General features: G+C 46.1%; 2 protein-coding genes across 4 annotated transcripts in view; one reads left to right on the top strand and one right to left on the bottom strand.

The window, feature by feature from the left end:
- EXOC3L2 (exocyst complex component 3 like 2) overlaps positions 1–24,409 on the bottom strand; it is a 27,813-nt gene extending 3,404 nt beyond the window's left edge. Inside the window, exons 1-4 of one of the 2 annotated variants that reach the window (XM_072124042.1) lie at positions 24,290–24,409; positions 1,977–2,440; positions 1,137–1,570; positions 54–208 (exon numbers count right to left, since the gene is read on the bottom strand). In XM_072124042.1, the coding sequence (XP_071980143.1) occupies positions 54–208; positions 1,137–1,570; positions 1,977–2,430 (1,043 nt within the window). In that variant the 5' untranslated portion in view covers positions 2,431–2,440; positions 24,290–24,409. Of the gene's footprint in view, positions 1–53; positions 209–1,136; positions 1,571–1,976; positions 2,441–8,200; positions 8,252–24,289 lie in introns of those variants that run through there. The other variant, XM_072124041.1, reaches the window with a different exon arrangement.
- Positions 24,410–35,553: 11,144 nt separating this feature from the next.
- On the top strand, positions 35,554–53,796 carry LOC140076686 (RNA-binding protein Nova-2-like). Of its 2 annotated transcripts, none has more exons than XM_072123329.1 (4): positions 35,554–36,118; positions 45,320–45,466; positions 51,996–52,162; positions 52,327–53,796. In XM_072123329.1, exons 1-4 carry the CDS (start codon positions 35,968–35,970, stop codon positions 53,167–53,169), a joined length of 1,308 nt encoding a protein of 435 aa, XP_071979430.1. In that variant the 5' UTR covers positions 35,554–35,967; the 3' UTR covers positions 53,170–53,796. The 2 variants fall into 2 exon arrangements, with proteins under 2 accessions (XP_071979430.1, XP_071979432.1); XM_072123331.1 differs by having other exon boundaries at positions 35,555–36,118; positions 45,323–45,466.
- Positions 53,797–72,089: the final 18,293 nt, after the last annotated feature.

Below are 72,089 nucleotides of genomic sequence, written 5' to 3'. Positions count from 1 at the left end.
TTATCTTTTTTGCCCCCCTCTCCAGTGCTACCCCCAACTGTGCTGCCCCTTACCTGCAGTAGACATTGCTGTTCCAGTCTAGGATGAAGTAGATGTCGTTAGTGTCCAGGTCACGCTCAGCTGCTGCGCCCAGCCACTCAGCGACTCCTTGATGGTAGGCAGAAAGGTAGATGTGAAAAACCTCAAAGTCCCTGGGGTATGAACAGACCTGGGAACAGAAGTCACATGATTGAGCTGGGATCAAAGGTCATGGTTTGAGACACCCTGAAATGGCAGAGTTGTGAACACCACATATTTATTTTCTGGTTTATCCTAAAGCGGAATTGGAAACTATACAGTTGCACGTACCAATGGCAACAGCCACTGGGACACATTTACTTGCAGGGTCACCGGAGTTCACAGAAAGTGCATTGTCCGACTATAATGCACTGTGCGGCGATTCACTAATATCGTGCACCCGATATCCTGCAGGTGTCGCTTCCCCGCTCAGGTCCCCGGAGTTCACCATAGTGGTGCATGTAAGGGCTTACGACATAATTTGAAAGTTAAATCCCGCGCTCAGTCTGAATCCGTTGGACCGTCCGATGGCCCACCCTCTAATTTGTGTCACATGGAAGCAGTGCAGCCGCGCCACAATCCCAGCGCACAGATTTCTTAAATACCTGTGCAAGACGTGTAATCCCACAAAATGGTGCACAGTCCGACGAAAGTGCAGCGCCCAACCCTTAGTAAATAATCCACACTGTCTTCTGCACAGACTGCTTCACTCACCCATGGAGACAAAGAGATTAACAGAAATCGGGGGGCGGGCCGACTGATTCGGACTGAGCGCAGGATTTAAGATTCAAATTGTGTCGCATCCAATGCACTTACGTGCACCAGGAAGAAGAAGGTGAACTCCGGCGGACCTGAGCGGGGAAGCGACACATGCAGGATATCGGGTGCACAATCTTAGTGAATCGCGGCACAGGGCATTATACATGGACAATGCACTTTGGGAACTCCGAGGGACCGGTAAGTAAATGTGCCCCAATATGTCCACCATGATGAGACTTTTCCCTCCTGAACAGGTAAATGCACCCCCGTGTGAGAGTACATTTGGACATTTGTGTGAACTGGTGTATTTGCCCACTTACCAGATAGTTCTTCACGGAGGTTAGGTCTTCCACCACAATCCTCTTTACCCTGTCGGCCTGAGACGGCAGAGATCCCATCTTGCCCTCTAGGTTGCTCTTTAACCTGTGTTTCACACTCCTCAGCACGGCCCCCGCCCAGTGGGCCCTCATATTTCTGTTCCCAGGAAGGTTTACCCGAGCATCCTCTTGCTGGATGACACCAATGACCTCATTGAGTTTGAGATGTTTCCCTTTATTATTGAGAGACTCTTCGACCACTGCCCACATCTCCTTCATCAGGGCCTCATACAGTAGAGTGACATCTTTGGCTTGCCGGCCCGGACTCCGCAGACTCCCGGGACTCAGGTCTACGTCACATTCGGCCTCTAGTTCTATGATATGCTGATCAGCCGATCGCAGCTCCCGGCGCTGGATGAGCTGAAGGATCTCTAGGACTAGGAAAAAGGAGGAGAAAATTAGATGACTTGATGTTGTCAGTGGCAACATTGGATAGTCTGGTTACATGTGATGAATTCAGAGACCCAACCCCAAGGCTTTGTCTCATCAAAGAATATTGGGGAGAGCATTTTCCCTGTAGTCTAAGCCTAACAAAAATACAAAATTCCATAGGTGGAAAAGAGCTTGTGTCACTTATATACTGTAGGTGGACACCACCTATGTCTACTGGAAAAATCCATGTAAATAGAGAGAACCTATTTTGTAAAAGTCTGGACAGTAAGTAAAATTGCAATGAGATAGGACAGACCACTCCGGGGCTTCAGTAAATCTGGGCCAATGAGTAGCTCACCCTACGTCTACACTACATGGGCCACATATTACAAGGAAACCAGGAGGACTTACCAGAGAGCGGCTCTCGAGGCTTCTCAACTTCTCGAGTAACCACCTCATTCCGTTCAGGAACCACTTCCACCATTGACTCCCGGTGTGACCGATTCCCACCACTTCCTCCACTGCCACCAAGCCATAGGAAGGAGAGGCGCTTGACTCCTCCACCAGGACCGCTGCCCTCTTCATCATCCTTTTTACGGCCGAGAGACAAGAGGCTGACATCCTCTGATTTCCTTCTCCCACGCCTTTTCTCTGGGACTCCTCTCACCCCCAAAAGACCTTTCGTTCCTTTCCAGAAAGGTGAAAGTCCAGCAATTTTCTCAAGTGTTCCTCGGCGCTTTGCATCTGACCCCAAAGATTCTCTCTTACTGTCCTCTTCATGGTCAAGGAAGGGGTTGCCCCCTTCAGGGGCCGGACGATCCATGGGTGTGGTCTCGTCAAAGGGGTTTGGTGCTGTTACTGGCATGGTCTCCGTTCTGAAGAAACAGAGACAACTTTCATCACCATCAATGATCTGTCTTCTGAAGAAAAGTACTATAGCAAGGACAGGAGAAGGCCCAGGCAAAGCCAGAAGGGGGACAGGGAATCCGAAAAATGGGAGAGACATGGACAAGCATCAGAGGCTAAAAGAGGAGGCTGAAAGGTGACAACAGAGAGACCATAGTCTATGCCACAGCAGCATGTCCTGTATTGTATAACCTGGAGATCCCCAGGTTATATCAGCTGTACACATACCATTATATACAGGAGATCCCCAGGTTATACCGGCTGTACATATATCACTATATACAGGAGATCCCCAGGTTATACCAGCTGTACATATATCATTATATACAGGAGATCCCCAGGTTATACCAGCTGTACATATATCATTATATACAGGAGATCCCCAGGTTATACCGGCTGTACACATACCATTATATACAGGAGATCCCCAGGTTATACCGGCTGTACATATATCACTATATACAGGAGATCCCCAGGTTATACCAGCTGTACATATATCATTATATACAGGAGATCCCCAGGTTATACCAGCTGTACATATATCATCCCCAGGAGATCCCCAGGTTATACCGGCTGTATATATACCATTATATACAGGAGATCCCCAGGTTATACCGGCTGTACATATATCATTATATACAGGAGATCTCCAGGTTATACCGGCTGTACATATATCATTTATATACAGGAGATCCCCAGGTTATACCGGCTGTACATATATCCTTATATACAGGAGATCCCCAGGTTATACCGGCTGTACATATATCATTATATACAGGAGATCCCCAGGTTATACCGGCTGTACATATATCATTATATACAGGAGATCCCCAGGTTATACCGGCTGTACATATATCACTATATACAGGAGATCCCCAGGTTATACCAGCTGTACATATATCATTATATACAGGGATCCCCAGGTTATACCGGCTGTACATATATCATTATATACAGGAGAGCCCCAGGTTATAGTAGCTGTACACATATCATTATATACAGAAGATCCCCAGGTTATACCGGCTGTACATATATCATTATATACAGGAGATCCCCAGGTTATACCAGCTGTACATATATCATTATATACAGGAGATCCCCAGGTTATACCAGCTGTACATATATCACTATATACAGGGGATCCCCAGGTTATACCTGCTGTACATATATCATTATATACAGGAGATCCCCAGGTTATACCAGCTGTACATATATCATTATATACAGGAGATCCCCAGGTTATACCGGCTGTACATATATCATTATATACAGGAGATCCCCAGGTTATACCGGCTGTACATATATCATTATATACAGGAGATCCCCAGGTTATACCGGCTGTACATATATCATTATATACAGGAGATCCCCAGGTTATACCAGCTGTACATATATCATTATATACAGGAGATCCCCAGGTTATACCAGCTGTACATATATCATTATATACAGGAGATCCCCAGGTTATACCGGCTGTACATATATCATTATATACAGGAGATCCCCAGGTTATACCGGCTATACATATATCATTATATACAGGAGATCTCCAGGTTATACCGGCTGTACATATATCACTATATACAGGAGATCCCCAGGTTATACCGGCTGTACATATATCATTATATACAGGAGATCCCCAGGTTATACCAGCTGTACATATATCATTATATACATGAGATTCCCAGGTTATACCAGCTGTACATATATCATTATATACAGGAGATCCCCAGGTTATAGCGGCTGTACATATATCATTATATACAGGAGACCCCCAGGTTATACCGGCTGTATATATATCATTATATACAGGAGATCCCCAGGTTATACCGGCTGTACATATATCATTATATACAGGAGATCCCCAGGTTATACCGGCTGTACATATATCATTATATACAGGAGATCCCCAGGTTATACCAGCTGTACATATATCACTATATACAGGGGATCCCCAGGTTATACCTGCTGTACATATATCATTATATACAGGAGATCCCCAGGTTATACCGGCTGTACATATATCATTATATACAGGAGATCTCCAGGTTATACCGGCTGTACATATATCATTATATACAGGAGATGCCCAGGTTATACCAGCTGTACATATATCATTATATACAGGAGATCTCCAGGTTATACCGGCTGTACATATATCATTATATACAGGAGATGCCCAGGTTATACCAGCTGTATATATATCATTATATACAGGAGATCCCCAGGTTATACCAGCTGTACATATATCATTATATACAGGAGATCCCCAGGTTATACCGGCTGTACATATATCATTATATACAGGAGATCCCCAGGTTATACCGGCTGTACATATATCATTATATACAGGAGATCTCCAGGTTATACCGGCTGTACATATATCATTATATACAGGAGATGCCCAGGTTATACCAGCTGTACATATATCATTATATACAGGAGATCTCCAGGTTATACCGGCTGTACATATATCATTATATACAGGAGATGCCCAGGTTATACCGGCTGTATATATATCATTATATACAGGAGATCCCCAGGTTATACCAGCTGTACATATATCATTATATACATGAGATTCCCAGGTTATACCAGCTGTACATATATCATTATATACAGGAGATCCCCAGGTTATAGCGGCTGTACATATATCATTATATACAGGAGACCCCCAGGTTATACCGGCTGTATATATATCATTATATACAGGAGATCCCCAGGTTATACCAGCTGTACATATATCATTATATACAGGAGATCCCCAGGTTATACCGGCTGTACATATATCATTATATACAGGAGATCCCCAGGTTATACCGGCTGTACATATATCACTATATACAGGAGATCCCCAGGTTATACCGGCTGTATATATATCATTATATACAGGAGATCCCCAGGTTATACCGGCTGTACATATATCATTATATACAGGAGACCCCCAGGTTATACCGGCTGTATATATATCATTATATACAGGAGATCCCCAGGTTATACCGGCTGTACATATATCATTATATACAGGAGATCCCCAGGTTATACCGGCTGTACATATATCATTATATACAGGAGATCCCCAGGTTATACCGGCTGTACATATATCATTATATACAGGAGATCCCCAGGTTATACCGGCTGTACATATATCATTATATACAGGAGATCCCCAGGTTATACCAGCTGTACATATATCACTATATACAGGGGATCCCCAGGTTATACCTGCTGTACATATATCATTATATACAGGAGATCCCCAGGTTATACCGGCTGTACATATATCATTATATACAGGAGATCCCCAGGTTATACCGGCTGTACATATATCATTATATACAGGAGATCCCCAGGTTATACCGGCTGTACATATATCATTATATACAGGAGATCTCCAGGTTATACCGGCTGTACATATATCATTATATACAGGAGATCCCCAGGTTATACCGGCTGTACATATATCATTATATACAGGAGATCTCCAGGTTATACCGGCTGTACATATATCATTATATACAGGAGATGCCCAGGTTATACCAGCTGTATATATATCATTATATACAGGAGATCCCCAGGTTATACCAGCTGTACATATATCATTATATACATGAGATTCCCAGGTTATACCAGCTGTACATATATCATTATATACAGGAGATCCCCAGGTTATAGCGGCTGTACATATATCATTATATACAGGAGACCCCCAGGTTATACCGGCTGTATATATATCATTATATACAGGAGATCCCCAGGTTATACCAGCTGTACATATATCATTATATACAGGAGATTCCCAGGTTATACCGGCTGCACATATATAATATATACAGGAGATCCCCAGGTTATACCACCTGTACATATATCATTATATACAGGAGATCCCCATGTTATACCGGCTGTACATATATTATTATATACAGGAGATCTCCAGGTTATACCGGCTGTACATATATCATTATATACAGGAGATCCCCAGGTTATACCAGCTGTACATATATCATTATATACAGGAGATCCCCAGGTTATACTGGCTGTACATATATCATTATATACAGGAGATCCCCAGGTTATACCAGCTGTACATATATCATTATATACAGGAGATCCCCAGGTTATACCGGCTGTACATATATCATTATATACAGGAGATCCCCAGGTTATACCGGCTGTACATAAATCATTATATACAGGAGATCCCTAGGTTATACCAGCTGTACATATATCATTATATACAGGAGATCCCCAGGTTATACCGGCTGTACATATATCATTATATACAGGAGATCCCCAGGTTATACCGGCTGTACATATATCATTATATACAGGAGATCCCCAGGTTATACCGGCTGTACATATATCATTATATACAGGAGATCCCCAGGTTATACCAGCTGTACATATACCATTATATACAGGAGATCCCCAGGTTATACCAGCTGTACATATATCATTATATACAGGAGATCCCCAGGTTATACCAGCTGTATGTATATCATTATATACAGGAGATCCCCAGGTTATACCGGCTGTACATATATCATTATATACAGGAGATCCCCAGGTTATACCGGCTGTACATATATCATTATATACTGGAGATCCCCAGGTTATACCAGCTGTACATATATCATTATATACAGGAGATCCCCAGGTTATACCAGCTGTACATATATCATTATATACAGGAGATCCCCAGGTTATACCAGCTGTACATATATCATTATATACAGGAGATCCCCAGGTTATACCAGCTGTACATATATCATTATATACAGGAGATCCCCAGGTTATACCAGCTGTATGTATATCATTATATACAGGAGATCACCAGGTTATACCGGCTGCACATATATCATTATATACAGGAGATCCCCAGGTTATACCGGCTGTACATATATCATTATATACAGGAGATCCCCAGGTTATACCAGCTGTACATATATCATTATATACAGGAGATCCCCAGGTTATACCGGCTGCACATATATCATTATATACAGGAGATCCCCAGGTTATAGCGGCTGTACATATATCATTATATACAGGAGATCCCCAGGTTATACTGGCTGTACATATATCATTATATACAGGAGATCCCCAGGTTATACCGGCTGTACATATATCATTATATACAGGAGATCCCCAGGTTATACCAGCTGTACATATATCATTATATACAGGAGATCCCCAGGTTATACCAGCTGTACATATATCATTATATACAGGAGATCACCAGGTTATACCAGCTGTACATATATCATTATATACAGGAGATCCCCAGGTTATACCGGCTGTACATATATCATTATATACAGGAGATCCCCAGGTTATACCGGCTGCACATATATCACTATATACAGGAGATCCCCAGGTTATACCAGCTGCACATATATTATTATAAAACACTGTATTAAACACTATTAAAGTGTATTTTATAGTCTATGATAACCTGGATTCTAATGTGAGTTATAATCTGTATTATTTAGTGTTTTGTACAATGTCGTCTATTATAACCTGTACTTTATAGTGTGTTATACTCTGTATTGTGTGCTTATTATTTATACTATGTATTATAATGTGTTATATCGTCTGCACCTGTATTATATTATGTGTAATATTATATCTATTATACCCTGGCCCCCCAATGTTTCTATCCATTCCCAGCATCTTCCCTCCATCCACAGTCGGGGGCCCGGTGGCCCCCAGTCCCCCCCAGCACTCACCCCGACGTTGTCTATCTCTCTGCTGCTCCTTCGTGTCTTGTAGTGTGTGGGATATAAATGGAGACAGGAAATCTCCCTTCCCATCCCGTCCCATTCCTGTCACCTCTCTCCCCTCCCCACCTACAGGAAACCTTGGCTTGTCTCAAGGAAATGCCAAGGTCTCGACCCGTTGGCCGCCATCTTTAATACACAACGGAGGAAATGAGAGGAAAGTGGAGGCACGAAAACAAATCCACAAATATAAAAACAACAAGAAAAAGTTTGTCGCCAAATATTGTCACCTTGACCCCTTCACCCATCTTATGTGTGGCCCCCGGACCATGGTATCTCTTATGTGTGGCCCCCGGACCATGGTATCTCTTATCTTATGTGTGGCCCCCGGACCATGGTATCTCTTATCTTATGTGTGGCCCCCGGACCATGGTATCTCTTATCTTATGTGTGGCCCCCGGACCATGGTACCTCTTATCTTATGTGTGGCCCCCGGACCATGGTGCCTCTTATCTTATGTGTGGCCCCTGGACCATGGTACCTCTTATCTTATGTGTGGCCCCCGGACCATGGTGCCTCTTATCTTATGTGTGGCCCCCGGACCATGGTGCCTCTTATCTTATGTGTGGCCCCCGGACCATGGTGCCTCTTATCTTATGTGTGGCCCCCGGACCATGGTACCTCTTATCTTATGTGTGGCTTATGTGTAGCTTGTACCTGGCACCCCTGGTGGAGGTAAGTACTGGGGTAATGGTCATGGGGTTGGTGCTTGTCTTATTACTGGTAACACTAAGCTTGGCTTTAGTAATAAATAAAAAATATACAAATATATTAATAAAATAAAAACACATTATATTGTGTGTAGCTTATAGTATGTGGTGCTGCAGAGATTGAGCCCTGTCCATTCACTGCAGGTGTCAGCTGTATAACACAGCAGACACCTACCTCTATCTGCACCAGCACCTACCGTGGCAGTTAACCTGTTCAGTTGAGCCCAGCTGCTGCACCCAACAGTGCTGCCAGTGGCCGGCGCTATTATGGATTGCATCACCCCCCCCCATGATGTCATCGGATGGCGCAGATTGGTTGCCAAGACAGTCTCAGAAACTTGTAGGCCTAAGATGGATACTGAACTGTTATAGCTGCCAGTGGCTATTAGAGATACCCGGGAAAACTACAATATACTGCAGTACAGTAGTATTGGAGTATATTGTATGAGCGATAAGACCCCACTGGGTTAAAGTACCCTAAGGGGCCTTAAATAATAGTAAAAAGAAATGTAAAAAATGTAAAAAAAAATATATAAAATATAAAACAAATCTTAAAAATTGACACCACCCCCTTTTTTTCCAGGACATATATAAAAATCAACTGTAAAAATCCTAAACATGGTGGGCGTCGCCCGTTCTATGAAAATTTTAAAACAGTTATTCGGGGAAAATTGCACCCAAATCCACACCTTTTCCCCATTTATCCATCCATAAATATTTGAATCAAAAATGATGAAACGGTCACATAAATCTCAAATTGATATAAATGAAAACGTCAACGTGTCCCGTAAAAGATGACCCCCCACACAGGTCTGAGCACCTCTGAATTATCCACTATAGATCCTTGTGATCGCAGAAACCCAAAGAATAAAGGGGGCGGTGTCATATGGAGCGCACAGTAAAAGCCCTAAAAATTGAGCCCACAAGAAAATTAGTATTTTTGTCAATTTCACAACACTTTATTTTTCCAGCTTTCCAGTACACGGCCTGGAATATGAAATGGCGCCACTAAAAAGTACAATTTGTGATAAATTTTAAAAATGCCCCCAAAGAGCGGACCCCCCCTCCCCCCTTAACATGGAGTATTATTAGTCACAGAGAAACATTTCATCTGTAGTAACTAGAGATGAGCGAGCACTAAAATGCTCGGGTGCTCGTTATTCGAGACAAACTTTTCCTGATGCTCGAGTGCTCGTCTCGAATAACGAGCCCCATTGAAGTCAATGGGAGAATAAAATGTTTTATTTAATTGAAATAGAATGTCTTCTGATAAGTTAGCAGATGTATGCAAACATCTGCAATCTATTCTTCACTGTTCCGCGCGCGTATATTATCTCCCGACAAGTTAGCAGATGTGAAGAACAGGGAAGAATAGAATAAAAACAGTGAACACAGGATCATGTAAGTGAAAAACACAGTGCAGAACACAGTGCAGAATAGATTGTTCGGCACATCTGCTTACTTGTCGGGAGATACGCTGTCCCGGGATCCGCTCCTCTTCTTCCACTGAAGTCTCCCCGATCTCTCTGCCCTTCCCGCTGTCTCCGTGCCCGCCGCTGCCCCGCTGTCTCCGTGCCCACCGCTGCCCCGGTGCCTCCGTGCCCGCCGCTGCCCCGGTGTCTCCGTGCCCGCCTTTCCCGGTGTCTCCGTGCCCGCCGCTGCCCCTGTGTCTCCGTGCCTGCCGCTGCCCGTGTCTCCGTGCCCGCCGCTGCTCCCCAGTGTCTCCGTGCCTGCCGCTGCCCCGGTGTCTCCGTGCCTGCCGCTCCCCCGGTGTCTCCGTGCCTGCCGCTGCCCCGGTGTCTCCGTGCCTGCCGCTCCCCCGGTGTCTCAGTGCCTGCCGCTCCCCCGGTGTCTCCGTGCCTGCCGCTGCCCCGGTGTCTCCGTGCCTGCCGCTGCCCCGGTGTCTCCGTGCCTGCCGCTGCTCCCCGGTGTCTCCGTGCCTGCCGCTGCCCCGGTGTCTCCGTGCCTGCCGCTGCCCCGATGTCTCCGTGCCTGCCGCTGCCCACGATGTCTCCGTGCCTACCGCTGCCCACGATGTCTCCGTGCCTGCCGCTGCCCCGGTGTCTCCGTGCCTGCCGCTGCCCACGATGTCTCCGTGCCTGCCGCTGCCCCGGTGTCTCCGTGCCAGCCGCTGCCCCGGTGTCTCCGTGCCTGCCGCTGCCCCGTTGTCTCCGTGCCTGCCGCTGCCCACGATATCTCCGTGCCTGCCGCTGCCTGTGCTGCTCCCCGGTGTCTCTGTGCTGCTCCCCGGTGTCTCTGTGCTGCTCCCTGGTGTCTCTGTCCTGCTCACCGTGTTCTTCAATGTGTTCTTCACATACTATTTTGTTCGCACCGTTCCGTGTGTATCTCCCGACAAGTAAGCAGATGTGCCGAACATCTGTAATCTATTCTTCACTGTGTTTTTCACTGTGTTTTTCACTTAAATGATCCTGTGTTCACTGTTTTTATTCTATTCTTCATTGTTCTTCACTGTGTTTTTTTAATTAAATGCTCGATCTCGAGCAGGGGAAATACCCGTCCGAGCAACGAGCCGTTTCGAGTACCTTAATACTCGAACGAGCATCAAGCTCGGACGAGTATACTCGCTCATCTCTAGTAGTAACACAACTGATTAAACAGGCATCAAAACATTTCACATCAAGGTTATACCTGTTTTACCCAACTGCCACCAACAGGGGGCATCAGGTGTCTCTGTTTTCAGAGCTCCAGAGACAAAGTTACAGCCCATCATTGCCGAAGCTCTAGAAACAGAGGACTGGATTGTGCAAATCCTGGAGTCACCTCAATCTACAACAATAAAAAAATCTGAACAAAGTTCTGTTGGATCTCATGGTTGCTTCTGTTACCATATCTATAATACAGTAAGTTTAGTTCTGTTACCATATCTATGCAGTAAGTTTGGTGGTTGTGTTATATCTATATAGAAAGATCAGTTTTGTAACCATATCTATACTGTAATCTCACTTCTCTCACCACATTTATAAAGTGAGCTTGCTTCTGTTACCATATCTATACACTATGCTGGTGCAACATCCCCCACCGGGGTCCGGCCTTCTCTTCGGACCTGGAGGCAGCCTGGGCCCAGAATACCGGAGTGACTGGTGATTGCGGCCTAGGCACACTAGTGTCACGGTGCTTGTTATGGGGACCGGAGGGATGTCCTACAGCCTGGCAGGTTTCCAGCAGGCGGTGTGTGCATGTACTGGTTCTCCCTGGGGCAACCCCTTTGTGTCTGTAAGATAGGTCACTGGGTAATGGATGGGAAGCCCGTGGTGGTAACAGCCGTATCCAGGGATCAGACGGAGGCAACATTGTGCAAATCAACTTACGGTTCTTTATTGAACAACAGGTAGCAGGAAATGGGCCTAAACGGTCAAACAGCAGATCTGGACTCTGGTGCTGGAGTGGTCATGGAGAGTGGTCCTCAGGAATAGCTCACCAGCCTGGTAGTAGATGCAGACTGGGATAATGGAGATGGAGCTGTGTTCAAACTGTGGAAGCTGCAGCTCTGGATTAGAGTCTCGTGACTCAGTTCCTGGGATTGGTTTCTGTGTCAGCACTGAAGGTGTTCTCCACACTCACTCTCTCTTCACTCAGACCATGTGCTCCCATGTGCACAGGGGTTTTATACTCCCCCTGGTCAGGTGGTAGCACCTCTCCAATCACACTCCAGTTTACAATACAGCCTTATAATTGGATAACATCTTACACCCATTGGACTATTGCCTGTCCAGGCAGAGGCTACAGCTGCAGATGACCTGAAATCCCCCTGCATTATCAATTGGGTGAGTTGCGCAGGCTCACCAGAAGGATCCTGACAGGTAGAGGGCGCTATTCGCAACTACCCCCTTGCCTATACGTTGGCACAGGTGTTGTACTTGCTTCATTTACCGTATCTATACAGTGAATTTGGGTCTGTTACTGAATCTGTACAGTAATCTTGGTTCTGTTTCCATATGTGCAATGTCCTCCCACTGGGGCCTGACCTAATGGCATTAGCGCAGCCTAGCGCTACACTGGTCACAGTCACTTGGACCAGGTGGAATAGGCCTCATCCACACCAGGATTGAGAGAAGAGGGGGAGGCCTCAGTATACGTATGAAGGGATCACTGGGTAGATGGTAAATGGGGAGGCTGTGATGTTAGCTGCAGCCAGGGATCACACGTAGACAAGATGTAGAACATCAACTCACAGTTACTATATTCCAGAACTTAAACACAGCAAGAATAACAGGATGAGGTAGTGGTCCAATCTGCCAAAGTCTGAGGAAGCTGGTTGGATGCAAATCTGGTAGGAGAAGTTCACAGCCCAGATTCAGGAACTTGGGGCTGGAGAAGGTTGAAGCTGCTTTAGCAGCAATTTTAGGCCGGTTCTGTATATAGTCAGAACTGCAGCAGGCCTGATGGGGTTGGATTACCCTCAGGTGTGACAGCAGTAGTAGCTGCTGTCTGCAGGCCTTGTGTCAGGATAGAACTTTCTAAAACATTATCTGAACAATCTGGAAACTTCCAGCCCCAGGGAGTATGAATAAGCTTCCATGTGGGTGGAGCTTCCAGGCATCCACCAATTAGGAACCTCAAGGCAGAGCAGGATGGACATTAATCCAACACAACTTCTTCTTGGTCATTCCCAGGCAGATAATATTACAGCTACATTACCAGTTATGGTCAATAGATGGTGGCAAATATACAAGGGACTTAGTCTGGAAACACCTAGATCTGTAGAATTAAATTGGCCACATCCCATGAACTTACCAGGGACCAATCAAGTTGTTAAAGTCTGTAATGACTGCCATTACATGTATACAGGCAGTCCCCAGGTTACGTACAAGATAGGGTCCATAGGTTTGTTCTTAAATTGAATTTGTATGTAAGTCGAAACTGTATATTTTTGTAATTGTAGATCCAGACAAAAAATTTTTTTGCTTCGGACCTTGGCGCATTGGCGCCACCTTGCACGCGACAGAAATCGGGGGGCGGGCCGTCAAACAACTCGACGGATTCAGACAACGCGCAGGATTTAACAATTAGAAATTTGTCGCAAGACATGCACTTACAAGCACCGGGAAGAAGAAGGTGAACTCTGGCGGACCTCGCGCGCAGAAGCGACGGATGTAGGAACTCAGATGTAGGACCTTAGTGAATCGCGGCAGATGCGAATCCTCGTCGGACAATGCACCGCGGGATTGCGACAGGGCTGGGTGAGTAAATCTGCCCTTTTTGTCTCCTGGGAGTAAAGTAAAGGATCCAGAGAAAGGTGACAGTGGGCAGAGGGGTGTCCTTAGTAGGGGACACCCTACTAAGTAGGGGACCGCCTGTATATAGTTATCGTGCTTCTGTCACCACATCTATACAGTGAGTTTGGTTCTGTTACTGTATCTATACCATAAGCTTGCATCTGTTACCATATACATATACCTCACTGCTCTCCTTCACTGCTGCATCGTCCTCACCTCCACCGCTGCACAATCTTCAGCTCAACCGCTGCACCATCCTCCCCAACACTGCTGTACCGTCCTCACCTCCACCGCTGCATTGTCCTCTCCCTCACCACTGCACTGTCCTCACCTCCACTGCCGAACCATCCTCACCTCCACCACTGCACCGCCTTCACTTCCACTGCTGCACCATCCTCATCTCCACCGCTGCATGTTCCTCACCTCCACCACTGCACTGTCCTCACCTCGACCACTGCACTGTCCTCACCTCCACTGCTGCAACTTCCTCACCTCCACCTTTACACCATCCTCAGCTCAACCACTGCACTGTCCTCCCCAGCACTGCTGTAACATGCTCACCTCAACTGCTGCATCGTCCTCACCTCCACCTTTGCACCATGCTCACCTCAACTGCGGCATCATCCTCACCTCCACCGCTGCCTTGCCCTCACCTCCATATATCCCTCACACCACAACTGACCACACTGTGCTCCCACATATATCATATATATCCCTCACACCACAACTGACCACACTGTGCCCCCACATATATCATATATATCCCTCACACCACAACTGACCACACTGTACCCCCACATATATCATATATATTCCTCACACCACAACTGACCACACTGTACCCCCACATATATCATATATACCCCTCACACCACAACTGACCACACTGTACCCCCACAAATATCATATATACCCCTGACACCACAACTGACCACACTGTGCCCCCACATATATCACATATACCCCTCACACCACAACTGCCCACACTGTACCCCCACATATATCATATATACCCCTCACACCACAACTGACCACACTGTACCCCCACATATATCATATATATCCCTCACACCACAACTGACCACACTGTACCCCCACATATATCATATATACCCCTTCCACCACAATTGACCACACTGTACCCCCACATATATCATATATACCCCTGACACCACAACTGACCACACTGTGCCCCCACATATATCATATATACCCCTCACGCCACAACTGACCACACTGTACCCCCACATATATCCTATATACCCCTCACACCACAACTGACCACACTGTGCCCCCACATATATGATATATATCCCTCACACCACAACTGACCACACTGTGCCCCCACATACATCATATATATCCCTCACACCACAACTGACCACACTGTACCCCCACATATATCATATATATCCCTCACACCACAACTGACCACACTAACCCCTCACATTTATCATATATACCCCTCACACCACAACTGACCACCCTGTACCCCCACATATATCACATATACCCCTCACACCACAACTGACCACACTGTGCCCCCACATATATCATATATATCCCTCACACCACAACTGACCACACTGTGCCCCCACATATATCATATATATCCCTCACACCACAACTGACCACACTGTGCCCCCACACATATCATATATATCCCTCACACCACAACTGACCACACTGTACCCCCACATATATCATATATACCCCTCACACCACAACTGCCCACACTGTACCCCCACATACATCATATATACCCCTCACACCACAACTGACCACACTGTGCCCCCCAAATATATCATATATACACCTCACACCACAACTGACCACACTGTGCCCCCCACATATATCATATATATCCCTCACACCACAACTGACCACACTGTACCCCCACATATATCATATATATCCCTCCCACCACAACTGACCACACTGTACCCCCACATATATCTTATATACCCCTCACACCACAACTGACCACACTAACCCCTCACATATATCATATATACCCCTCATACCACAATTGACCACACTGTGCTCCCACATATATCATATATATCCCTCACACCACAACTGACCACACTGTGCCCCCACACATATCATATATATCCCTCACACCACAACTGACCACACTGTACCCCCACATATATCATATATACCCCTCACACCACAACTGACCACACTGTGCCCCCACATATATCATATATATCCCTCACACAGGGCCGATTCTAGCCTTTTTGCTGCCTGAGGCGAAATTTTAAAATGCTGCCCCCCTCCCCCCCCGTGTATGCGTGCACGTGCGTGCCCCTGGTGATGCTACCTTACACACTAGTAGTCATTAGTCACAGATATTAGTGACCTCTAGTACCTTACAGGTGACCATCTACTCCATCCGGAAGGGTATTTCTTTACGCTTTCTTCTGGCCTTGGTTTTCCTCCGAATTCACAAAGAAATGTCTTCAACTCCTTGCAGCACAACTCCCCATGGCGTCCCTAAAAATACCACAGTCACTTACAGTATAATGGATTGTGATTCCAATATATATTATCCTCACAACATGACTGAAAAAACTATTCTCAACATAAAACATCCTTTAGTCACCCAAATTAGAGCATATAGAGCAATTCAATTAGGTGCCCTAATTTAGCCTCCCCCAATAATGAACAGCCGAGTATACATAGTCTCTCCTCTCTACCATTTATATACAGCCTCTCCCCTATCCCCCTGTATACACAGCCTTTCTTCTACCCCCCTGTATACACAGCCTACACCCCCCCACACCCCGTATACAGTCTCAGCTCCCCCACCACCTGTATCCAGTCTCAGCTGTATACATGCCCCACACAATTACCCCCAGTAATGTCTCCCATACAACCCCCCAAAATTTCCCCCATACAACCCCAATGTAATGTGTCCCACAGCCTCCCAGTAATTACCCCCACAGCTACCCCCAGTAAGTAATGTGCCCACACACAGCCCCCCAGTAAGTAATGTGCCCACACACAGCCCCCCCAGTAAGTAATGTGCCCACACACAGCCCCCCCAGTAAGTAATGTGCCCACACACAGCCCCCCAGTAAGTAATGTGCCTCACACACAGCCCCCCAGTAAGTAATGTGCCCACACACAGCCCCCCCAGTAAGTAATGTGCCCACACACAGCCCCCCAGTAAGTAATGTGCCTACACACAGCCCCCCCAGTAAGTAATGTGCCTACACACAGCCCCCCCAGTAAGTAATGTGCCTACACACAGCCCCCCCAGTAAGTAATGTGCCTCACACAGCCCCCCCAGTAAGTAATGTGCCTCACACAGCCCCCCCAGTAAGTAATGTGCCTCACACAGCCCCCCAGTAAGTAATGTGCCTCACACAGCCCCCCAGTAAGTAATGTGCCTCACACAGCCCCCCAGTAAGTAATGTGCCCCACACAGCCCCCCAGTAAGTAATGTGCCTCACACAGCCCCCCAGTAAGTAATGTGCCTACACACAGCCCCCCAGTAAGTAATGTGCCTCACACAGCCCCCCAGTAAGTAATGTGCCTCACACACAGCCCCCCAGTAAGTAATGTGCCCCACACAGCCCCTAGTAAGTAATGTGCCTCACACAGCCCCCCAGTAAGTAATGTGCCTCACACAGACCCCAGTAAGTAATGTGCCCCACACAGCCCCCCAGTAAGTAATGTGCATCACACAGCCCCCCAGCAAGTAATGTGCCTCACACACAGCCCCCCAGTAAGTAATGTGCCCACACACAGCCCCCCAGTAAGTAATGTGCATCACACAGCCCCCCAGCAAGTAATGTGCCTCACACAGCCCCCCAGTAAGTAATGTGCATCACACAGCCCCCCAGCAAGTAATGTGCCCACACACAGCCCCCCAGTAAGTAATGTGCATCACACAGCCCCCCAGCAAGTAATGTGCCTCACACAGCCCCCCAGTAAGTAATGTGCATCACACAGCCCCCCAGTAAGTAATGTGCATCACACAGCCCCCCAGCAAGTAATGTGCCCACACACAGCCCCCCCAGTAAGTACTGTGCCCACACACAGCCCCCCCAGTAAGTACTGTGCCCACACACAGCCCCCCCAGTAAGTAATGTGCCCACACACAGTCCCCCATGTTCTTCCCTGGCCCCTTCATGTCTCCCCCTCACCTCACTCAGGCAGCTCTCTGTGTGTGTACTGCTTTCCCCGGCAGGTCATGTGACCATTGCATCATCAAAGGTCCTTCAGCCTTCATCCTCCGGGAGTCTTCTACTCCCGGAGGGTGAAGCAACTGCTGGGGAAAGCAGTCCCTGTACATGGTCTCATAACGATCTGTGTCCTGAGGACACAGATCGTTATGAGAGAGGGAAGGAAGATCTAGCGATCCCCCTGCTGCACTCACCATTCCGGCTCCCACGCAGCTCCCTCATCTCCTCCAGCCAACAGCCCTCTGTGAAGGGACACAGGTCGGCACGGGCACGTGGTGACGTCATCACGCCGACCTGTGTCCTGCAGAGCGGTGCACACAGGCGCGATGTGCTGCACCGCTCTGCCTATAAATTACATCACCGCCTTGAAGGCGGCGATGTAATTTATTTTACAGGTGGCACGGACCTGCCAGCCATTGGCAAGTCCGTGCTACCAGCGGCAAAATGCCGCTTTTAAATGGGGTCCGCTATCTGCCGCCTGAGGCGGGGATTTCACCTCGCCTCATGGCAGAAGCGGCCCTGCCCTCACACCACAAATGACCACACTGTACACCCACATATATCATATATACCCCTCACACCACAACTGACCACACTGTACCCCCACATATATCATATATACCCCTCACACCACAACTGACCACACCGTGCCACCACATATATCATATATACACCTCACACAACAACTGACCACACTGTGCCCCCACATATATCATATATACCTCTCACACCATAACTGACCACACTGTGCCCCCACATATATCATACATATCCCTCACACCACAACTGACCACACTGTGCCCCCCACATATATCATATATACCCCTCACACCACAACTGACCACACTGTGCCCCCACATATATCATATATATCCCTCACACCACAACTGACCACACTGTGCCCCCCACATATATCATATATACACCTCACACCACAACTGACCACACTGTGCCCCCCACATATATATATCCCTCACACCACAACTGACCACACTGTACCCCCACATATATCACATATATCCCTCCCACCACAACTGACCACACTGTACCCCCACATATATCTTATATACCCCTCACACCACAACTGACCACACTAACCCCTCACATATATCATATATACCCCTCACACCACAACTGACCACACTAACCCCTCACATATATCATATATACCCCTCATACCACAACTGACCACACTTTGCCCCCACATACAGGCAGTCCCCGGGTTACATACAAGATAGGGACTGTAGGTTTGTTCTTAAGTTGAATTTGTATGTAAGTCGAAACTGTATACTTTATAATTGTAGTTCCCGACAATTTTTTTTTTTTGCCCCAGTGACAATTGGAGTTTCAAATTTTTTTGCTGTAATAGGACCAAGAATTATCAATAAAGCTTCATTGCAGACAATTTTAAGCTGATTATTGCAATCTGGGACTATTTTAAAGCATCCAGAGAGCTTCACCAGAGGTCACAGTGGGCAGAGGGGTCCGTCTGTAACTATGGGTTGTCTGTAAGTCGGGTGTCCTTAAGTAGGGGACCGCCTGTATATCATATATCCCTCACACCACAACTGACCACACTGTACCCCCACATATATCATATATACCCCTCACACCACAACTGACCACACCGTGCCACCACATATATCATATATACACCTCACACCACAACTGACCACACTGTGCCCCCACATATATCATATATACCCCTCACACCATAACTGACCACACTGTGCCCCCACATATATCATACATATCCCTCGCACCACAACTGACCACACTGTGCCCCCCACATATATCATATATACCCCTCACACCACAACTGACCACACTGTGCCCCCACATATATCATATATATCTCTCACACCACAACTGACCACACTGTGCCCCCCACATATATCATATATACACCTCACACCACAACTGACCACACTGTGCCCCCCACATATATATATCCCTCACACCACAACTGACCACACTGTACCCCCACATATATCACATATATCCCTCCCACCAGAACTGACCACACTGTACCCCCACATATATCTTATATACCCCTCACACCACAACTGACCACACTAACCCCTCACATATATCATATATACCCCTCACACCACAACTGACCACACTTTGCCCCCACATATATCATATATCCCTCACACCACAACTGACCACACTGTGCCCCCACATGTATCATATATATCCCTCACACCACAACTGACCACACTGTACACCCACATGTATCATATATACCCCTCACACCACAACTGACCACACTGTACCCCCACATATATCATATATACACCTCACACCACAACTGACCACACTGTGCCCCCACATGTATCATATATATCCCTCACACCACAACTGACCACACTGTACACCCACATATATCATATATACCCCTCACACCACAACTGACCACACCGTGCCACCACATATATCATATATACACCTCACACCACAACTGACCACACTGTGCCCCCACAAATATCATATATATCCCTCACACCACAACTGACCACACTGTGCCCCCCACATATATCATATATATCCCTCACACCACAACTGACCACACTGTACCCCCACATATATCATATATATCCCTCACACCACAACTGACCACACTGTACCCCCGCATACATCATATATATCCCTCACACCACAACTGACCACACTGTACCCCCACATATATCTTATATACCCCTCACAACACAACTGACCACACTAACCCCTCACATATATCATATATATCCCTCACACCACAACTGACCACACTGTACACCCACATATATCATATATATCCCTCACACCACAACTGACCACACTGTACCCCCACATATATCATATATACCCATCACACCGCAAGTGACCACACTGTGCCCCCACATACATCATATATATCCCTCACACCACAACTGACCACACTGTACCCCCACATATATCTTATATACCCCTCACACCACAACTGACCACACTGTGCCCCCACATGTATCATATATACCCCTCACACCACAACTGACCACACTGTGCCCCCACATATATCATATATATCCCTCACACCACAACTGACCACACTGTGCCCCCACATATATCATATATATCCCTCACACCACAACTGACCACACTGTACCCCCACATATATCTTATATACCCCTCACACCACAACTGACCACACTGTGCCCCCACATGTATCATATATACCCCTCACACCACAACTGACCACACTGTGCCCCCACATATATCATATATATCCCTCACACCACAACTGACCACACTGTGCCCCCACATATATCATATATATCCCTCACACCACAACTGACCACACTGTGCCCCACATATATAATATATACCCCTCACACCACAACTGACCACACTGTGCCCCCATATATATCATATATACCCCTCACACCACAACTGACCACACTGTGCCCCCATATATATCATATATACCCCTCACATCACCACTGACCACACTGTACCCCCACATATATCATATATACCCCTCACATCACCACTGACCTCACTGTGCCCCCACATATATCATATATATCCCTCACACTACAACTGACCACACTGTACCCCATATATTATATGTACCCCTCACACCACAACTGACCACACTGTACCCCAAATATATCATATATACCCCTCACACCACAACTGACCACACTGTGCCCCCACATATATCATATATACCCCACACACCACAACTGACCACACTGTGCCCCCACATATATCATATATACTCCTCACAACACAACTGACCACACTGTACCCCCCCACATATATCATATATACCCCTCACACCACAACTGACCACACTGTGCCCCACATATATCATATATACCCCTCACACCACAACTGACCACACTGTGCCCCCCATATATCATATATACCCCTCACACCACAACTGACCACACTGTACCCCACATATATCATATATACCCCTCACACCACAACTGACCACACTGTGCCCCCACATATATCATATATACCCCACACACCACAACTGACCACACTGTGCCCCCACATATATCATATATACTCCTCACAACACAACTGACCACACTGTGCCCCCACATATATCATATATACCCCTCACATCACCACTGACCACACTGTGCCCCCACATATATCATATATACTCCTCACACTACTGACCACACTGTACCACCCACATATATCATATATACCCCTCACACCACAACTGACCACACTGTGCCCCACATATATCATATATACCCCTCACACCACAACTGACCACACTGTGCCCCCCATATATCATATATACCCCTCACACCACAACTGACAACACTGTGCCCCCACATATATCTTATATACCCCTCACACCACAACTAACCACACTGTTTCCCCACATATATCATATATATCCCTCACACCACAACTGACCACACTGTGCCCCACATATATCATATATACCCCTCACACCACAACTGACTACACTGTGCTCCTACATATATCATATATACCCCTCACACCACAACTGACCACACTGTGCCCCCGCATATATCATATATACCCCTCACACCACAACTGACCTCACTGTACCCCCACATATATCACATATACCCCTCACACCACAACTGACCACACTATTCACCAACATGTCATATATTCCCCACACATCACAAATAACCATATCATATGTTATGGGGTGAAGATGATTCTGAGAAATCAGGAATGTAGGGATACAGGCAGTCCCCGGGTTACGTACAAGATGGGGTCCGGAGGTTTGTTCTTAAGTTAAAATTGTATGCAATTCGAAACTGTATATTTTATAATGGTAGACTCAGACAAAAAAAAATTGGCCCCAGTGACAATTGGAGTTTAAACCTTTTTTGCTGTAATGGGATCAAGGATTATCAATAAAGCTTCATTACAGACACCTTACAGCTGATCATTGCTGCCTGGGACTATAGTAAAGCATTCAGAAAGCTTCACCAGAGGTCAGAGGGGTCTGTCGGTATCTATGGGTTGTCTGTAAGTTGGGTGTCCTTAAGTAGAGGACCGCCTGTATATTGTAGTATTATAAGAGGACTATGGTGCAGTGTTATGTAGGGATGTATTGTAGTATCAGAAGATTATGGTGCAGTGTTATGTAGTCCTCACTTCCACCACTACACTGTCCTCACCTCCTATACTGCACCATTCTTACGTCCACCGCTGAACCATCCTCACCTCCATCCTGCATTGTCCTCACCTCCACTGCTGCGCTGTCCTTACCTCAACTGCTGAACCATCCTCACTTTCACCATTACACTGTCCTCACCTTCTTCGCTACACAGTCCTCCCCTCCAACTTTGCACTGTCCTCTTTTCTACCACTACACTATCCTCAACACCACACTGCATCTTTTTCACTTCCACCACTGCTGTACCGTCCTAACCTCCCCCGCTGTATCTCCTCCCCCTTCACCGCTGAACCGTCCTCACCTCCACCACCACATGGTCCTCACCTCCACCACCGCCCTCACCTCCCCCACTGCACTGTCCTCACTTCCTCCTTTGCACCATCCTCAGCTCAACGGCTGCACCATCCTCCCCAACACTCCTGAACTAACCTCAACTCCACCATTGCATCTTCCTCACCACTGCTGCATCTTCCTCACCACTGCTGCATCTTCTTCACCTCCACTGCTGAACCATCTGCACCTCTATCTCTGCACCTTCCTCACCTTCACCACTGCACTGTCCTCACCTTCACCCTGCAACGTTCTCACCTCCACCCTAAACATCCTCACCTCCACCACTGCATTGTCCTTACCTTCACTGGTGCATTTTCCTCACCTTCACTACTTCAACGTCCTCACCTCCACCACTGCACCGTCCTCCCTCTCTTCCTTCTATCTGTAGATTGGCCTATGGACCACTTTACCTTGATCCGTGGGGTAATCCCAACTGAGGTCCTCTCCATCTGCACCCCGCACAGCGCTCCAGTCACAGCACACCCCCCTCTCTTGAGCAGAACTTCACTGGAAGGAGATGATAAAAGTTACATATTAATCAGCAGGGAACAGACAGCACGGAGCAGGAAGTCACCAGTAATGTCAGACCTTCTTATGTGACAGTGACTTCTACAAGGGAGGAGACCTGCTCACCCCAACACTCATATATACTGTATATACATGTCTACAGTGAGTATGCTGTCATATACATGTACACAGAGGGAGCGCAGTCATACACATGTACACAGAGGGAGCGCAGTCATACACATGTACACAGAGGGAGCGCGTCATACACATGTACACAGAGGGAGCGCAGTCATATACATGTACACAGAGGGAGCGCAGTCATACACATGTACACAGAGGGAGCGCGTCATACACATGTACACAGAGGGAGCGCAGTCATACACATGTACACAGAGGGAGCGCGTCATACACATGTACACAGAGGGAGCGCAGTCATACACATGTACACAGAGGGAGCGCGTCATACACATGTACACAGAGGGAGCGCGTCATACACATGTACACAGAGGGAGCGCGTCATACACATGTACACTGAGGGAGCGCAGTCATACACATGTACACAGAGGGAGCGCGTCATACACATGTACACAGAGGGAGCGCGTCATACACATGTACACAGAGGGAGCGCAGTCATACACATGTACACAGAGGGAGCGCGTCATACACATGTACACAGAGGGAGCGCGTCATACACATGTACACAGAAGGAGCGCTGTCATATACATGTACACAGAGGGAGCGCAGTCATTTAAATGTACACAGAGGGAGCACAGTCATACACATGTACACAGAGGGAGCGCAGTCATACACATGTACACAGAGGGAGCGCAGTCATACACATGTACACAGAGGGAGCGCAGTCATACACATGTACACAGAGGGAGCACAGTCATACACATGTACACAGAAGGAGCGCTGTCATATACATGTACACAGAGGGAGCGCAGTCATTTAAATGTACACAGAGGGAGCACAGTCATACACATGTACACAGAGGGAGTGCAGTCATACACATGTACACAGAGGGAGCGCAGTCATACACATGTACACAGAGGGAGCGCAGTCATACACATGTACACAGAGGGAGCGCAGTCATACACATGAACACAGAGGGAGCGCAGTCATATACATGTACACAGAGGGAGCGCAGTCATACACATGTACACAGAGGGAGCGCAGTCATACACATGTACACAGAGGGAGCGCAGTCATACACATGCACACAGAGGGAGCACAGTCATACACATGTACACAGAGGGAGCGCAGTCATACACATGTACACAGAGGGAGCACAGTCATACACATGTACACAGAGGGAGCGCAGTCATACACATGTACACAGAGGGAGCGCAGTCATACACATGAACACAGAGGGAGCGCAGTCATATACATGTACACAGAGGGAGCGCAGTCATACACATGTACACAAAGGGAGCGCAGTCATACACATGTACACAGAGGGAGCGCAGTCATACACATGAACACAGAGGGAGCGCAGTCATATACATGTACACAGAGGGAGCGCAGTCATACACATGTACACAGAGGGAGCGCAGTCATACACATATACACAGAGAGAGACGCAGTCATACACATGTACACAGAAGGAGCGCTGTCATATACATGTACACAGAGGGAGCGCAGTCATTTAAATGTACACAGAGGGAGCACAGTCATACACATGTACACAGAGGGAGCGCAGTCATACACATGTACACAGAGGGAGCGCAGTTATACACATGTACACAGAGGGAGCGCAGTCATACACATGTACACAGAGGGAGCGCAGTCATACACATGTACACAGAGGGAGCGCAGTCATACACATGCACACAGAGGGAGCGCAGTCATACACATGAACACAGAGGGAGCGCAGTCATATACATGTACACAGAGGGAGCGCAGTCATACACATGTACACAGAGGGAGCGCAGTCATACACATATACACAGAGAGAGACGCAGTCATACACATGTACACAGAAGGAGCGCTGTCATATACATGTACACAGAGGGAACGCAGTCATATACATGTACACAGAGGGAGCGCAGTCATACACATGTACACAGAGGGAGCGCAGTCATACACATGCACACAGAGGGAGCGCAGTCATACACATGTACACAGAGGGAGCGCAGTCATACACATGTACACAGAGGGAGCGCAGTCATACACATATACACAGAGAGAGACGCAGTCATACACATGTACACAGAGGGAGCGCAGTCATATACATGTACACAGAGGGAGCGCAGTCATACACATGCACACAGAGGGAGCGCAGTCATACACATCTACTCAGAGTCAGGGCCAGATTAAAGGAAGGGCTCCCGGGCTCGAGCCAGGGGGCCCCCACCACTTTCACTTTTGAAGGGGCCCCCACCAGTTTTTGACAGTCAGCCACTCAGCTCAGCTGACCCGTGGTCACCCATAAGGGTCTAGGATGTCAGCTGTGTCAGTGAGACACATCTGCCATTGCTGGGAGAGATCGCCGATGCACTGTTTCGGCAGCAGGTTGTGATAGGACGCTGGCGGTGAGTGATGACGTCACGCTGTCTGCTTCCTATCACTACTTGCTGCCTTCAAAACAGTGCATCGGCAATCTCCCCCAAAGATGGCAGCTGTGTCTTCAGAGGCCGGCGGCTGCCTGAAGAGCGAGAAAGAGCCTGCAGCGTCTTGGGATCACTAGAAGGGACGATAAAGTATAAAGTTTATTATTTCATGGTTATTTTCTACAGGGGACTGGTGGTGGTATACTACTGGGGGCTGTATACTACAGGGGGCTGGTGACTGTATACTACAGGGGGCTGGTGGCTGTATACTACAGGGGACTTGTGGCTGTATTCTACAGGGGTCTGGCTGGCTGTATAGTACATGGGGCTGGCAGGCTATATACTACAGAGGTGGCAGGCTATATACTACAGAGGTGGCAGGCTATATACTACAGGGGGCTGGAAGGTTATATACTACAGGGGGCTGGAAGGATATATACTACAGGGGGCTGACAGCTTTATTCTACAGGGGGCTGACAGGCTATATTCTACAGGGGGCTGGCAGCTATATTCTACAGGGGGCTGGTGGCTGCATACTACAGGGGGTGGCTATATACTACAGGGGGCTGGCTGTATACTACATGGGGCTGGCTGGATATAAACTACTGGGGGCAGGCAGGCTATAAACAACAGGGGGCTGGCAGGCTATATACTACAGGAAGTGGCAAGCTATATTCTACAGGGGGCTGGCAGCTATATTCTACATGAGGCTGGCAGCCTATATACTACAGGGGTTGGCTGCCTGTATACTACAGGGGGATGGTGGCTGTATACTACTGGGGGCATGGCTGTATACTATTGGGGGCTGGCTGGTTAGATACTACTGGGGGCTAGTGGCTGTATTTTACAAGAGGCTGGCTGGCTGTATATAAACTACTGGGGGCAGGCAGGCTATAAACTACAGGGGGCTGGCAGGCTATATACTACAGGGGGTGGCAAGATATATTCTACAGGGGGCTGGCAGCCTATATACTACAGGGGGCTGTCTGTCTGTATACTACAGGGGGATGGTGCTTTTATACTACTGGGGGCTGGCTATATACTGCTGGGGGCTAGTGGCTGTATTTTACAAGGGGCTGGCTGGCTGTATACTACATGGGGCTGGCTGGCTGGCTATATACTACTGGGGGCTGGCAGGCTATATTCTACAGGGGGCTGGAAGGTTAAATACTACAGGGGGCTTAGAGGCTATATTCTACAGGGGGCTGGCAGGCTATATTCTACAGGGGGCTGGCAGGCTATATTCTACAGGGGGCTGGCAGGCTATATTCTACAGGGGGCTGGCAGGCTATATTCTACAGGGGACTGGCAGGCTATATTCTATAGGGGGCTGTCAGGGTTTATTCTACAGGGGCTGGCAGGCTATACATTAAAGGCGGCTGGCGGCTATATTCTACAGGGGGTTGGCAGGCCATACACTACAGGGGGCTGGCAGGCTATATACTACAGGGGGCTGGCAGGCTGTATTCTACAGGGGGCTGGCGACTATATTCTACAGGGGGCAGGCAGGCTATATTCTACAGGGGGCAGGCAGGCTATATTCTACAGGGGGCAGGCAGGCTATATTCTACAGGGGCTGGCAGGCTATACACTACAGGGGGCTGGCGGCTATATTCTACAGGAGGCTGGCAGGCTATACACTACAGGGGGCTGCCAGGCTATATACTACAGGGTGCTGGTTGGCCATATACTACATTGGACTGGCATGCTATATACTACAGGGGGCTGGCAGGCGATACGCTACAGGGGTTGGCTGGCTATATTCTACAGGGGGCTTGCAGGCTATCTACTACAAGGGGTTGGCAGCGATACACTACAGGGGTTGGCTGGCTATATTCTACAGGGGGCTAGCAGGCTGTATTCTACAGGGACTGGCAGGCTATATACTACAGGGGGGTGGCTATATACTACAGGGGGCTGGCAGGCTGTATACTAGAGGGGGCTGGCAGCTATATTCTACTGGGATTGGCTGGCAGCAATATTCTACAGGGGGATGAGAAGCTATATACAACAGGGGTTGGCAGTCTATATTCTAAAGGAGGATGGTGGCTGTATACTACAGGGGCTGGCTATATAATTTCAAAAAGGGGCCCCCACCAGTTTGCGCCCTCTCCAGCTCCAGGGCCTCCTTTTTATGGACCAGTGCCCAGAGCTGGACGGCATATTCCAGGTGAGGCGGAACCAATGCCTTGTACAGTGGTAATATTACATCCCTATCTCGAGAGTCCTGACCACTATTGACACACGACAAGATCCTACTGGCTTTAGAGGCAGCTGATTGACATTGCATGCTGTTATTCAATTTATGATCTACTTGCCACCCAGGTCCTTCTCAACAAGGGAGGCTTAGAGTTGAATATTGGAGAATGCTTCGTTTGATGAAGCTTATGGACAAATTGGCCTAATCATTTAAGCCTTTTCATGGTGCACCCGACCTCGGATGACCCAATAAGCGCTGAGACACTCTTAACTTCATGATACGTCTTCTCCAGATTGACCCTGCATGGAGAAATGCATCATGGGGTGATGCACCTGACCGCCACCATAGTGGATGACGCACCATTTTTCCAATGATAAGAGTCTGGTTCATCCACAATAACAACATTTGGGAGTCCGCTGTGTCTCCAGTCTAGGGAGTCATGTTTGGGTGGGCTTACGCTTCTGACATGTGAGCACTTGTAATGCAGATGTGACCAGACAATAGGTGAATACATGATGGGGGAGGTGGGGACAAAGATGGGATCTTATTCACTGTGTTCCAGAAATTAACATTTAGGAGGCATCTCCCCCTCAGCGGGGGTCCCTATACCCATTCTCAGTTTTCCTACCTCCTCACTCCATTGATGCAGGTTTCTTTGTCTGTGCAACCCCCCTCCAAACCCTCTGCCCCAGCCCAACCCCCTGTCTATCCTTCTGCCAGATCGACCTCAGGTCCCTAATATATGCGGAGCAAGTGTTATCCACTAAGAGATATCATATACATTATGTACACATTACATACATGACACAATAACCACACAATACATACTTTACCATGAAGCAGCAGAAAGCTACAAGACGTGCGGAACCCAAAAGGAAGTCTGAAGGACAAAAGGAATATTTAGGGAGTTTTGTGACAAAAATGACATTCTGTGCGGCACAAAAATCTGTCAAACAATTATATTTGTGACCTTAAATAAACGCTTTACACACATGGGGCACATTTACTTACCTGTCCCCTAGCGTTCACCGAAAGTGCATTGTCCGTGTATTGTGCACTCTGTGGCGATTCACTAAGATCGTGTGTCCGATATCCTGCATGTGTCGCTTCCCCACTCAGGTCCCCGGAGTTCACCTTCTTCTTCCTCCCGGTGTATGTAAGTGCTTGGGCTTGCGACACAATTTGAAAGCTAAATCCCGCGCTCTGTCCGAATCAGTCTGATGGCACTGCCACCCCCCTCCCATTTCTGTTACATGAAAGTCGGCCCAGCTGCGCCAAAATCCGATCACGTGCACCAAAATCCCAGTGCAGACACAGATTCAGAATTATCCAGAAAAGAAGAAGCTGCCGCGCTCCAATTCAAGTTTGCAATGTTTCAGGGTGAAGTGCTGTGTCTTTTTCTACTTTTCTGCCCAAGTTTAGTTTTTATTCTGCAAAAAAGCTTATAAATAATCACTGTAATCATACTCAACCGTAGCATAAAGGTCACATGTTGTTATCTATGTTATTGGTGCACATTTACTTACCCAGTCCAGCGTGTATAATGAACTCTGCCGCGATTCACTAAGATCGTGTGCCTGATATCCTGCATGTGTCGCTTCCCCGCTCAGGTCCCCGGAGTTCACCTTCTTCTTCCTGGTGCATGTAAGTGCTTGGGCTTGCGACACAATTTGAATCTTAAGTCCCCCGATTTCTTGTCGCATGAAAGCAGCGCAGCTGCGCCAAAATTCAATTGCGTCCCACACAATCCCGCTGCAGACCCCTGTTAAATACCCGTTAAAGCTGCGCAAATCCTGAAAACCGTGAACAGTCCGACGAAATTGAGATCCGTGACCCTTAGTAAACAAGCCCCAATGTGTACAAAAAAATATGAAAAATTTATTAAAGAACAAATTTTTTTGTACCCCTGACCCCCCCCCCCCCAAAAAAAAATTACTAAAACATAATCAATCGGGCATGTCTCAACCAAAAATAGTGTTACTGTAAAATTCATCTCCAGCTATATACGGTGAAGACTAAGGCTCCAGGTGAAATGCGTTGGATGCTACATTTGATGCAAAGAACTCTGGGATGGAAGTGCTTGATCCTTTTCCTGTGACTGCTCACCATGCCCTTGGTCAATTCCTAAAGGGATGTAGTCACCAAAATAGGGTCAATTGCAAGTGCCAATAGTGGTCGTTCCTTCCTGAGCCTCTACATATTTCCAAGATCAGGGCCACCTGTAGGACGTTCAGAAGATCAGGAATCCTGGTGTAATAAGTAGAGACGCAAGCTGGATAGAACGTATCACACACTACTATTGTGATACAACTGGGTATTTAGCCATTGCACTTACATTTTTGGAGAGTACCGTGTGGTCAAAATGCTCCTGTTACCCCTTAACAAGTTAACCCTTAATAACTTAATTACTTGAGGTATGTAGTTTCCAAAATGGTGGTCACACTTTGGGTGTTTCTATTATTAGGGGCTTTGCTCTGTGACATAGCAGCTAGAAATGTATTCCTGCTAAATCTCCCCTCCCCTTTCCCTGGCTCGCGTTGTGCCCCCACAGCAGCGTATGACCATGTGTGGGGCATTTCCGTAATCAAGAGCAATTGTGTAAGAACCTCTGTGGTGAATGCCCCTTTATACCCCTTTATAAATTCCTTGCAGCATCTCGTTTCCAAAACCGGATCAGGAGTTTCCTTTGTTCTGGCGTCTTAGGGGCTCAGATATGTGATCTCCTTTCAGTTGTCAATAGCGCGGACATTTTAGAGTCCAAATGAGAAAATTCCAAGTAACTGGTGGAGACTATAGCTAAAATCTCCACCAAGGCCTGGTCTAAACAGGTCCCACCTGATGGAGATCCCTACTACAGTACTAAGAGGCCGGAGCCAGAGCACAACTCCAGACCTGCTGGTAGATACAATAATGAATCTTTATTTAGCGCCATCATATTCCACAGCACTTTTCAGTATTATAGTATATAGTGACGTATATATATATACTGATGTATAATGATATATACTGATATATACTGACACAGCATCGGACTGGCCCACCAGAGTACCAGAGGATCCTCCGGTGGGCCCTGGCTCAACCCAATACTGAACCCCAGAGGTCCATCAGAAAACACCACAACTTGGAGGCTGTCAGAGTAGATTTCCTGGGGAATAATGAAGAGTGGGCCTCCAGATTGATTTTCTCTAGTGAGCCTAAGGAAACCCAGTCCGACCCTGTACTGACATATACATGTAGTTACACACTGAAGATGTAGGTTTCTTTATTCACCCATGGTACAAAGAATATGCAGTTTCAGCACCTCTATGGAGCCATTATCAACTTCAACGTTGCAGTTTTTTTGTACCATGGTGTGTCAGGATTCAGGGGTAGTTGACCCACAGAGCCACCGCGGACGATGACGTAAGCCAACACCTGGGAGCGGAGTATAAGTGGTACCCAGTTTTCACCAGAGCCTGCCACAAAGCAGGTTGGACTTGCTGCGGCGTGGTGCCACCAGGTTGCTCCACAGGCGTGACATTGTCCGCAGTGATGGCCAAGGCAAAGTGCAGAATCGTGAGGCAGAAGCGTGGTCGGGGACAGGCAGGAGGTCAGGACAGGCAGCACAGGATCAGAGTTGGGGAAGTAGCGGGAGGACAGGCAGTACCAGAGCGAAGTCAGGAACGGAACCGAGGTCACAATGGGAAATCACCATAACCGCACAGGACATAGGGAAGAAGCTTTTTCTAAGGTACGAGGCTCAAAGATCCGGCAGGGGACACAGGAAGGTGGCGGGAATTTATCAGTGCAGGCGGCCAGCCAGCACCAATTATCGGCGCGCTGGACCTTTAAATGCTCCAGAGCTGACGCATGTGCACTAGGAGGTGGGGACGCGCGTGGGAAGGTGAGTGAGGCTGCAGGCACGATCCAGAAGCACAATCCGGTACATGGGTCGCAGGCGCACCTGTGACATGTTGAATAAAGAAACCAACATCTTCCCATGGAGAGCTGCTTTCCATGGAGTTTGTTACACCCTCTTTTAGTCTGGAGGGTGGAGAGTCAGGCCCCCAGGAAGATAGCACCCATTTGGTCTGGATGAGACCCTATTCACACAGTTCCGTTCCACCATTTGCTTTTTTTTAATTTACATACAGATATATAGTGGCTTATACTAATATATACGGATACATAGGGGGCATTCAGCAATTGTGTCACAGGGTGATGTATAGTGTTATATACTGATATATAGTATCATATAGTGATGTATAGTGTTATATACTGATATATAGTATCATATAGTGATGTATAGTGTTATATACTGATATATAGTATCATATAGTGATGTATAGGGTTATATACTGATATATAGTATCATATACTGATGTATAGTGTTATATACTGATATATAGTATCATATACTGATGTATAGTGTTATATACTGATATATAGTATTATATAGTGATGTATAGTGTTATATACTGATATATAGTATCATATACTGATGTATAGTGTTATATACTGATATATAGTATCATATAGTGATGTGTAGTGTTATATACTGATATATAGTATCATATAGTGATGTATAGTGTTATATACTGATATATAGTATCATATAGTGATGTATAGTGTTATATACTGATATATAGTATTATATACTGATGTATAGTGTTATATACTGATATATAGTATCATATACTGATGTATAGTGTTATATACTGATATATAGTATCATATAGTGATGTATAGTGTTATATACTGATATATAGTATCATATAGTGATGTATAGTGTTATATACTGATATATAGTATCATATAGTGATGTATAGTGTTATATACTGATATATAGTATTATATAGTGATGTGTAGTGTTATATACTGATATATAGTATCATATAGTGATGTGTAGTGTTATATATAGTATCATATAGTGATGTATAGTGTTATATACTGATATATAGTATCATATACTGATGTATAGTGTTATATACTGATATATAGTATCATATACTGATGTATAGTGTTATATACTGATATATAGTATCATATACTGATGTACAGTGTTATATACTGATATATAGTATCATATAGTGATGTATAGTGTTATATACTGATATATAGTATCATATACTGATGTATAGTGTTATATACTGATATATAGTATCATATAGTGATGTATAGTGTTATATACTGATGTATAGTATCATATAGTGATGTATATATACTGATATATAGTATCATATACTGATGTATAGTGTTATATACTGATATATAGTATCATATAGTGATGTAGTGTTATATAATGATATATAGTATCATATAGTGATGTATAGTGTTATATACTGATGTATAGTATCATATACTGATGTATAGTGTTATATACTGATATATAGTATCATATAGTGATGTATAGTGTTATATACTGATATATAGTATCATATAGTGATGTGTAGTGTTATATACTGATATATAGTATCATATAGTGATGTATAGTGTTATATAATGATATATAGTATCATATAGTGATGTGTAGTGTTATATAATGATATATAGTATCATATAGTGATGTATAGTATCATATAGTGATGTAGTGTTATATAATGATATATAGTATCATATAGTGATGTATAGTGTTATATAATGATATATAGTATCATATAGTGATGTATAGTGTTATATACTGATATATAGTATCATATAGTGATGTATAGTATCATATAGTGATGTATAGTATCATATAGTGATGTAGTGTTATATAATGATATATAGTATCATATAGTGATGTGTAGTGTTATATATAGTATCATATAGTGATGTATAGTGTTATATACTGATATATAGTATTATATACTGATGTATAGTGTTATATAATGATATATAGTATCATATAGTGATGTATAGTGTTATATACTGATATATAGTATCATATAGTGATGTATAGTATCATATAGTGATGTATAGTATCATATAGTGATGTATAGTGTTATATACTGATATATAGTATTACATACTGATGTATAGTGTTATATACTGATATATAGTATCATATAGTGATGTATAGTGTTATATACTGATATATAGTATCATATACTGATGTATAGTGTTATATACTGATATTTAGTATCATATAGTGATGTATAGTGTTATATACTCATATATAGTATCATATACTGATGTATAGTGTTATATACTATCATCCAGGTCATATATGCAGATATATAATTATTTATTCTACATTTCTTTGCCCCTTTCCTGGTGTGTCCCGCATGGTCCCGGTGGTGGTCCTTGCTCGTGTGATGAGATGCACTTGCTGTTTTATCCTCATCCTTAGAATAAAAGCTGGAGAGCGTCCGCCTATCAGGGTCCGGGGGTGTGTGGGGAGGGGGGCCGCTGCAGACCAATGCCAGGCTCAGCATCCTGACGTCAGCCCCTGGCCCCCTGCCCCAGCTCCTCTCTATACAGATGCTAATGCTCTGCCTCCATCAAGACTGATCCCCTCATCCTAATTCCAAGATCTGATCATATTGAACCCCCCCAAACCTTGCATCCCCCCTCTTCCCTGCAGCCCCCTCCCCCTCTCATCCTCTCCTCAGTAGAAAACCCTCTCACATCCCATTTCCTTCCTCCCTTTGTCTTTTCCATCCCTGATTTTTTTTTGTCCTCAGCTGTGGGGGAGGGATGATATGAAATGAAGAAGCAGCAATAAGAGAGGCAAGGAGGACACACACCGGGGGCTCCACCATAAGCACAGCCCAGGAGATCTCCTGCATCCATGGCATTGTGAGACCCCCCGCTGCCCTCACTCTGCTCTCCCCCAGCTCTAGTCTATTCCTAAGTCACAGGGGCCACAATGGCTGGAGGGTCTCTCCCCCAGAACGCTCCTTATCCCCCGGCACAGCAGCAGCAGACCCCACAGATGGAGACCGAAGCTTCAGACTCAAGGAAGAGACCTCTGGAGACCCCAACGGAGGCTTCCAGTACCAAGAGGTCCAACACGGCAGGTCAGTGCATGACAGGTGACATCGTAATGATGGGGCCTTATCTTTAAGGGGGGGGGGGGAGCTGTTTTGCTCATGAGAGAACCCTACCTCTAGGGTCAGGATTGTAGGACCTGATGACAATGAGCACATTTAGAGGTACATCATAAGGACAATGCTGGTGATGGTGGTCTCCTCGGCAGTCAGGGATTGTGTAGCCCCTCCATTCCTTAACCCTTCCATTGTCTGCAGAGTGCGGACCCTCAGGGCCTTTGTGTCCCCGGTCATGTCCTTTGATTCTTTATCCCTTGTGTCGCTCTCCTTTCCCCCCAGGGTTTATGGTGACACCTTCTGTATATAAAGCTATGCTTGGTTTTTGGTGCTTTGTGCTAGTTATGGGGACCCTTGAAGCCCTGAGGGTTATATGGGCTGTGACACCCTGACACTTGGCTCAGGCCTCTGCTTCATCAGCAAGTAAAGTAAAGCTATATATGATCCTGGATGAAACCCTAGAAACTTCACCCCAACCCAAAAGATTTGGAGTGAGGAAGGACCAAGCCCATGTCAGCAAACAGCGGGTCACTAGAGGAGGTCCATGGAAGATAAAATGGGTCTAAATAAGAGCTGCTGGTTGGAGACCACAGGCCTCCTGAAATATAACCCTGAGTTTGAGGGGGCCACTAGGACCCCCAATTTGTATATGACATCACTCTGACGTAGACGAGGTGTCTGATGGACCAGGATGTTGAGACGTGGAATAACAATTGAATCTCATCACTGATGACTTGTAGACATTTCTGGAGAAGCTTCTATGTCTACGGAGTGAATGGAGATTATTCCATGCGGCCTGTAAACAAGGCCCCTCCATGGCACGTCATGTACGTACCAGACCACAGGAGACACGGACCTACCCAATGGCCTCCACAGTGACAGCTCCTCCTCATTGCCGCAGACTACAGGCCAACATGAGAGGACGACATAGGAGGTCTCCATGGTGGACTCCACACTGATTATACATCATGATCTAAGGCTTAGCCTTCTGATGTATATTACCATGAAGTCCCGTATATATCATATGGATTAGTGTACAATATCATATAATACTGCACATGACAGAAAATAATGTACAATAAACATAGTATATAACAATGCAAAGTGATAGAACAGGACAAAGGAGCCTCCTAGGACTTGTAGTTCATCAGTGAGGTGAACAGGAGGCGCTAGAGCCGAGGTAGAGCAGGCCGCAGCCCCGGGGATCAGGGATGGAAAGGGCACAATCCATGAATTAAACATGACGTTATTTACAGACACGCGATTCTGAATGACAATACCGTCCCCGACCCACAGACAGACCTCTGCTGAAGATGTAAGGTTCCCATGACAACCCAAATTTTGTGAATCCAGTTGTCACAGGGACAAAAAAAACTATTTAACAAATTCTACATAAGAACAAACCTACAGAATGAATCTTGTTCCGAACCCAGATCTCTATATTGGCCACTGGAATATATTCCAGTATATATTACACACATGTATATCCTACGTATATTAATAATATACATATATTACACACAAGTATATTTTACACACACATTACACACATGTATATACTACACACACATTACACACATGTATATACTACACACACATTACACACATGTATATCCTACACACATATTACACACATGTATATTCTACACACACATTACACACATGTATATTCTACACACACATTACACACATGTATATACTACACACACATTACACACATGTATATACTACACAAACATTACACACATGTATATACTGCACACACATTACACACATGTATATCCTACACACACATTTCATACATGTATATCCTACACACACATTACACACATGTCTATCCTGCACACACATTACACACATGTATATACTACACACACATTACACACATGTATATCCTGCACACACATTACACACATGTATATACTACACACACATTACACACATGTATATCCTGCACACACATTACACACATGTATATACTACACACACATTACACACATGTATGTACTACACACACATTACACACATGTATATCCTGCACACATATTACACATGTGTATATCCATCACACATATTACACACATGTATATCTTACATAAACACACATTACACACATGTATATTCTGCACACACATTACACACATGTATATACTACACACACATTACACACATGTATATACTACACACACATTACACACATGTATATCCTACACACACATTACACACATGTATATCCTACACACACAATACACACATGTATATCCTGCACACACATTACACACATTTATATTCTACACACACATTACACACATGTATATACTACACACACATTACACACATGTATATACTACACACACATTACACACATGTATATACTACACACACATTACACACATGTATATACTACACACACATTACACACATGTATATCCTGCACACACATTACACTCATGTATATACTACACACATATTACACACATGTATATCTTACATACACACATTACACACATGCATATCTTACACACATTACACACATGTATATCTTACACACACATTACACACATGTATATCTTACACACACATTACACACAAGTATATCCTACACACATATTACACACATGTATATCTTACACACGCATTACACACATGTATATCCTACACACATTACACACATGTTTATGTTACACACATACTACACACATACATACCTTACACACATATTACACACATGTATATCCTACACATATTACACACATAAATATCCTACACACATTACACACATATATATATCCTTCACATTACACATATGTATATCCTACACACATTACACACATATATATCCTACACACATATTACACCCATTTATATCCTACACACACATGTTACACACATGTATTTCCTACAAAAACATGACACACATGTATATCCTACACACAAAGATACATTAAACGTGTGTATGTCTTACACACACATACATTAAACACGTGCATAACCTGCACAGACACACACGTTACACACATTCATATCCTACACACATATTACACACGTTTCTCGTACAGACACACACACATTACACACATGAATATCCTACACACACATTACACATGTTTCTCCTACAGACACACACATTACACAAATGAATATCCTACACACATATTACACGCATGTATATCCTAGACACACATTACACACATGAATATCCTACACACAAAATACACATGTTTCTCCTACAGACACACACATTACACACATGTATATCCTACACACATATTACACACATGTATATCCTACACACATTACACAAATGTATATACTACACACACATTACACACATGTATATCCTACACACAAATTACACACATGTATATCCTACACACACATTACACACATGTATATCCAGCACACACATTACACACATGTATATCCTACGCACACATTACACACGTTTCTCCTACAGACACACACATTACACACATTAATATCCTACACACACATTACACACATATATATCCTGCACACACACATTATACACATGTATATCATACACACACATTACATGCATGTATATCCTAGACACACATTACACGCATGTATATCCTACACACATTACACACATGTATATCCTACACACACATTACACACATGTATATTCTGCACACACATTACACACATGTATATCCTACACACACATTACACACATGAATATGCTACACACACATTACACACATGTATATCCTACACACACATTACACACATGTATATCCTGCACACACATTACACACATGTATATCCTACACACATTACACAAATGTATATACTACACACACATTACACACATGTATATCCTACATACATTACACACATGTATATCCTATACACGTTACAACCATTTATATCCCACACACACATTACACACATGTACATCCAACACATACATTACACACATGTATATCACACACACACATATTACATGCATGTATATCATACAAACAAAATACACACATGTATATCCTACACACACATTACACACATGTATATCCTGCACACACATTACACACATGTATATCCTACACACACATTACACACATGTATATACTACACACACACATTACACACATGTATATCCTACACACACACATTACACACATGTATATCCTGCACACACATTACACACATGTATATCCTACACACACATTGCACACATGTATATCCTACACACACATTGCACACATGTATATCCTACACACACATTACACACATGTATATCCTGCACACACATTACACACATGTATATCCTACACACACATTACACACATGTATATCCTGCACACACATTACACACATGTATATCCTACACACATATTACACACATGTATATCCTACACACACATTGCACACATGTATATCCTACACACACATTGCACACATGTATATCCTACACACACATTACACACATGTATATCCTGCACACACATTACACACATGTATATCCTGCACACACATTACACACATGTATATCCTGCACACACATTACACACAAGTATATCCTACATACACACATTACACACATGTATATCCTACACACATTACACACATGTATATCCTACACACATTACACACATGTATATCCTGCACACACATTACACACATGTATATCCTACATACACACATTACACACATGTATATCCTACACACATTACACAAATGTATATACTACACACACATTACACACATGTATATCCTACACACAATACACACATGTATATCTTACACACACATTACACACATGTATATCCTACACACGTTACAACCATTTATATCCCACACACACATATTACATGCATGTATATCATACACACATGTCTATCCTGCAGACACATTACACAAATGTAGATCCTACACACATGCACATTAAACACATGTGTATCCTGCACAAATATATTACACAAATGTATATACTACACACACATTACATACATGTTTGTCCTGCACGCATAATACATACATGTTTATCCTACATCTTAATAATATACATATATTACACACAAGTATACTTCACACACATTACACACATGTATATCCTGTGTGATATACATGTGTGTAATATGTGTGTAGGATTTAAATGTGTGTAATATGCGTGCAGGATATACATGTGTGTAATATGTGAGTGCAGGACATACGTGTGTGTAATGTGTTTAGGATATATACATGTATGTTATATGTGTGTGTAGGATATGTATGTGTGTAATATGTGTGTGTAGGATATACACGTTTGTAATCTTTGTAGGATATACACGTGTGTAATGTGTGTGCAGGATATACATGTGTGTAATGTGTGTGATGCTAAGACTAAAATTCAATATTCCATAACTTAACTCCACCGTACATACAAAACAAGTGTGGATGCCACTATGTACGACACCACACAGGAGAGCTAACACATTCTCTATATACTACACCACACAGGAGAGCTAACACATCCTCTATATACTACACCACACAAGAGAGCTAACACATCCTCTATATACTACAACACACAGGAGAGCCGACACATCCTCTATATACTACACCACACAGGAGAGCTGACACATTTTCTATAAACTACACCACACAGGAGACAGATCCACTATATACTACACCACACACGAAAGCTGACACATCCACTATATACTACACCACACAGGAGAGCTGACACATCATCTATATACTACACCAGGAGACACAACCTCTTTATACTACATCACACAGGAGAGCTGACAAATCCTCTATATACTACACCACACAGGAGAGGAGACACATCCTCTTTATACTACACCACACAGGAAAGCTGACACATCCTCTATAAACTACACCATACAGGAGATACATCCTCTATATACTACACCACACAGGAGAGCTGACAAATACTCCATATACTACACCACACAGGAGAGCTGACACATCCTCTTTATACTACACCACACAGGAGGAGAGCTGACATCTCCTCTATATACTACACCACACAAGAGAACTGACACATCTTCTTTATACTACACCACACAGGAGGAGAGCTGACACATCCTCTATATATTACACCCCACAGCAGGCAGATCTTCTATATACTACACCACACAGGAGACCTGACACATCATCTTTATACTACACCACACAGGAGAGCTGACAAATTCTCTATACACTACACATAGACTGTATACACATCCTCTGTATACTACAACAAAGGAGATATGACACATCCTTAATATATTACATCACACAGTAGAGCTGACATATCCTCTATATACTACACCACACAGGAGAGCTGACACATCCTCTGTATACTACACCACACAAGAGAACTGACACATCTTCTTTATACTACACCACACAGGAGGAGAGCTGACACATCCTCTATATACTACTCCACACAGGAGAGAGTATCAGGAGAATACAGGAGAATATCTACCTGGAGAGTTAACACATCCTCTATATACTACCCCACTCAGGAGATATGACACATCCTCTATATACTACACCACACAGGAGACAGATCCTCTATATACTACACCTCACAGGATAGCTGACACATCCTCTATATACTACACCACACAGGAGGAGAGCTGACACATCAGCTATATACTACACCACACAGGAGGAGAGCTAACACATCCTCTATATACTACACCGCACAGGAGGAGAGCTGACACATCTTCTATATACCACACCACACAGGAGAGCTGACAAAACATCTATATACTACACCACACAGGAAAGCTAACACATCCTCTAAATACTATATCACACAGGAGAGCTAACACATTATCTATATACTACACCACACAGGCGGAGAGCTAGTACATCATCTATATACTACACCAGGAGACACAACCTCTTTATACTACATCACACAGGAGAGCTGACAAATCCACTATATACTACACCACACAGGTGAGGAGACACATCCTCTTTATACTACACCACACAGGAAAGCTGACAAATCCTCTATATACTACACCACACAGGAGAGCTGACACATAATCTATATAATACACCACACAGGAGTGCTGACAAATCCTCTATATACTACACCACACAGGAGTGCTGACAAATCCTCTATATACTACACCACACAGGAGAGCTGACACATAATCTATATACTACACCCCACTGGCGTGCTGACAAATCCTCTATATACTACACCACACAGGAGTGCTGACAAATCCTCTATATACTACACCACACAGGAGAGCTGACACATAATCTATATACTACACCACACAGGAGAGCTAACACATACTCTATATACTACACCACACAGGAGAGCTAACACATCCTCTATATACTACACCACACAGGCGGAGAGTTGACACATCATCTATATACTACACCACACAGGTGGACAGCTGACACATCTATATACTACACCAGGAGACACATCCTCTTTATACTACACCACACAGGAGACACATCCTCTATATACTACACCACACAGGAGACACATCCTCTATATACTACACCACACAGGAGAGCTAACAAATCCTCCATATACTACACCACACAGGAGAGCTGACCCATCCTCTTTATACCTTACCGTACAGGAGAGCTGACATCTCCTCTATATACTACACCACAAAGGAGGAGAATGGACATATCCTCTATATATTACACCCCACAGCAGGCAGATCTTCTATATACTACACCACACAGGAGACCTGACACATCATCTTTATACTACACCACACAGGAGAGCTGACAAATTCTCTATACACTACACATAGTCTGTATACACATCCTACAACACATACTACAACACAGGAGATATGACGCATCCTCTATAAAATTACATCACACAGTAGAGCTGACATATCCTCTATATACTACACCACACAAGAGAACTGACACATCTTCTTTATACTACACCACACAGGAGGAGAGCTGACACATCCTCTATATACTACTCCACACAGGAGAGAGTATCAGGAGAATACAGGAGAATATCCACCTGGAGAGTTAACACATCCTCTATATACTACACCACTCAGGAGATATGACACATCCTCTATATACTACACCACACAGAAGAAAAAATCATCTATATACTACACCACACAGGAGACAGATCCTCTATATACTACACCTCACAGGAGAGCTGAAACATCCTCTATATACTACACCACACAGAAGAGTTAACACATCCTCTATATACTACACCACACAGGATTGCTGACACATCCTCTATATACTACACCACACAGGATAGCTGACACATCCTCTATATATTACACCACACAGGAGGAGAGCTGACACATCCTCTATATACTACACCACACAGGAGAGCTAACACATCATCTATATACTACACCATACAGGAGAGCTGACACATGCTCTATATACTACACCATACAGGAGAGCTGACACATCCTCTATATACTACACCACACAGGAGAGATGACACATCCTCTATATACTACACCACACAGGAGAGCTAACATATCCTCTGTATACTACCCCACACAGGAGACAGATCCTTTATATACTACACAACACAGGAGAGCAAACACATCCTCTATATACTATACCACACAGGAGACAGATCCTCTATATACTACACCACACATGAGACAGTTCCTCTACATACTACACCACACAGGAGACACATCCTCTATATACTATACCACACAGGAGACAGATCCTCTATATACTACACCACACAGGAGACACATCCTCTATATACTACACCACACAGGAGACGGATCCTCTATATATTACTCACACAGGAGACAGATCCTCTATATACTACACCACACAGGAGACACATCCTCTATATACTATACCACACAGGAGACAGATCCTCTATATACTACACCACACAGGAGACAGATCCTCTATATACTACACCACACAGGAGAAGGATCCTCTATATATTACTCACACAGGAGAGCAAACACAGAGAGAACTGCTTACGTGTCGATGAACACAGTAATGACTGTTTGAGTTGGACATACATAAGACCTACTCTGAGAACTTTGGCTCGGGTGGTCGGTTCATGCACAAGGCCCTGCAAAACACATCCGTTTGCATGAAGTACATGGGGTCGTGTGCATGGAACGTAAATAATTGGTCCATCATAATCTGTGATGGTTGAGTGTTTTTAGACCATGACATGATCCCTTCATACAGAGTTGTGTCCTCTCTCAGCAGATGACAGTGAGCTCTTCTTGAAGGTTCTGATTCCAAGTTACGCTGCTGGATCCATTATCGGAAAAGGAGGTCAAACAATAGTCCAGCTGCAGCGGGAGACGGGGGCCACCATCAAACTGTCCAAGTCTAAAGACTTCTACCCCGGTGAGTATGGGCACTACCCTATCATTTGGTTAAAATAATTTGCAAACAAAGAGGCACCTTGTGGGTCCATGCAATGGAGATGCTTCACAAAGACATGAAGAAAGATTCCCTGAAAGAGTAAAAAAAAAACAAAACACCAAGAAATGATGAGTAAAAAAACAACATAAAAGGGCAAATGTAGAAAGACAGAAACTGCACTAAAAGTTCTCTGCCCGTGTATAATGCTCGGTGCAATACATTCAATAAGATTGTGCGCCAGAAATCAGGAATGTGTTGCTTCCCCGCACTGGCCCAACAGAGTTTAACAACTTTTTTGTGGTGCACCTTAAACATAGGGCGTGCGACACAATTTGCACGTTAAATACGGCGCTCGGTCTGACTGAGCACAGGAAGCACCCTAATTTCTGTCACATGGAGGCTAATGCAGTGACACAATTTCGGCAAGCCGTTTTTCACTCCTATATGGATAAGCAGTGTATAAGGCAGTGCTCCTATATGGATAAGCAGTGTATAAGGCAGTGCTCCTGTATAGATAAGCAGTGTATAAGGCAGTGCTCCTATATAGGTAAGCAGTCTATAAGGCAGTGCTCCTATACAGATAAGCAGTATATAAGGCAGTGCTCCTTTATGGATAAGCAGTCTATAAGGCAGTGCTCCTATATGGATAAGCAGTATATAAGGCAGTGCTCCTATACAGATAAGCAGTCTATAAGGCAGTGTTCCTATATAGATAAGCAGTCCATAAGGCAGTGCTCCTATATAGATAAGCAGCCTATAAGGGAGTGCTCCAGTATAGATAAGCAGTCTATAAGGCAGTTTTCCTATATGGATAAGCAGTCTATAAGGCAGTGCTCCTATATGGATAAGCAGTGTATAAGGCAGTGCTCCTGTATGGATAAGCAGTGTATAAGGCAGTGCTCCTATATGGATAAGCAGTCTATAAGGCAGTGCTCCTATATAAATGAGCAGTCTACAAGGCAGTGCTCCTATATGGATAAGCAGTGTATAAGGCAGTGCTCCTATATGGATAAGCAGTGTATAAGGCAGTGCTCCTATATGGATAAGCAGTCTATAAGGCAGTGCTCCTATATAGATAAGCAGCCTATAAGGGAGTGCTCCAGTATAGATAAGCAGTCTATAAGGCAGTGCTCCTATATGGATAAGCAGTCTATAAGGCAGTGCTCCTATATGGATAAGCAGAATATAAGGCAGTGCTCCTGTATGGATAAGCTGTAAACAAGGCAGTGTTCCTATATGAATAAGCAGTCTATAAGGCAGTGCTCCTGTATAGATAAGCAGTCTATAAGGCAGTGCTCCTATATGAATGAGCAGTCTATAAGGCAGTGCTCCTGTATGGATGAGCAGTCTATAAGGCAGTGCTCCTATACAGATAAGCAGTCTATAAGGCAGTGCTCCTGTATAGATAAGCAGTCTTTAAGGCAGTGCTCCTATGTGAATGAGCAGTCCATAAGGCAGCGCTCCTGTATGGATGAGCAGTCTATAAGGCAGTGCTCCTATATGGATAAGCAGTCTATAAGGCAGCGCTCCTTTATGGGTGAGCAGTCTATAAGGCAGTGCTCCTATATGAATGAACAGTCTGTAAGGCAGTGCTCCTGTATGGATGAGCAGTCTATAAGGCAGCACTCCTTTATGGGTGAGCAGTCTATAAGGCAGTGCTCCTATATGAATGAACAGTCTGTAAGGCAGTGCTCCTGTATGGATGAGCAGTCTATAAGGCAGTGCTCCTGTATGGATGAGCAGTCTATAAGGCAGTGCTCCTGTATGGATGAGCAGTCTATAAGGCAGTGCTCCTATATAAATGAGCAGTCTGTAAGGCAGTGCTCCTGTATGGATGAGCAGTCCATAAGGCAGTGCTCCTATATGAATGAGCAGTCTAAGGCAGTGCTCCTTTATGGATGACTGTATTTCTGTCCAGAGCTTGCCTTTGGTGCTGCATTTCTTTATAAAGCTCAGTTCTGGTTCTGTATTTCTATGTATAGAGTTTGATTCTGGTGGTGTACAAAGCTTGGTTCTGGTATTTATGTACTTGGCCATTATAATGAATTATCCCTTAGTATTTAAAATAAGGAAGCCCAAAACAGATCTCTGTGGCATCTTGACTTCAACCCAATCCGAGACTGTAGCAATAATGACAAGCCTCTTTTTTTCTATCGCTAAATACACATTCTGCATTGTCCCTTGTCTGCAGTCTCATTTTATGTATCAATATTGGTATCAAAAACCTTTGAAAATTCTGAATGCACAGCATCCACAGCCCCCGGAGGGTCTAGTCTAGATACACAACATCCACAGCCCCCGGTGGGTCTAGTCTAGATACACAACAACCACAGCCTCCCCCAAGTCCGGTATAGATACACAACATCCACAGCCCCCTGCGGGTCCAGTCTAGATACACTTCAAACCCAGCATCCCCCAGGTCCAATCTAGATACACAACATCCACAGCCTCCCCCAGGGCCAATCTAGATACACAACATCCACAGCCTCCCCCAAGTCCAATCTAGATACACAACATCCACAGCCTCCTCCAGGTCCAATCTAGATACACAACATCCACAGCCTCCCCCAAGTCTGGTATAGATACACAACATCCACAGTCCCCTGTGGGTCCAGTCTAGATACACTCAAAACCCAGCATCCCCCAGGTCCAATCTAGATACACAACATCCACAGCCTCCTCCAGGTCCAATCTAGATACATAACATCCACAGCCTCCCCCAAGTCCAATCTAAATACACAACATCCACAGCCTCCTCCAGGTCCAGTCTAGATACACAACATCCACAGCCTCCTCCAGGTCCAATCTAGATACACAACATCCACAGCCTCCTCCAGGGCCAATCTAGATACACAACATCCTAAACTCCCCCAGCTCCAGTCTAGATACACAACATCCACAGCCTCCCCCAGGTCCAGTCTAGATACACAACATCCACAGCCTCCCCCAGGTCCAGTCTAGACACACAACATCCGAAACTCCCCCATTTCCAAGTCTAGATACACAACATCCACAGCCTCCTCTAGGTCCAGTCTACAATTTACCTCTTTATAGAAGCTGATCAGATTAATATGACGTTCCTGATCTCATAAACCCTGTGCTGATTATTTGACATTGGATGTATATAATCCTTGATATAATCTCTAACAAAGCCCTCAAATATTTTCCCCACAAGTGAAGTTAAACTCACAGGTCTGTAGGTTCTGAGCTGACTTGTTGAATGTTGTACATCACACTACTTACCCCCCGCAGAAACTACTCAACAAACCCCTAGTACTGCAGTCCACAGCTGCCATGGCCTGTAGCATGTCTCAGGGTGGACGCGCGGTTGGTAGTATTACCTTACAAAATAGAACTTTGTTAAAAAACAAAACTAAGATTCACCATCACTTTGAAAGTCTAAAAAACTTTTTTACTCAGTTACATAAACAAGGCCAAGGCAAATTTATGAATTATACGTGGAGGGAGGGCAACACGGGTGCAAATGATCAGGATTCCATGAGAAATAGGTCAGAGACCCTCAGGAATCGAACATATTTTTTTTTTAGAAATCCTGACCATGTGACCACATACACTGGCTAATGACTCAATGGGGCACATTTACTTACTCGTCCCGTTGACGCCGCCGTCCAAAGAAGATTCGGAGCTGCTGCAATTCACTAAGATTGTGCGTCCAATTTCCTGCATGTGCCGCTTCCCCGCTCAGGTCCGCCGGAGTTCACCATCTTCTTCCCGGTGCATGTGAGTGCTGATCTTGCGACACAATTTTGAAAGTTGAATTCCGCGGTTTGTCCGAATCAGTCGGATTGTCTGACAGCCACGCCCCCCCATTTGTGCTGCATGAAAGCCGGCACAGTCCGCTCGCGTGCAACAAAAACCCCTGTGCGATTCAGGGCAAATCAGAAATATTCGGGATATCCGACGGAAATGCATCCGACAGACCCTTAGTAAATGTGCCCCAATGTCACCTGGGGCTTCAGCAGATCTTCCTATGGTGACAGCTGACCAGTGGCTTCACCCAATCACAACCTGTTGCTGCACCTAATAGAATTTTACCAGGGTGGCAACAAGTTTAGGACCTACACACTACCTGAGGAAACTCAAGGAATGACTGATCCCATGAGGATACCTCCTAAGACTCCATAAAATGTACCACAAACTTCATAATCTTAGAGTAAATACTGAAGCAGAGAAATCCTAACAATCCACTAGCCTAGAGCATGGGGATACCATTTTTTTAATGTCTACTTGTCTACCCCCTCATTCTTGGTCCATGAATCGTCATAAATTCCCACCTTGTAGAAATATTTCCTTTATTTTTGGTGTGTGATGTGGAGCTATCTTGATCATGTATGAGGCCCTGGCTATTAGGGCAGAGCTGTGTTGGGCTCTCGGCAGAGTCTTGTCTATGCAATGTTGCCATTATGATAACTCACTGCTGTCCAGGCTCCGCAGCAGACTGCAGGCCTGTGTTGTCATGACGACGGCTATAGCCCACTGCGTATTGGGCTGTGCCACAGACTTTTTCCTGTTTCCATAGTAACTGATGTGCTTGGCATTGCCATTTTAGTCGGGGGAACGGGTGCCATAAGATACCTCATCACTTTGTCTCCAATTTCCGACTTTTGCTGCTTTATTTTTTCAGGTAAATTATAAGCAGTCACTAAATCCCGGAGTGTGTAACCTCCTCACCGGCTGTGAATGTCACACTAAAGTGTGTGGCGCTCAACAGGTACCTGCCAATCCACAGGATTATACATCCGTGATGGTGTAAACCCCAAATGAAACGCAACATCTCATGGTCATGTCACTCTCCATAGCCACCCCTACATAGAGAAGAGGGGGCAACTTGTGGGATTTTACATCGCCAAGGCAGGGAGAGCCCTAATACTCACCTGCCAGGGGTATGGACCTCCATTATACTGGAGAAAAGTGGGAAAGTCTCCTTGGTTAGTGTTCAAAATGGGAAATCTGAATAGGCCCAAAGCCTAAGGCTGTCCTGCAGGATGGCCTTCTAGCATAGAGCATGTCCAGTACACTCCCACCAGAAGTGGATATATGACAACCTAGTTTCTTCCCTTCCCTGCAGGGTGATTCTCTGACATAGAGCATGTCCACTATACTTGCCCCTAGAAGAGTATTCTTCCCTTCCCTGCAGGGTGATCCTCTGACGCAGAGCATGTTCACTATACTCACCCCTAGAAGAGGCTTTGTGATAGCTTCTTCCCTTCCCTGCGGGATGATCCTCTGACATGGAGCATGCCTACTACACTCCACCCTAGTAGAGACTTTGTGATAGCTTCTTCCCTTCCCTGCAGATTGATCCTCTGACAAAGAGCATGTCCACTATACCCTCCCCTAGAAGAGGCTTCTTCCCTTCCCTGCAGGGTGATCCTCTGACATGGAGCATGCCTACTACACTCCCCCCTAGAAGAGGCTTTGTGATAGCTTCTTCCCTTCCCTGCAGGGCGATCCTCTGACATGAGAATGTCCACTATACTCTCCCCTAGAAGAGGCTTCTTCCCTTCCCTGCAGGGTGATCCTCTGACATGGAGCATGCCTACTACACTCTCCATTAGAGATAGATAAATGAAAGTTCAGCTTCTAACCTCCCTGCAGGGTGATCCTCTGACATGGAGCTTGTCTACTACACTCCACCCTAGAAGAGGTTTTGTGATAGCTTCTTTCCTTCCCTGTAGGATGATCTTCTGACACAGAGCATGTCCACTGGACTCTCCCCTAGAGGTAGATATATGAAAGTTCAGCTTCTCCCTTCCCTGCATGCCCACTACACTGCCCCCTAGTAGAGAATATGCGAACGTTCAGCTTCTCCTTTTCCCTGCAGTGTGATCCTTTACTGTAATGTGGCCAAGGCAAAATGGCCGCCTCCGCCATCACAAACAGAAAGCAACAATCATAAAATAATCTGTAGGGATTAATATTAGTGATATCACTGAGGTTAAGGGCAATGCCAGGATTTACCCTGACAACGCTGGAGAGGGTGACATCATTGGGTCAATGCCCACAGAAGTGACATCACCACAGCATGAGACTGGGCAGCATGCTCCCCGGATTGGTCATTGCTGTCACATGATGCATCTATTGTTATGGGGACAAGTCTTCCATTTGTGTCCATGAATCACCAACTGTGATGGCAAGGGAAATTAATGGCCAGTTACTACTACTCTCCAACAGACCCCACACCAGCAGGAAGTGCGATGGCGCCCCCTCCTACTAATAATAAAAGAAAAACTAGCACTGGAGGAGGGGCGTCTCTAGTACATAAGCTTCCACTTGGGATGAATATTGTCTTTATACCACCTTTGCTCTCATCCCAACATGTCCTATGTACCCTCCATTTCTATCCCCCATCACTGATGTCCTCCCAATAGACAGAGGGGTGGCCTCTGAGGAGGCTTCTGGTGGAGAGTGGTCTTGTTGGCTGGCTCCTGATCTTCTAGGCATATATCACATTATTCCTGTGATTCATTCTATTTGTTTTGTTCCCTAGGGACAACGGAACGCGTGTGTCTGGTGCAAGGAACTGCAGAGGCGCTGATGTCTGTACATAACTTTATAGCGGAGAAGGTGCGGGAAGTCCCACAAGGAGCAGCCAAGACTGAACTGGGTGTACTTATCCCTGCTCAGAACAACATCAGTGCAGAGCGGGCTAAGCAGGTCTGTGCCACCCCGGACACTAAACTTCCTTCTTATTATTGCAAAAATGTGTCCTCCTCCAATCCCTGCCCAAAAGTAGCAAAATTGTCTATTTCTTGGCTTCTTGGAATGTTAATATTTACATTTATCTTGGCTAAAAGATTTCTCTCATTTTACTTCTTTAGGCCAAACTCATTGTACCCAACACAACAGCTGGCCTGATCATTGGCAAGGGTGGATCCACTGTTCGGAGCATCATGGAAGAATCAGGAGCATGGGTCCAGCTCTCCCAGAAACCTGCAGGACCAAACCTTCAGGAACGGGTGGTGACAGTGAGCGGGGAGCCAAACCAAGTTCAACTAGCCATCCGAAGCATCATAAACAAAGCACGAGAGGACCCTCCTCAGGGCACAGCCCATCTCAACATCAGCTACATCAACTCCCAGGGTCCTGTGGCCAACTCCAACCCTACCGGATCCCCTTATGCAGGGGGGACAGCAGAACCAGCTATTGCCCCGTTTCCTACAGCACCACAAGCTCCTCCAGCCATCTCGGGTGGAGACCTCCTGGCCATCTCCACCGCATTAAATACACTGGCTAGTTATGGTTACAGCACAGGCTTAGGGTTTAACCCTCTGGTGGGTGGTGTCCATCCAGCAGCCGTCAGTCTTCTGACATCTTACACTGGTGAAGCTGGTCCAGCTCTTGGGCTTGGGGGTGGTGGAATTCTCATGGACAAGGTAGCTGCAGAAAGTGTTGCAGGCAAAGAAACGCTAGAGATGGCTGTGCCAGAAACGTTGGTGGGTGCAATACTGGGCAAAGGCGGCAAGACACTGGTGGAATATCAGGAGCTGACAGGAGCCCGAATACAAATCTCCAAGAAAGGGGAATTTGTTCCAGGAACAAGGAGCAGAAAGGTGACCATAACAGGACCGCCAGGTGCTACACAAGCAGCACAGTACCTGATTGGGCAGAGGGTGGCATATGAGCAAAACGTGAGGTCAAGCAACCCGCAAAAAGTGGGATAACATGCTAGTGATGAGTTTGTGGGGGAGGGTGGGGGCTCGGGTCAATGAGACAAGCAGACATTATTTATTTGTCTCTTTGGGTGATTATGGACTTGCACCTTGAGGATATTGGGAAGGACTTGAGGGCTCCATAGATCAGCAGAAAAACCCTTAAAATGTGAAGACTCAAATGTTACACAGGAACATAAGCAATAAGAGCAGATTTTGCACTGCAAAGAAGAGTCTACTCCAAACCCCCAGACCTGACGCATGGATGATGCAGAAGCAAGAAACATGATATTGGCTTATGTGTTCATATCACAGGTCCCTGGGATCGGGACTGGACCCTCATGGGTGAGCATCTCATCTACTCTATGTATGTGCCAAAACCCACATAGAACTAGTGCCAAAATCGGCGTCCTGTCCTCGCTGGAGAACTGCACAATGCCAAGCCTGCTAGTTAGACTTCCTCGAACTGGACCGTCCCCTCAGCTGCTTATGTGGTTACATGAAGAAAAGGACAAATTGCTCTTTTCCCTGCAGATGTAGATTGTTACTGATGTCTAATGCAAAAGGCCAATTAAATCTGCCGCGAGTGCAAGAAATATCTCTAATATTTACTGGATAAACTATAAAAGATTCATTCGAGTAGTGAGTATTGTATGGTTATTAGGATGGGGGATTACTGGAAATTAATTCTTACCTATCACCAAGAGGTACAGACGGAGTATGAACATAACATCACAGACAAGGTATGAGAACAAGGGAGAAGACGAGGCATGAGAACAGGGGTACAGACAAGGTATGAGAACAAGAGAGGAGACGAGGTATGAGAACAAGGGAGAAGACAAGGTATGAGAACAGGGGTACAGACAGAGTATGAGCACAACATCACAGACAAGGTATGAGAACAGGGGTACAGACAGAGTATGAGCACAACATCACAGACAAGGTATGAGAACAAGAGAGGAGACGAGGTATGAGAACAAGAGAGGAGACGAGGTATGAGAACAGGGGTACAGACAGAGTATGAGCACAGTATCACAGACAAGGTATAAGAACAAGGGAGAATACGAGGCATGAGAACAGAGGTACAGACAGAGTATGAGCACAACATCACAGACAAGGTATGAGAACAAGAGAGGAGACGAGGTATGAGAACAGGGGTACAGACAGAGTATGAGCACAACATCACAGACAAGGTATAAGAACAAGAGAGGAGACGAGGTATGAGAACAAGAGAGGAGACGAGGTATGAGAACAGGGGTACAGACAGAGTATGAGCACAACATCACAGACAAGGTATGAGAACAAGAGAGGAGACGAGGTATGAGAACAGGGGTACAGACAGAGTATGAGCACATTATCCCAGACAAGGTATAAGAACAAGGGAGAAGACGAGGCATGAGAACGGGTACAGACAGAGTATGAGCACAGCATCACAGACAAGGTATGAGAACAAGGGAGAAGACAAGGCATGAGAACGGGTACAGACAGAGTATGAGCACAACATCACAGACAAGGTATGAGAACAAGAGAGGAGACGAGGTATGAGAACAAGGGAGAAGACAAGGTATGAGAACAGGGGTACAGACAGAGTATGAGCACAACATCACAGACAAGGTATGAGAACAAGAGAGGAGACGAGGTATGAGAACAAGGGAGAAGACAAGGTATGAGAACAGAGGTACAGACAGAGTATGAGCACAACATCACAGACAAGGTATGAGAACAAGAGAGGAGACGAGGTATGAGAACAAGAGAGGAGACGAGGTATGAGAACAGGGGTACAGACAGAGTATGAGCACAGTATCACAGACAAGGTATAAGAACAAGGGAGAATACGAGGCATGAGAACAGAGGTACAGACAGAGTATGAGCACAACATCACAGACAAGGTATGAGAACAAGAGAGGAGACGAGGTATGAGAACAAGAGAGGAGACGAGGTATGAGAACAGGGGTACAGACAGAGTATGAGCACAGTATCACAGACAAGGTATAAGAACAAGAGAGGAGACGAGGCATGAGAACAGAGGTACAGACAGAGTATGAGCACAACATCACAGACAAGGTATGAGAACAAGGGAGAATACGAGGTATGAGAACAGGGGTACAGACAGAGTATGAGCACAACATCACAGACAAGGTATGAGAACAAGAGAGGAGACGAGGTATGAGAACAGGGGTACAGACAGAGTATGAGCACATTATCCCAGACAAGGTATAAGAACAAGGGAGAATACGAGGTATGAGAACAAGGGAGAAGACAAGGTATAAGAACAAGGGAGAATACGAGGTATGAGAACAGGGGTACAGACAGAGTATGAGAACAAGAGAGGAGACGAGGTATGAGAACAGGGGTACAGACAAGGTATGAGAAAGGGTATAGATGACACATGAGAACACATTGCAACAAAGTATTCATCAGACAAAAACATGCTGCGTGTGTCTCCATTGCTGCAGAAGTCACTTCCTTTGTATGTGATAACACACATGACCACGGTTTTCACGTATGTGTATAGTCATAACATAGTTTTCGTATAATCATGGACTGGTGATTACTAATACTAATTTTTAGACCACTTGGCCACGAGCGAGAGCCATCACAGAATAACGCTTTGTGTGCTGGAGGGACCCGAACCTCGAATCACTGGACTGAACTGACCTAATGGGGCACATTTACTTACCCGGTCCAGCGAGTTCCCCGAAAGTGCATTGTCCAACGATAATGCTCTGTGCTGCAATTCATTAAGATCGTGTGCCCGATATCCTGCGTGTGTCGCTTCCCCGCTCAGGTCCCCGGGGTTCACCTTCTTCTTCCTGGTGCATGTAAGTGCATTGGATTGCGACAAGTTAAATTCTGCGTTCAGTCGGAATCAGTTAGATAATCTGACGGCCCGCTCCCCGATTTCTTTCGCATGAAAGCCAGCGCAGCTGCGCCAAAATCCGATTGCGTGCAACACAATCCCAGCGCAAACCCCTGTTAAATACCTGTCAAAGCGACGCAAATCCCGGAAAAGGCAAACAGACCAACAAAAGTGCGATCTGCGACCCTAAATAAGTAAGCTTCAATAAGTTCTTCGTTTTTTTTTCTCTGACTCACTCTCATAGGCACGGGCAGGTGTATACTTGGTACAGTCAAGGATTGGTATACAGGCGGTCCCCTACTTAAGAACACTCGACTTACATACGACCCCTAGTTACAAACGGACCTCTGGATATTGGTCATTTATTGTACTTTAGTCCTAGGCTACAATAATCAGCTGTAACAGTTATCGCAGGCGTCTGTAATGAAGCTTTAGTGATAATCTTGATTCTTATGACAACCCAACATTTTTTAAATCCAATTGTCATAGAGACCAAAAAAGTTCTGGCTGGGATTACAATGATAAAATATACAGTTCTGACTTACATACAAATTCAACTTAAGAACAAACCTACAGACCCTATCTTGTATGTAACCCGGGGACATCCTGTATACCCATCATATCAGTAGCTAATGAAACAAGGGGATAATGATGAATGGGTGGTAGATGATGGTAAGGCTACCATCATGAAATTTGGTACCCCCTACAGGCATACAGACCCCTCTAATCTACAGCACACATTACAGTTTAACATTGTGAACCACATGACATGGCAGTCCCTGGGTTAAGTACAAGAAAGGTTCCATAGGTTTGTTCTTAAGTTGAATTTGTATGTAAGTCGAAACTGTATATTATAATAATTACAGATCCAGACAAATTTTTTTTTTGCCCCAGTGACAATTGGAAATGTGCAGCTCTGTGCAGCACATTTCTACACTGCGTCTCTAAAAATGCCACCATTGCTTACAGTATATTGTCAGATGGAAAATAATTATGATCCACACTCCTTAGTAGAATATGCCCCTCACTGTACAACTAACGTGACTGAGCCCCCCCCCCCCATTCATTGCATATACTCCTCGCACCACCCACACAAAAAATGACTACACTATTCATCTCATAAATATCTTCTATACCCCTCATAAAACTGACCAATCTTGGTCCCTGCAAAATTCCTATACAGTGGGTATGGAAAGTGTTCAGACCCTTTTCAATTTGCCAAACTTTGTTTCATTGCAACCAATTGGTAAGAGTTATTTTTCTTGTTCATTAATGTGCACTCTGCTACCATCCTGAATGAAACAAACTGAAATGTCACATGGTCATATGTATTCAGCCCCTTTACTTTAACACTCATATTGAAATTGCATACCGTGCATTTCCTTCTGATCCTCCTTGTGATGGTTCTACTCCTTCATTGGAGTCAAGCTGTGTTTATTTAAACTGATTGGACTCACAGTGCATGTCAGAGCAATTGAGAATCATGAGGTCTAAGCAACTGCCCCAGGATCTTGCCAGGGTTACAAAAGAATTTCTGCAGAACTCATGGGTCCTAAGAGCACTTTGCCTCCATAATCCTTAAATGGAAGAAGTTTTGGACGATCACAACTGACGTAATGAAAGACATATGAAAGCCCTATACAGTGTGCAAAAAAACACATGAAGGATCCCGAGCTATGAGAAATAAGATTCTCTGCTCCGATGAGATAAAGATTGAACTTTTTGGTGTTAATCCCCCCCCCGCACCATCACGCCTCCTCCTCCAGGCTTCACAGTGAGAACCAGACATGTAGAGTCCATTCATTCACCTTTTCTGCAGCACACACAGACACAGTGGTTGGAACCAAAGATCTCAAATTTGGACTCATCAGACCAAAGCCTAGATTTCCCCTGGTGTAATGTCCATTCCTTGTGTCTCTGGTGCTTGTTGCTGGTCCTTAGCAGAGGTTTCCAGCAGCTATGTTACAATGGAGCTGCACACAGTCTCCTCTTACCAGTTGTGGTAGAGATGTGTCTGCTGCTAGACCTCTGTGCGGCAGAGAGCTGCTCTCTAATCTGAGCTGCTGTTACCCAGCAATTTCTGAGGCTGGTGACTCGGATGAACTTCTCCTCCACAGCAGAGGTGACTCTTCTCCTCCACAGCAGAGGTGACTCTTCTCCTCCACAGCAGAGGTGACTCTTCTCCTCCACAGCAGAGGTGACTCTTCTCCTCCACAGCAGAGGTGACTCTTCTCCTTCACAGCACAGCAGAGGTGACTCTTCTCCTTCACAGCACAGCAGAGGTGACTCTTCTCCTTCACAGCAGATGTGACTCTTGGTCTTCCTTTCCTGGGGCGGTCCTCATGTGAACCAGTTTCTTTGTAGCGCTTGATGGTTATTGCAACTGCACTTGGGGACAGTTTCAAAGTTTTCCCTATTTTTCGGACTGACTGCCCTTCATTTCTTAAAGTAATGATGGCCACTCATTTTTTGTTACTTAGATGCTTTTTTTCTAGCCATAAAACAAATTCTACTGTCTACAGGCAGTCCCCTACTTAAGGACACCCGACTTACAGACAACCCATAGTTACAGACAGACCCCTCTGACCTCTGATGAAGCTCTCTGGAAGCTTTACTATAGTCCCAGACTGCAACTTCAGCTGTAAGGTGTCTGTAATGAAGCTTTATGGATAATCCTTGGTCCAATTACAGCAAAAATTTTGAAACTCCAATTGTCACTGGGGCAAAAAAAAAAAAATGTCTATAACTTAAATTATAAAATATACAGTTTCGACTTACATACAAATTCAACTTAAGAACAAACCTCCGGACCCCGTCTTTTATGTAACCCGGGGACTGCCTGTATTCAGTAGGACTATCAGCCGTATATCTCATCAAGAGAAGCCAAGAGTGAGCAAAGAAGTAATCACAGCAAAACGACCTAGAATATAAGAAATATTTTCAGTTGTTTCACACTTTCTTGTTGAGTATATAATTCCACATGTTGTAATTCATCGTTTCGATGAAGTCTACCATTTTTATAGCCATGAAAATACAGAAAACTCTTTGAATGAGAAGGTGTGTCCAAAACTTTAGTCTGTACTGTATATACAGTGAGTGCAGCTCTGGAGGTTATTACCTTGTTAGTGGATGGTGTGTGGAGCTGCTCTGTGTTTGTGCTCCTGGAGATCCATCTACCCACCCAGGGCCTGCTCTCTCCTCTCCCAGGGAGGGAGTTGGGTTCCTGGGGATGAGCGAGGGAGCCTAATCCCAGGCCCCTGCTTCCCAGGCCAGGCCGGTGGGATGCAGGAGAGGACAACAACAGGCCAGCGCTATGGAGGACTCAGGGGTGAGATGTTCCACCAAGAGCAATATGGGAGGAGCTGCGATGTGCCCGTGCCAGGGTGAACACAGCTCCAAATGAGAGGAAAACAGAAATTTGTTGTGAAATTAACAAACTTAAAGCTGATATTAATAAGTTGATGAAGAGAAAAAACTTTATATGAGAGAACAGCGGTCCGTTTAAAGAAAAACTTTTTTTAATGATCACAGATTTTCAGAAATGGCTGATAACAGAAAGCAAAGGCTGATGGGGTTTCAGTCTGAGAGCCAGGTGGTGGAGGAGGATGATGATAACGAGCAGCAGGAGACTCCTGGCAGCCTGCAGGAAGATCAACAGGCCACGTGCAGTGGGCCCCCTGCAGGACAGCCAGCAGTAACACCTCGCTCGGGGGAGGACAGTGACACCGGCAGCCAGGGAGGGGCGCTCATGGCAGAGATCCGGCTGCTCGAGTCCCCAGTGCGCATGGAGAACTTTTCGTTTGGAGATGAACTCCCAGAGGAAGCATCTGGGGAGAGCAGCCGGAGGAAGGGGGTGTTCATTTCCCGAGGGTGGTGGTAATATAGGTAGAAAGAAAGCGGCCTAACTCAATCACTCATGATGGCGGCACCCACTCCGTTGATGCTGGCGTCCATTAATGTCGCCAGTATTAAGTCAGATGTGGCTAGATTTGTGGTCTTTGATTTTTTTGGCTGTGTTGAAGCCGACATTTTATTTTGCAGGTGACCAGGCTGCCAGATTTGGTGGCCGTATTTAAAGCTAAAAGGGAATGAGGACACGCATGTCCTCATGAAGGGACAAGAACTGCATCTAATTAACATCTATGGTCCCCAGTCCAAGTGGGACAGGAAGTGTCTCTTTATGAGGATCAAGCCCTACCTTTTTACAAGTCGGCAGGTGGTCTTTGGAGGGGACTTCAATGCTGTCACGAGGTCCCAGGATAGGGGAGGTTCCAGAGACAAGCTGACTTATGATAGCGTCGCTCTTAATAGCATAGCTAGTGAGGCTTGCCTGGTGGATGTCCACATCCGGCACACCCCAGGCCACCCGGGGTTCACCTATTATAGGGGTAGCTGCAGGTCTAGAATAGACAGGTTTTATTTAAAGGAGGAAGCCATTTCTTCACCATAGTCTGTTGTCGAGCTGGAGTTCTCCTACCCCCGAATGCGAAGAGGCTACTGGAAGCTCAATTCTTTATTCCTGGAAGAAGCAGAGGTAAGACAATCCTGTGAGGACTTTCTTCAGAGCCAGGTACCTTTGCTGGGCCTTTGTAGCAGTAAGTCAGAGTGGTGGGAGATGCTCAAGGAAAGGGTGGCAAGATTCTTCCGCCAGCTCTCGAGCCTCAGGAGCCTGGACAGGTACCGCCTGTATCAGGGCCTAAGAAGGAAACTCGAGCATCTCGTCTCGACTGGAGGTAGTCGTGAGGACATCTCCAGAGTGAAATCTTTGCTGAAGAGTTGTCGGTATGATAGAAACACATCAGAAACTGCAAGATTTCAGTAAGTGGTAAAGTTGTCACAGGATTGGTTGACAGTACGGAATACCTGAAAAGGTCCAGATGGACCTGGTGGTCGTCAGATCCTTCTAATCACACTTCTTGGGCAGGAAGGATCTAGATCGGGATGTGATGTCGGCTTTCCTGGCAGAAACTGTCCCTGAGCCAGGAGTAGACCCCTCTCTTGATGTTTTGACCAAAGTGATCAGGGTAGAGGAAGTCAGCCTGGCGATTGAAGGGCTCGCCCTCAAGAAATCGCCGGGTCCGGATGGCTTAACATCCCAGTTTTATAAGACCTTTAAGGACGCCTTGGTTCCCCTCTTGAATGAGGTATTCAATGAGTGTCTTTCCGATCTTGTATTGAGAACTGGCGTCCCATAGCGATTCTCAATGCGGACAGAAAGGTTTTGGCAAAGGTGCTGTTTAATCGGCTGGTGCAGTTTGCACCCCGACTTCTTTCGGGGACCCAGCACTGCTCTGTTCCAGGCCGCAGTACATTTAGTGCTGTGCTTTGTGTCCGGGAGGCAGTGGAGCAGGGCAGGGCTGGTAACTGGAAGGGGTACTTGCTGTCCTTGGATCAGGCAAAAGCGTTTGATCGGGTTAACCACGAGTACCTCTGGTCTGTCCTTCTGAGGTATGGCCTGCCGGGGGAGTTTGTTGATTGTTTGAAAGTTTTGTATGCATGGGCAGATAGTTTCCCGCTTGTGAAGGGTTGGATTGGCTGCTCTTTTGAGGTCGGGTCTGGTGTTCGTGGGTTGATCGTGGCCCGTTGGTGGGAGTCGGGATGGATCGGGCAGCACCGGAAGCCACTCTAAGGGTGGTAGCGTATGCCGATGATGTCACTGTTTTCGTGTCCTCGGGAGGGGAGGCGCAATGGGTGGTGTCAGAGGTTGACCGCTACTCAGAGGCTTCTGGGTTCAAGATCAACCGGGATAAGTGTGAGAGTCTCTGGCTGGGAGAGGGGGATCCAGGCTTTGATCTCCCGGACACTCTTCCAGGGCCCTAGGACTCTGCCAAAGTTCGCGGTACAGGATTTGGCCAGGGGGATTACCCATTGCAAAACTGGGACAGCAGGCTTAAGATCGCCGCTCAGAAGATGGGTTAACCTCAGAGAAAGGGTTAACCTGATCAAAACCTACCTGCTCCCGCTGCTGATATATCTTCAGAGGCCTGGGTGGCCGGGACCGCTGCACGTTATTCCTAGTTAGCCTAGTGGTCAGGTACCACACGTGGAACGCACGGTGCTTAGTGTCGTGAGGTGTTATGAGGTGCTTAGGAACATTCTGGGTGACCTGGTGAAGGTGCGCTCTCTGGAGTATGAGAGGCTGGGCACGGGGAGGGCCTCTCTCCTTTGGAGGGGGTTTTCCTTTAGTGTCCCTTAGTCTGTCATCTCCGCTCCTGGTGTTGGGCTGATGCTGCACTGTAGATTTTTGTTTTGTGTTCTGGGCATTGTATATTGTATATAGTGGGGTTTGGGACATAGTGTTAGGTTGGGAGGGGGGTGATGGTAGTGGGACTTATGAACTGACCTTGGACACTGGTCTGGACTACTTAACGCAAACTTTGGACGTTAGACCAGTGTCTGGGGGGAAGGGGAGGGTGCGGGCGAGGGATCTAGTTTAGTGTAGTGTTATGTGTATTATGTATTATGTGTTTGTTATTATATATTTATAAAAAAAAAAAAAAATGGGTGTGGGGTGGTTTGTTATTAGAGGGTGTGGGGTGGGTTTATGTATATTTATAGTCATTTATGTTTATTTGTGGGTGTGGCTTGTCTTATTGTTTATTGGTTTGGTTGAGGGTGTGACAATCGGTTGGGTGGGGGTTGTAGTATTTGGTGTTTATACATTTTGGTGTATTTTAAATTATTGTTTTAGCTAGGAGTGAATGTGGCTGGACCAGCAGGTAAGATATTGTATATATTTTGTATATATTGTATATTATGTTTGGTTTATATTGTTATGTTTTTTTTATTTTTATATAAAATAAAAGATCTACAGGATGTAACTCAGGATCAGTACAGGATAAGTAATGTCATGTATGTACATAGTGACTGCACCAGCAGCAGAATAGTGAGTGCAGCTCTGGGGTATAATACAGGATGTAACTCAGGATCAGTACAGGATAAGTAATGTCATGTATGTACACAGTGACTGCACCAGCAGCAGAATAGTGCGTGCATTCTCATTCTGCTGTGAGCTACTGACGGGTGTGGTTGTGTGCTGCTGAGCTCCTGCACCACCTGGAGCAAACCCAATCCACCCAGGCCTGTTCTCTCCTCCCCAGGGAGGGAGTGGGTTCTCTGGGATGAATCAAGCTGGAAAGTCCCAGGCTCCTGTCTCCCGGACCAGGCCGGCGGGAGGCAGGAAAAACAAGTTACCGGCCAAAACTGATGGCGTGAGAAGATCTGCCCGGAGCCAAGGACGCAGCGATGTGACCTCGGCTGCCACCTCCAAGACCCAGGGAAGCCGCAAGGTCTCCGGAACACAGAAGATCAAGGCAAGTGACATCAGCCTAAGTGCTCCTCCTGGAAAGCTGGATGTATGTGCGGGAAAGCTGGGTGGTTCAGCTGAAAAGCTGGGTGCTCACGGGGGTGTGCAAAAAGCATGGGGTGATCTTAAGGCCCGGGAGTCTGCTTCCATCTATGGCTCCCGGATTGCTGAGCACCTCCGTGAGTACGAGGAAGCTGGAAAAGCGCTGAGGAGGCTCCAGGAGGAGATAAGGGAGACCTTGGCCCTAGCGGGGGTGGCTACGCAGAGAAAGAAAAAGTCTGATCTTCTTACCACCATAGACAGACTAAAAGCCGAGGTCACCGCTCTGCAGGAGAAGCGTCATCTTATCCGTGAGCACAGCGGTCCGTTTCGTGAAAAATTGGAGAATGATGCAAGGTTTGATGACATGCGCCAGGAGCAGCTGAGAAAGCTGAAGGGGCTTCAGGTCCAGGTGGATGATGGCGATGATGAGGAGGATGAGGAAGACCTGCCGTGTCCGTCTGGTGGCCTGCACCAACACCAGCAGGCCTCGCACGACAGGCTGCCTGCAGAGCAAGCGCCATTACCATCAGGCTGCGGCTCTGCCAACCTGGAGGAGGAAAGTGATGACAGCGGCCAGGGGGGGGCGCTAATGGCTCAGATCCGTCAGCTTGAGTCCCCAGTTCACCTCCAGAACTTTTCCTTCGGCGATGATATGCCTGATGACTACCTAAAGAGAAAGAAGACGAGACCCAAGAAGACCAAGGCGTCTCAGGAGGTGAATCTGGTGTTTTGTCCCCTCCCTGTTCCCTCCGGGCGGGCAGCAGTGTCAGCCTGTCGTGTAGGCCCCGTTACCCAGCCCAGCACGAATCCTGCAGTGGACTCGGTGCCAGGGTGCGGGGAGAGTGCAAAGCCACGTTCCATCATGGCGCAGAGCACCAGCCTTGTTTGCAGTAGCAAGGATGGTGCAGGGAGGGCATCGGCCGAAAGGCCGGACAGTGAGGGCGATCCGGCAGGTCCTGGTACTGTGCGCTGCCCCCTAGTGGGAGGGGGGGGGTGGCCCAGTGCCAGGGGCAGTGGCGGTGGCTCCTGTGGCCCTTAGCGCTGTTGCTTGCTCCGGTGAGCAGCGGCAGTGTGATGGGGCTGCTGGGGCTTGTAGTGCGGCGCCTCCCAAACATCCCGTGCAGCCTGCAGAGAAAGGCGCAGAAAAAGTATTATTCTGTATTGGTGCATCAAACTCTGAAGATATGAAAGGGGCAAAAAGACTGTCTGGAGTCTGTAAGGACAAGCGGCCTCTACCACCAATCGAGCAGCGATGCTCAAACATTATAAAAACTGCTGGACAACAAGGGGTTAATGCCAATGAGGCAGAGGGCACAAGTAAGATCGGGGTTAGAGCTGCCTCTTCTCAGGCTGTATCAGCTATGGAGGTGGCTCTACCCCCAGTGCCCAGTGACGCCGAGGCAACCCCAGGTCCTCCTGGCCCAGCTGGTGTGAGTGATGCAAGGAAGCGAGGCAGTATTGTACATAGTGTGGTGAATGTTGGGGTGGTGAATGGTGCTGAGGGGGATCCTGGTGTGAGTGCTGGACCATCTGCACCCCCAGTGGTGGCCGCTCCCATAAGGAGCTATGCGAGTGTCACCGCTGGGGCAAGTGGGGTTAACTCCTTGTCTCCTGGCTCTGGGAACAGCGTTTTGCAAAGGCGTCTTCTGGAGGCTCTCAGGAGAGGGGAAAAGTCAATCACTGTAGAGGGGAGAGAGGTTGATCTGTCCTTCTGGACAGACAGGCATGGCCTGGCAGCCTTCCAAGAGAAAAGGGGGGGAGAGACTGTATGGTCTTTACCCACAACCGGGCCCGGAGCTGCCCGTAGGAATGTGGTTCGTCTTCGCTGGAGGGGCAGTGACGCATGCCCACCCAGGTCAAGGGTGGTGGAGCTCCTCCTGAAGATGAACTTCAGGGCTAGTGACATCTTTGCCCTGATACATCCTTATGGTACTCCGGAGTTCGATGTCAGCTTTGTTCGGCCGGAGGGCTTAGAGCTCTTCTGGTCGAATTATGAGCTGGCAAAGAACGAGCCCGCATGGCGAGACTTTGCTGTACAAGCAGTGTCTCGCCAAAACGCAGTCAAGAAGGTGACCGTTTTGACCCGTAATGAGTCACTTTCTTGCATGGACATCGTGACTTGGCTCAGTCGTTATGGTGAGGTTGTACAGGTACCGCAGAAAAACCGCGATGAATTTGGCATTTGGTCTGGGGCCTGGACTTTCATGATGAAGTTGAAGTGTTCAGGCGGCACAGTCGCCCACATTCCTTCTTCAGCCTTTCTTGGGCGGGACAGAATCCTGATTTTCTACCAGGGGCAGCCGAAGGTCTGTCACAGGTGCGGTGACCCCACACACTTTAGCGCCAGCTGCCAAGTGCAGAAGTGCGCTCTGTGTGGTGGGCTAGGTCATCTCGCTGCATCCTGTAAGGACATTAGGTGTAACCTGTGTGGTGAGCTCGGTCACCCTTTCAGCCGTTGTCCTCGCTCCTTTGCCAATGCGGTTGTGACCCCAGTGGAGGAGAGCCATGAGGTTGCTTCTGCTGGGGAAGGTACCAGCAGAGGTGGAGGAGCTGAGGGGCCTGTGAAGAAAAGTAAGAATAAGTCACCTTCTCAGTTGAGGCGGCTTGAAGCCAGACAAAAAGGGAGAGAACTGGGGAAGCCTCAGGTTGCTGGGGTGACCCTTGGTCCTTCCTCAGAGGCTGGTCTTGCTACTGAGGCCCTGAGGGATGATGAGTTGGATGAGGAGGTCAGGAGGATGGAGCGCGAGAAAGGTGCCATGTCCTCCACGTCCTCCCATTATGAGAGTATGGATGAGGATAACAGGATTTGGCTAGAAAATAAGCGCAAGCAGAAAAAGAAAAAACGCGGCCTATCTAAGGTACCTAAGGAAGGGAAAACTTCCTCCCCTCTGGTTGAGCTTTCCAACCGGTTCCTCACCCTCGATGAGATCGCCTCCTCGGGAAGAGAGGCTGAGGGTGGGGTTCTGGAGGTGGCGGCGGAGCAGCCTGCAGGGGGCGCTGAGTCTCTATCCTCTGGGGATGCTGGGTCCTCAGAGTGGGAGACTGACTCAGAGTCAGGAGACAAGGACGAAGGAGAGGGTGGTCCGGGTGGGTCCTTGGGGGCCAGTAATAACATGGACACCTCAATTTCATTAAAGAGAAGTTGCCCCAATTCTGATGGTAAAAAAGAAAGGGGATCATCCTCAGAGGACAGTAGAGGGAAGGGAGGTAGTAAGAAAAAAGCCGTCTAACTCAATCACTCATGATGGCGGCACCCACTCCGTTGACGCTGGCGTCCATTAATGTCGCCAGCATTAAGTCTGATGCGGCTAGATTTGCGGCCTTTGATTTTCTCGGCCGCGTTGAAGCCGACATTTTATTTTTGCAGGAGACCAGGCTGCCAGATTTGGCGGCCGTGTTTAAAGCTAAGAGGGAATGGAGACACGGGCCTTCCTATTGGTCTCTTGCGGCCGAGCCGTATAGCGGAGTGGCGGTCCTTTTTACCGCACCGGTAGAATGCCGACGAGTTATTGAGTTAGAAATGGGGAGGTGCCTGATCCTGGATGTCCTCATGAAGGGACAAGAACTTCGTCTTATTAACATCTATGGTCCCCAGTCCAAGTGGGACAGGAAGTGTCTCTTTATGAGGATCAAGCCCTACCTTTTTACAAGTCGGCAGGTGGTCTTTGGAGGGGACTTCAATGCTGTCACGAGGTCCCAGGATAGGGGAGGTTCCAGAGACAAGCTGACTTATGATAGCGTCGCTCTTAATAGCATAGCTAGTGAGGCTCGCCTGGTGGATGTCCACATCCGGCACACCCCAGGCCACGCGGGGTTCACCTATTATAGGGGTAGCTGTAGGTCTAGAATAGACAGGTTTTATTTAAAGGAGGAAGCCATCTCTTCAGCAGTGTCCGTTGTTGAGGTGGAGTTCTCCGACCACTGTTTAATTTTGTTTTCTCTGAATGTTACAGAGACCCCCCGGATGGGAAGAGGCTGCTGGAAGCTCAATTCGTCTCTCCTGGAGGAAGCGGAGATAAGACAATCCTTTGAGGACTTTCTTCAGAGCCAGGTACCATTGCTGGGCCTTTGTAGCAGTAAGTCAGAGTGGTGGGAGATGCTCAAGAAAAGGGTGGCGAGATTCTTCCGCCAGCTCTCGAGCCTCAGGAGCCTGGACAGGTACCGCCTGTATCAGGGCCTGAGGAGGAAACTCGAGCATCTCGTCTCGACTGGAGGTAGTCGTGAGGACATCTCTAGAGTGAAATCCTTGCTGAAGAGGTGTCAGTACGATAGACACGCATCTTTGGTTTTTGAGAGGGATTACGGGAAATACCGCTCGCCCGACCCTTACAGAAACTGCAAGATGTCAGTGAATGGTAAAGTTGTCACAGGACTGGTTGACAGTACGGGATCCCTGAAAAGGTCCAGATCAGGGATTCTGGAGGTCGTCAGATCCTTCTACTCGCACCTCTTGGGCAGGAAGGATCTAGATCGGGATGTGATGTCGGTTTTCCTGGCTGAAACTGTCCCTGAGCCAGGAGTAGACCCCTCTCTTGATGTTTTGACAGAGATGATTAGGGAAGAGGAAGTCAGCCTGGCGATTGAAGGGCTCGCCCTCAAGAAATCGCCGGGTCCGGATGGCTTAACATCCGAGTTTTATAAGACCTTTAAGGACGCCTTGGTTCCCCTCTTGACTGAGGTATTCAATGAGTGTCTTTCCTCGGGCGCTCTGCCGAAGTCAATGAGGAGGTCTGCCCTGATCATCCTGTCAAAGGGTAAGGACCGATCTCGTATTGAGAACTGGCGTCCCATAGCGCTTCTCAATACGGACAGAAAGGTTTTGGCAAAGGTGCTGTTTAATCGGCTGGTGCAGTTTGCACCCCGGCTCCTTTCGGGGACCCAGCACTGCTCTGTTCCAGGCCGCAGTACATTTAGTGCTGTGCTTTGTGTCCGGGAGGCAGTGGAGCAGGGCAGGGCTGGTAACTGGAAGGGGTACTTGCTGTCCTTGGATCAGGCAAAAGCGTTTGATCGGGTTAACCACGAGTACCTCTGGTCTGTCCTTCTGAGGTATGGCCTGCCGGGTGGGTTTGTCAATTGGCTGAAAGTTTTGTACGCAGGGGCAGAGAGTTTCCCGCTTGTGAACGGTTGGATTGGCCGCTCTTTTGAGGTTGGGTCTGGTGTTCGCCAGGGTTGTCCTCTGAGCCCACTTTATACGTGTTCGCGATTGACCCATTCCTTAGGAGGGTTGATCGTGGGGCGTTAGTGGGAGTCGGGATGGACCGGGCAGCACCGGAAGCCACTCTAAGGGTGGTAGCGTACGCCGATGACGTCACTGTTTTTGTGTCCTCGAGAGGGGAGGCGCAATGGGTGATTTCAGAAGTTGACCGCTACTCAGAGGCTTCTGGGTCCAAGATCAACCGGGATAAGTGTGAGAGTCTCTGGCTGGGAGAGGGGGATCCAGGCTTTGATCTCCCGGACACTCTTCCAGGGCCCCAGGACTCTGCCAAAGTTCTCGGCATCGAATTTGGCCAGGGGGATTACCCCATGCAAAACTGGGACGGCAGGCTTAAGATCGCCGCTCAGAGGGTGGACCAGTGGAAGGGTTGGTCTTTGACCCTCAGAGAAAGGGTTAATCTGATCAAAACTTACCTGCTCCCATTGCTGATATATCTGGGCAGTGTGTGCATGTTGCCAGAACCCCTCTGGACTCGGGTCTACAGTCTGTTCTTCCAGCTGTTATGGGGGAATAGGCTGAACCTAATCAAGAGGGAGGTTACTTACCGCACGAGGAGACAAGGAGGGTTGTGTATGGTCAACCCTATGGTGTTTCTAGTGAATACCTTTCTTAAAATCAATGTAGCAAACCTCTGGAAAGAGAGGGCTCCTCCGTGGGTATACTCCTGCAGGGGATGGTTTCGGCCTTTCTTCCAGGAATGGGAGACAGGAGGGCAAGTGAAGGATCTCCGTACACCGCATGGGCATCTTCCGGCTTACGCTGCCCCGGTTCTGAAGGTGATTCGCCGGTGGGGTCTGGGAATGTGGGAGATCAGGACCATGTCGAGGAAACTCCTTGACAAGAGGGTTCTGTTGACCAATTTCCAGAAGCCTCTGGCCCTCAGGGATTGCCCAAGTCGGGATCTGGGGGTGGGTTTGAGTTTATTGAATTCCATCAGGATCCCCTTGAAGTTTTGGGACGTGACTTGGCGCTGCTTCCATGGAAAGCTGTGTGTGAGGGACAATCTGAAGTGTAGGAGCTCTGAGGAAAGGGGTTGTCCCCGGGAGGAGTGCGGTGGCCTGCTGGAGAGCATGGACCACTTCCTGCTTCAGTGCCCCTTTAACACAGAGGTGTACAACCGGGTGGGCGCTTCCATCCATTGGCCCTGGTTGGCCGGTCTCTCCTATGCGGAGTGGGCCTATGGAGCATTCAGAGGCCTGGGTGGCCGGGACCGCTGCACGTTATTCCTAGTTAGTCTAGTGGTCAGGTACCACACGTGGAACGCACGGTGCTTAGTTTCGACGCAGCGTAAAATCCTCCCGGTGGATGAGGTGGTTAGGAACATTGTGGGTGACCTGGTGAAGGTGCGCTCTCTGGAGTATGAGAGGCTGGGCACGGGGAGGGCCTCTCTCCTTTGGAGGGGGTTCTCCTTTAGTGTCCCTTAGTCCGTCATCTCCTCTCCTGGTGTTGGGCTGAAGCTGACACTGTAGATTTTTGTTTTGTATCTGAGGTTATAGTGATGTAGGGGCTTGCAGGCGCCGAACCTGGGCTTTATGTGGTTTGGATTTGTTATGTTGATTTGTTTAATGTGTTTGTATCTTGTGTACATTGTGTATTTATTTATAGTTATATGTAGTTATAGTTCTTGTGTGTGTTTATAGGTTGGTTGATTTTGGGGTGTTGGTGTTAGGGTGTTAGGTTGGGAGGGGGGTGGACGGGACTTGGACTGTACGATCCTGGGCACTGGTCTGGACTATATAACGCGAACTTTGGACGTTAGACCAGTGTCTGGGTGGGAGGGTGATGGGCGTGGGATTTAGTTAGCTATATTTAATGTTATTTAATGTTATTAATGTTATTTCAGTTATATTCATTGTTATTTCTGTGTTTATTTCTTGTTCGTTTCTGTGTATTTTGCTGTGTATTTAAAAAAAAAAAAAAAAAAAAATTAGGTGGTGGGACTGGGTGATGGTTTTGTTTGTTCTTATGCTGAGTGTGTGGTGTGTGTGTGGCTGGGCCAGGAGGTTTCCGTAAGACTCTTTTAGTTTGTATTATTGTTTTGTTATTATTATTATTGTTTTATTTTGCCAGAAGTTATGGCTTGCTTTATGTTTATGGTTGTTATGTTTTTCATTTTTATATAAAATAAAAGATTTACAGGATGTAACTCAGGATCAGTACAGGATAAGTAATGTCATGTATGTGCACAGTGACTGCACCAGCAGCAGAATAGTGAGTGCAGCTCTGGAGTATAATACAGGATGTAACTCAGGATCAGTACAGGATAAGTAATGTCATGTATGTACACAGTGACTGCACCAGCAGCAGAATAGTGAGTGCAGCTCTGGGGTATAATACAGGATGTAACTCAGGATAAGTACAGGATAAGTAATGTCATGTATGTACACAGTGACTGCACCAGCAGCAGAATAGTGAGTGCAGCTCTGGGGTATAATAGAGGATGTAACTCAGGATCAGTACAGGATAAGTAATGTCATGTATGTACACAGTGACTGCACCAGCAGCAGAATAGTGAGTGCAGCTCTGGAGTATAATACAGGATGTAACTCAGGATCAGTACAGGATAATTAATGTCATGTATGTACACAGTGACTGCACCAGCAGCAGAATAGTGAGTGCAGCTCTGGTGTATAATACAGGATGTAACTCAGGATCAGTACAGGATAAGTAATGTCATGTATGTACACAGTGACTGCACCAGCAGCATAATAGTGAGTGCAGCTCTGGAGTATAATACAGGATGTAACTCAGGATCAGTACAGGATAAGTAATGTCATGTATGTACACAGTGACTGCACCAGCAGCAGAATAGTGAGTGCATCTCTGGAGTATAATACAGGATGTAACTCAGGATCAGTACAGGATAAGTAATGTCATGTATGTACATAGTGACTGCACCAGCAGCAGAATAGTGAGTGCAGCTCTGGGGTATAATACAGGATGTAACTCAGGATCAGTACAGGATAAGTAATGTCATGTGTGTACACAGTGACTGCACCAGCAGCAGAATAGTGAGTGCCGCTCTGGGGTATAATACAGGATGTAACTCAGGATCAGTACAGGATAAGTAATGTCATGTATGTACACAGTGACTGCACCAGCAGCAGAATAGTGAGTGCAGCTCTGGGGTATAATACAGGATGTAACTCAGGATCAGTACAGGATAAGTAATGTCATGTATGTACACAGTGACTGCACCAGCAGCAGAATAGTGAGTGCAGCTCTGGGGTATAATACAGGATGTAACTCAGGATAAGTACAGGATAAGTAATGTCATGTATGTACACAGTGACTGCACCAGCAGCAGAATAGTGAGTGCAGCTCTGGGGTATAATAGAGGATGTAACTCAGGATCAGTACAGGATAAGTAATGTCATGTATGTACACAGTGACTGCACCAGCAGCAGAATAGTGAGTGCAGCTCTGGAGTATAATACAGGATGTAACTCAGGATCAGTACAGGATAATTAATGTCATGTATGTACACAGTGACTGCACCAGCAGCAGAA

This window comes from Engystomops pustulosus, chromosome 9, assembly GCF_040894005.1.
Source record: "Engystomops pustulosus chromosome 9, aEngPut4.maternal, whole genome shotgun sequence".
NCBI lineage: Eukaryota > Metazoa > Chordata > Amphibia > Anura > Leptodactylidae > Engystomops > Engystomops pustulosus.
This window is presented reverse-complemented; position numbering and strand designations above follow the sequence as displayed.

Bases quoted from the DNA above. Each gene is read 5' to 3' on its own strand.
- LOC140076686 (XM_072123329.1), top strand. From the start codon at position 35,968: ATGGCTGGAGGGTCTCTCCCCCAGAACGCTCCTTATCCCCCGGCACAG. The intron at 36,119-45,319 runs GTCAGTGCATGA...GTCCTCTCTCAG, and splicing joins CAAGAGGTCCAACACGGCAG to CAGATGACAGTGAGCTCTTC. The intron at 45,467-51,995 runs GTGAGTATGGGC...TTTGTTCCCTAG, and splicing joins GTCTAAAGACTTCTACCCCG to GGACAACGGAACGCGTGTGT.